General features: G+C 38.3%; 2 long non-coding RNA genes across 3 annotated transcripts; one reads left to right on the forward strand and one right to left on the reverse strand.

Moving 5' to 3' along the window:
* Positions 1-15,512: 15,512 nt before the first annotated feature.
* On the forward strand, positions 15,513-31,665 carry LOC139190700 (uncharacterized). Its single transcript, XR_011575045.1, has 2 exons — positions 15,513-15,682; positions 31,573-31,665. It is a non-coding gene; the product is annotated as an uncharacterized lncRNA (long non-coding RNA).
* A 127-nt stretch (positions 31,666-31,792) lies between these two features.
* LOC139190699 (uncharacterized) lies at positions 31,793-35,407 on the reverse strand. 2 transcript variants are annotated; one of them, XR_011575044.1, is made up of 4 exons: positions 34,784-35,366; positions 33,936-34,044; positions 32,476-32,601; positions 31,793-32,288 (listed from the first exon to the last, which is right to left on the reverse strand). It is a non-coding gene; the product is annotated as an uncharacterized lncRNA (long non-coding RNA). The 2 variants fall into 2 exon arrangements; XR_011575043.1 differs by lacking the exon at positions 31,793-32,288 and having other exon boundaries at positions 32,296-32,601; positions 34,784-35,407.
* Between the last annotated feature and the right edge of the window lie 36,682 nt (positions 35,408-72,089).

Raw genomic sequence — 72,089 nt, forward strand, 5'->3', positions numbered from 1 at the left:
CTTCACCTTGTTCTTGATTCTTTAAAATGTTTTGATGCATTATATATAAACCTATGAACCTTGAAGGGGATTTGCATGACTATAGCTTTGATAATATGTTATAAATGCTTCCGCTGCTTTCGTATATTAAATTTGATTTGATTATGCATGATAGTCATTATGAAATCCCATTCTAGAATCTCATAAATTTCCCTTCATTGGCCGGAGCAGCTTGAATTTTATCAAGAGATAAGACGGGACCATTATCTTCTTCAGCGAGGAACTCGACGAGGTTGACACCCGAATGTGGCTGCTTAGAGATAGTATACCAATGGGCCAGCAGTCGTTCCATAGTATAAGAAACCGCGGCCTATCGTTGTTCCCGATCGGTGTCAAACATCGGGGTCAGGGAGGAAATTAGCTAACCCGAGTCTCACCGAATCCTAGTGGACAGTCTCGGCACCAACCTCGATAGCTTTCTGAACAGAAATCCGAGTCAACCGTCCTTCATCATTGAAGCCTTGTAGGGTGATGTAGCCAACGTGGTCATCATAATACTGTGCTTGGATCATATTAGCTTCGAAGGGTTGGCTATCGGCCGGGTGAACAGTGACCGATTTGCCGTCCCAAAAGACGAGCACTTGATACAATGATGAAGGAATACAGCTGGTTTGATGAATCCAGTCTCAACCGAGCAGTGCATTATACTCGGTCTTGGAGTCGACAATGAAGAAAGCGGTCATGTGAGTACGGCCGGTAATATTTACAGCTAACGGAAGTACTCCTTTGGTTTGGGATTTATCGCCGACGAAATTACTCATCGTGATCCCGGACGAAATAAGTTCATCATTAGAGCGACGTAAGGCTTTCATGATGTTTACAGGCATGATATTGACGGTGGCTCCACAGTCGACAAAAACTTTGGAGACTGGATACCCTTTGATATGGGCCGTCACATACAATGGCTTCAAATGATGAAGTTTGGCCGATGATGAACGAGGAAACAATTCGGCCAAAGCTGCTTCCAGACTATCATCTTTTATTGTTGACTAGACTTCAGCAATAGGCACAAAATCGATATAATCGGCTTCCTCGGCGACTACATCACCATTGAGGAAATTCGGTTGAGCTGTGCTTGACTGAAAATCAGCAGGCAAAACATGGACCATACTGAATTCCATGTTATCCAGGACTGACCGGCCAATCGGGTTATGATCCTCTTCGCTAGCCTCGTCTTTTACCTGGTTGGCGACTGCGGCCTCTGCTGTCGTCAGAGTTGGACAAAGAGACTCTTCTGCTCCTTCGTCAATGGTTTGATCTTGCGGTGTTTAGGTAGCCTGTTGGTTCTGTGTAAGTGCCTCCAGTGAGGCTGAGATCGAAAGTGTGCTTGGGGCCAGGACTCGAACTTGCTCCTGGTAGTGTATCCAGGCATCCTTGGTGTTAAGATAGGCATCCAACCGTGCGACACGTGCTATTTCATCGGTCGTAAGGCCGAAGAGAGAAGCAGCCGAAAATACTTCGAAGTGATATCGTAAATACTGAAGGTCCTCAATTGAGAAAGAAAGGTCGGCTGCATCGATATCAGTGTATGGGTCGACTTCAAAACCAAGGACACGTGTTTCTCGTATGTGCTAGAACCTCGCTTTCAATCTTGGGTCTGAGGTCTTCTGAATGATTCTCTTGGCATCAGGGCAAGTTAGGACCAGATCGATTGTGTCTTGACATGCTTTCGGCAAACCATACAGATCGTTGGCCGAATGTTTCTTATGAAACTCTCGCATATATTCCAAGGCCTTCCCGAGGAATGGTGGATGCAAATTCCATCGAATTTTGATCAAAGGTTCTCGTGTGGCCGGCGGGGCTAATTTGCTTTCAGCTGCTTTCAGCCTATTCGAACGTGGTTTCGATATCTTGGTTGACCAGCCGTTTCCCTTGAACCAACTCTGTTATAATCGCTGGAGGTGGTCGTTCGTCGTCGGTGGCATTTGTGTCCTTCGGCCGCCATTTAGGGACCGAAGTTTCTTGGGCTGTCTGTCGGTGGGCCATGCAATCTATTCTTTGGTGCCGACATTTCTGGGATTTGGACAGTGCAGTGTAGACGCCTTTCGAAGAGTGATATGTATACCAACGTTGGTCTCTAGGTTCAGGAGGTTTGAAAGTTTTTTGGCTCCAAAATGATTCCGAGCTGCTAGAGTTACGTATATAGTAGTCCTCGTCATAGAACGGAACATCAAAATCGAGGCGCCGTCTGACTGAAGGTGTCTCTTCCATCCTCACTTTAGGACTGAGCCTATCAAAAACTCCTTGATGTTGGCCTACGTTGGTTGCCTTTTGTTGGGTTGCGGCTGTAGGTTGTTCCATTATAGGCGGAGATGACTTTTCTTCTGGCTCAATGTTGACCTTCGCTTTACATTTACTGCATAAAATCGCCGTCCCACCGTCTTCATCAGTGCTGTAATCCATCATAGGCTTGACAATAGCGAATCCCGTTAAAGCTGTAGGTGGTTCGTTTGAAAGAAAATCGGCCATGAAACGTGGCCGAGAGTTCTGATTCCGAAAGCGTTGCGTCATAACAGTTTCGGCCTTCCCTTTCCCTTTATCCTTAGGTAGGCACGCATTGACCATATTTACTGTTGCCGTGGGGAATGGGTCAGTATCAACGCTCATCTTCTTTTCTGGAAATCTCAATTTGCCATTATCAATCCAGCTTTGAACGTTGTCTCGAAACACGACACAATTATTTGTCGTATGTTTGCTTGAATTATGGTATTTGCAATATATTTTTCCTTTAAGCTCTTCGGCCTTGGGAATGTTATGTCTAGGTCGAAGTTTAATGATCTTTGCTGATAACAATTGATCAAAAATCGCATCGGCCTTTGTAATATCAAAAGTATAGACCTTTGACGTTTTCATTGTTTCTTCGTGGGCCGAGCGGGTTTTGGCCTCCTTATAGTCAATTTGAGTCAGTGCCTTGCAAACGTATGGCTTATCTATGATTATCTCGGCTGCATCCACGCTAACACATTCACTTTCGGCCGATGCATAACTGACAGTAGGATTTTTGTAAATCGTCCCTCTGGACGGAGCTTTCGAGATCTTCTCTTCATGGAGCAAATAATCATACTGCTCAACATGCTGGGCTAGTTCATACATATCCCGAAAATTTGCCCCCAAGAATTTCTTTTTATATTCCACGTCAAGACCATTTAGAGCAAGTCTTACGAACTTGACTTCAAGGAGAGGTACTCGGCACCAATTCCTGGCTGATTTAAATCTGGTAAGATAATCCATTGGTGATTCGTCAGATGCTTGAGCCATCCTTGCTAACGAGGATACTGAAGGATGATTTTGTGAAAACATGTTCATTTGAGCAACATCTATTAGCATGCAATTAACAATTAAAGGCGGAATCATGCTTGCATGCACTCAAAAACAAAACATTACCCATGAAATTCAAAGCCTAGTAGATTGGTGAACCAAGACTCAACTCAAAACAAAGTGAGTTGAGAAATTTATACCTTTGTAGATTCCTCTTTGCATAAGCAAAGGCTAATCACCCAAGGAGAGGGCCTTCATTCCTTGCTTCTTAGATCCATGGATTTGGATGGAAGAATAGATTCTCCAAGTTCCCAAAATTGAGAACCTCTAAGTCTCCACACCAAGGATGGATTGATGAAGAAATGAGTGACCTAGAGGAAGCAAGATTGCTAGTTAATTTCCTCTAGGGTGGCCGGCCTCTTTAGAGAGAAAGGAGAGGTTTGTGTTCCCTCCAATTTCCTAAAAAGAAACCCTTAATGAATTTAGGCTATAAAGTCCTTTATATAGTCCCTTCAAATAAGTGACCTAAAGAACCAAAAAGCCATTCTTCTAACATGGCCGGCCACAAGGGTTTTATTGGGCTTTTGGGCCTTTGTGAATTAATAGTCATTAAGTTGTCACACAACTTAAGTCAATGGGCTTGACGTTCGAAGCCCATTGGGCCTTGAGGCCCAAAACTAACCCGTGGTCTTTTAATGAACTTATTCGTTTGATTAATTAACATATTAATTAATCCTTGCCATAAATAATTAAACCATTTAATTATTCTTACTCATCTCCGTTGTTTCTTCAATCTTTACCTTACACGGTGTACGATCCATTAGGTTCCTTTTAGCAAGGTAGTGGGCGATTAGAACTCTTTCAAGTCGATTGTGAATTGAAACTTACTTTCAATTCTCCCTTTAGTGATTATACACGTTTAGGGCTTCCACAAACCATGAGTGACACCTAGCAGCATATCATGGTTACCCAAGCTAATCAGAAGAGGTGGAGAACCTATTCAGTTTAGGATTACAAATGCAATACGGTATTTCTCTAATACAATACTCTTGACCACATTGTTTGGTTTGATAGTTTATTCATGTCTACTATCCAATGTGATTCGTTTACTTATATGATTACCTTGAATGTGATTTGGAACGCCTTCCTAAATCTCATTCATACTCTGATCAGAGATTTTCAATCATATCATAGAGTATTCTCCCCCAAACGGTTTGAAGGTTAGAGATCTCTTGTTGCGCATTCAATTGCCTCCATGGCTAAGTGGCTTAACCCCAATGATGCCGTGGACACCCGCGGATGGGGTGACTTTGACATAATCAAAGATCAAGGACTTAACCACAAGACAACTGTGATGCCTCAGGTCAAATGACTACTTTGCATTATCCCAACCATGAGTTCTCATGTGACATGAATATGAGAACTCTTCGTTGATCGTGTTCAGTGAACTCATTCTCTATTGAGCACCTACGTACTTGTCTTGATGTCACACATACCAATGACTCGAGATTAGTCATTCTCCCTGAGAAAAGACACAGCACGTACTGATCTTAACGGACTGTCAATGCCCAATTGGCAATCCTATGATCAGGAACGTTTAGGATGTGTCTACGAAAGAATGGTCTCATGAATCTAACTTCTTTAGATTGCATTCTCCCAATCACATATTCCTTGGACTTATCGTTTAAGCATATAACATTTATATGAGACGGCTCAAACAATAATCTTTGCCCTTTATATTTAAACTACATTAGTTTAACTTTGTGAAATGTCCGTAAAGTATCATCATATGATTGGTTTTAGGGCACATTTCCAACAGATACTGACATTCCTGGTCGATAAAATTGCTCATGAAATTTCTCGACCAACTCCTCCCAGTTCTGGACAGAATTCGGTGGAAGGTTGATATACCAAGCAAATGCTGAACCCGTCAGCGAAAAATTGAACAGTCGCAACTTGTGAAAGTCGCTATTGACATCTCCGCATTGCGCGGTGAAACGAGCCACATGTTCCAATGAGGATAAGGATGATTCTCCGGTAAAAAGGTTAAAATCCAGGATTTTGAAACCTCTAGGGTATTCGAACGGTTCCACATAAGCCGGATACGGATGTATAAATTTAGGGAACTTCGACCTTTTCTTTATGGCCTAATCGATCATCCGTTGGACCTCAGTTATATCGACGGGTGTTGTTTCCACTCTTTGGTCAGATCCATCTAATCTACTGTTCAATCCTCCTCCTCTCTCCAAGTTAATTGGTTTGAGTCGAGCATGTATTGACTCGACCGGTGCACTTGGTAAGAGATTATTTCTCGATGGTAAATGTTGAGCAAGATCGAAAGTCCTACTGTTGCTGACCTTACTAACCAGTATCTCGAGTAATCTGGTTTGTGCCTCACTGGTATTGCGTATCACGTCATGAAGTTTATCGATTCCTCAACTAAACGTCTGCTCGACCGTCCGAGATTGCTCGTCGAGCCGTTTTCGAAGAAACGACCTTGTTGGTGGATCAAAGCCTTCACCATCATCTTCGTCACAATCCTCTAGTATCCCTTCATTGAGGACGCAGGTGTTCCTGTCGGGGATTTCGAGATTACAAAACTGACCGCTGAGATTAACTTCCCTTTCTCGGCGAGTTGCGCTCGTGGACTCAAGTGTTACGGCGCTGATGGGATTCTACGCCTGTGGCACACTGTGTCCTATGTTCTGAGTTGGTAAATCGACTGTTGATTTTCCCATAGCTGTTTTCTTTTTTACCGATCGTGTTTCAATTGGCATGAACTTCGTAGTTTAGCACTGGGTCCTACTGGGTATGCCAAAATGTTGACCCTAGAAACTACCAAGCCTACGTGGCGCGCAGGCCGAGTAATCTATAAGCTAACTACGTCCTTCGGTGAATGCGGGGCGTGCCAACTCATCGGCCGAGCTCGGCCGAGAAGTAAATTTGTTGATGTTGCGTTGGGTGCGCGGCTGACTTCTGCTTCTTACGATTGCGGTCGAGAAAGGAACACGTCTCGGCCTCTTGGGCTCTCAAACCTGAAGACAAGGTTACTATTCTTACGAAGTTCACAAATCGCCGTCGTCAGATTCGGTCATAGTGATGTTATTCGTCAGAGTAAACTCTCGCCGAATCGATACCAAAGTGTAAGGGCACAAATACTCAAAGCGAATATAAGTCTTAATAGTGAACGTGGTTCGACCGTCTGAATGCCGAACTCTAAATCCCACTTGGGAGTATCCAATCATAAAATAACTCGGCGTGCAATGCGCCGAGCTTAATAAACTGTAACACCTCACTTCGTCGAGAAGGCTAATGAGATGACCTCAATCAATAAAGATTCGGAAATCCTTCTCGACTGAGACTTGGATAAGTAACCAACCGTCCTCGCCGCAGTGCTGTTGATGCCAACGGAAGATACTGCGAGACCGGCTGATTCTACGATGACAGAGCTATCTATGCCGACTTAAGATATCACTAGTTGCTTTCACAGTGCTGTTGATGCCAACGGAAGATTTGTCAGCGAAAAGAGAAAATAAAAATCTCAAAGTTGTTGAGAGAGTTTGCGCAGGGCAGTTGTGTGTTGAATTGGAGGAGGTTTATTTGTTGCACAGCCTCCTCTATTTATAGCACTGGATACCATTAAAGTCGAGTCAAAACCCTACTCGGAGTAGGTCTTCTTCTCCTGTTCAAACGCCAACTCGACCAGTCCTATTTTCTTTATGATTGTGAACCTAGTCCTTAATCGAGCCGGATTCGCTTTCGTGTTATGAATCCTGCCGAGACTCCTTATTGCACCAAGACTCGACTTGTCCTGCGTTATGACCTAGCCGTCCTAGGTTTGGAGGACCACGATCCATGGTATCCTTGTTGTAAGGCCTCCCGGGCCGAGAATGATTCTATACTCGGCCCAAACTAATATTTTGGGCCCAAACAATATGTTATTTAATTTTTGTTTAGATATGTATCAAGCTATTAATATGCTTATATTATCATGATTTTAGTGTGTATTAAATATAACAGCAAGTTATGTGTAATCCTGAAACCTATCAATATGTTTCAAGCCAATATCGATGTATTTCAATTTGGAATGGGTGCATTTCAATTTGGTAAGCATACATTTTAATTTCAATTCGAGAATAAATTGTGTTGGTACATCTCAATGTTTAATTTCAAAGAACGATGGTAGATTTCAATTCAATCATACTTGAATTTCTGGAGACGAAATAAAAAAGAGAAATAACCATTAATGACAATAGTAGCAGTAATTAAGAAAAAGTTACATACATTTTTGTATAAAGTTACTAATAATTTATGTCACAGTCCGTCCCGAGATTTTTATATTGGGGACGTGAAATGACGGAATTACCCTTGACGGGCATTAAGGTATGTGTGTGTGTGACATATCTTTTGGGCTAAATACAATTATTTCATAAGATTTTATAAAAATTATTAAGTTGGATTAAATGAGTTTGTGAATTGTGTGGTTAGGGATGAAGTTGAATGGATGGTGAGGATTGTGTTGAATCACACACACACACACTTCCTTCATCTCTCTTCCTCCCCCGTGTCTCTCTCTCTTCCCTCACGATTCTCTCTCACTCTCTCACTCTCGAACTGTACGAAAGAGACCAAATTCCTTCAAACTTCCACGGATCGAAGCTAAAAAGGTATGGTTCTTCATCCTTTCGTCGTCCTGAGTTGAATGGTGCTAGTTTTAGGACGTGAAACCTTCGAAATCAAGTGAAACCCGAACCCCAGTTTTATTTCACTGTTCATGCAATCGTGTTATGTTGATTTTCAGGGAATTCTAAGCTCACAGTGAGCTTAGTGAGGTCCTAAGGAAGCTCGGGGACGTTCGTTTGGAAGTTTTGGACGTCAGGATTGTGTAGTTCGAAGTTGGCCGATTTCTTGGAATTTGTTCGATGACACCTATCCCGAGGACGAGCGTATCCAGGGACGTCACGGGGGTTACGACCCATCGACTTACCAATGAGTGGGCAGTTTTGCTTTCCGTATTACCCATATACTATTAATTCTCCCAGAACTTTAATTTACATGAAAGTAAGTTTCAATTGCCATGCATGCATAGTATGAATATTACGCGATGATGTTAATGCATATAGATATGTGTGTAAATTGGTGTTGTGGACGCCCAGGTGAGTTTTATGGAAATTATGTGAATCACCGATAATGTGAATTGTGTTGAGAACTCATAATCTACACCTTGATGTTAGTGCTCATATTATTCACCACACCGCACGCTCACCTTGGATCTAAGTAGGTGCATGTCGTACAGACCATGTGAGGGTTCCGACATGCTAGTCGTACAGACCACTGAGGTGGTTCCGACTAGTAAGTGACTTTCGATTATATGCGCAGATCATTGATGAGAGGAGCACTAGAGCGTATTATTTTACCATCTTAGTCGTACAGACTACTATATGTAGTTCCGACTTATGTGCAGTGTGGTGCCATACAGGTCCCAATTGGTGACTCCGGCAGGGCCGTACAGGTCACCATTGGTGACTCTGGCTGGATGGAATATTAAGCTATGGTATCAGCCGTACAGAACCATTGTAGGGTCTCCGGTTGATTTATTATGTTCACCTGACTTATATTGATGCATTTATATTGTATTTTGGCATGTGGCATGGCATGGTATATTTTTTCTGAAAAGCGTTGAAGGATTGTGATTTGAACTTTTGGTGTTATATATAGGATTATATGCTATTTTTCTGGGAAAGTATACAGGTTTTACGGTGAGGGGTTAGACGTGTTTTAAATAAATGTTTTGGAAAGATTTGGTTTTACTGACCCACTCAATTTTGTTTTTGCGCCCCTCAAGGTTCTAGCTGGCAGTTGGCGGCTCACGAGGTTCTTTTCGGCATTCTGACAGACACTTTACATGTAGGACTCACCTGCGGGTGTTGTACTTTAATTATAGTCCTACTTGACTGCACCTAGTACCTTCGCTCTGAATTGTGTGTTTACTTTATAACTCACTCTAGTATGCTAGTTGAATATTTCTGCTAGTAGTTGGTATTAATCCTTCGTATTTCTTATTTTCTTGCTTCCGTATCGCACTTATGGTTATGTTACGCTCACGTGGCGGCCAGCACGCCCTAATCTTAGGATCGGGGTGTGTCAATTTGGTATCAGAGCCTAGGTTGCAGTCCTGTATAATTGTTAATGCTCTAATGATCTTTTGATGTTTTTTGTCAGAATTATGTCGCCTCGTAGGGAGTCACGCTGTGCTTCTGAACCTAATTTCCCCGATATAACTCAGTTAGGGGAAGCGAAGGCTCATGCCTTTCAGAATGCAATCCTCCCTCCTCCTCCTCCTCAAAGGACACCCCTGGAGACTATATATAATCTGAAATTGGATCGTTTCATGGGTAATGAGGGTCATGAAGAGGCAGAAAAATGGCTAGACCATATTGAGATGACTTTTCAAGTGATGCAGAGTCAAGGGAACTTTCCTACTAATAGATGGGTTGAGACCACTACTTGGTTTTTGGGACGAGAGCCGGCAGGTTGGTGGAAAAATCAAACTCAGTTTATGTCCCCTGAGATGGCAGCTGATTGGGAAGTATTTAAGGAACATTTTAAGAAAAGATTTGTCCCTCATGAGTACATTGATCGCAAGAAGCAGGAATTCACTCGATTAAAGCAAAAGAATATGTCAACACATGAGTATTACAGGAAGTTTACAGACTTGTCTCGTTATGATCCTGAAACAGCTGGTAATTAGGTAGAGATGCTTCGTCGTTTTAAGCTGGGAACTAAGAGGAAATGGCGGACTTTTGCTAGTGCACTTCCTTGCAATGATTATCATGAATTTTTCGAGATTTTGGTTCGGATAGAGGATTCTGATAACCTTCCTAGTGACAGTAAGGATGATGAGGACAAGAATGATGGTCAGAAGAAAGATGATAAAGGCAAGGGTATCTCCACTTCGGGACCCCGTAAGACGTAAAATTTCATGAAAAGTGGGGCGAGTTCAAGTTCTTCCAGTGGGGGATTTAGTGTCACCGGCCCGATGAGAGGTGGAAGATTTGCTGGCGGACCCAGATTTCAAAGGTAGAGAGATTTTAGTGGTGCTGGTGGTTCTGGTGCCCCGCTGTGCCGTCGTTGTAACTTTAGACATCATGGTGAGTGTAGGAGGAATAATGGGGCATGCTACACTTGTGGACAAACGGGACATCGAGCGGCACAGTGTCCCCAGACTCAGCAGAGGCCTCAGCAGCCTGTTATGCCACCTTCAGCACCGACTCAGCAGAGCTTTAGTTCAGGCAGTTATGGTCAGACGGGTCGTGGTGGTGCTTACCATTATCAGGGTGATGCTACTCCCTATGCTACCGAACAGTATCAGTTTTATCAAGATCCTTATTTTCAGAGTGGGTATTCCCAAGACCCTAGGGGTTATCCTTCCTATTCTTCCATGCCAGCTAGTGGATTTCAGTGGCACCAGGGAGGTCAGCCCTGACAGGGAGAGGTAGCTGCCAGTGGTGCAGGATCATCTAGGCAGTCTAATCATTCAGGTCAGGGACGTAATTCTTAGGGATGAGGTAACCAAGGCAACAGAGGTCGTGGTGGACGACAACAGGCTCAGGGACGTGTTAATCATATATCACTACAAGATGCTCATAACCATCCAGATTTAAACATTGGTACGTTAAATGTTCTTGGTCATTTTGCTAGAGTTTTGATTCATTATGGTGCTACGCATTCCGTGATTTCTCATATGTTTTCTCAAATGACTCAACCTCACCCTTCACCTCTAGGATTTGATTTAGAGTTTGCCATGCCTAGAGGGGACAAGTGTTATGTTGATAATGTGTATCTTGGGTGTCCAGTAATGGTAGAGGGCGTAGTTATGCTAGCTAATCTTATTCCATTAGATATTGTGGATTTTGATGTAATTCTCGGGGCAGATTGGTTGCATTATCATCGTGCCCATATTGATTGTTACAGAAAATCAGTTACTTTTTATCGCCCTGGACTACCCAAGGTTACTTTTGTGGGGGAAAGAAGTGGGGTGAGACATGGCGTTATTTCTGCCATAAGAGCAACCAACAACAACAACAACAAAGCCTTTTTCCACTAAGTGGGGTCGGCTATATGAATCCTAGAACGCCATTGCGCTCGGTTTTGTGTCATGTCCTCTGTTAGATCCAAGTACTCTAAGTCATTTCTTAGGATCTCTTCCAAAGTTTTCCTAGGTCTTCCTCTACCCCTTCGGCCCTGAACCTCTATCCCGTGGTCACATCTTCGAACCGGAGCGTCGGTAGGCCTTCTTTGCATATGTCCAAACCACCGTAACCGATTTTCTCTCCTCTTTCCTTCAATTTCGGCTACTCCTACTTTACCTTGGATATCCTCATTCCTAATCTTATCCTTTCTCGTGTGCCCACACATCCAACGAAGCATCCTCATCTCCACTACACCTACGTGTTGATGCTTCACCGCCCAACATTCTATGCCATACAGCATTGCCGGCCTTATTGCCATCCTATAAAATTTTCCCTTGAGCTTCAGTGGCCTACGACGGTCACACAACACGCCGGATGCACTCTTCCACTTCATCCATCCAGCTTGTATTCTATGGGTGAGATCTTTATCAAATTCTCCGTTCTTTTGCAAGATAGATCCTAGGTAGCGAAAACGGTCGCTCTTTGGTATTTCCTGATCTCCGATCCTCACCCCTAACTCATTTTGGCCTCCGTTTGCAATGAACTTGCACTCCATATATTCTGTCTTTGATCGGCTTAGGCGAAGACCTTTAGATTCCAACACTTCTCTCCAAAGGTTAAGCTTCGCGTTTACCCCTTCATGCGTTTCATCTATCAACACTATATCGTTTGCGAAAAGCATACACCAAAGAATATCATCTTAAATATTAAGTTTGTGATCTTCGCTAGATTGCTCCAGTCATTAGTGTGGATAAGTATGTAAATGGATAGAGACAGGAAGCAAACACAAGATGTACGTGGTTCACCCAAATTGGCTACGTCCACGGAGTAAAGGAGTTCTCATTAATTGTGAAGGGTTTACACAATATATAGGTTCAAGCTCTCCTTTAGTGAGTACAAGTGAATGATTTAGTACAAATGACATTAGGAAATATTGTGGAAGAATGATCTCGTAATCACGAAATTTTTAAGTACCGAAGTGTGGTATCGTCTTCACTTGCCTTATCTGTCTCATATGTAGATGTGGCATCTTCTTTAGAAGTACTCTTCCTCCCTCCAGGGGTGGTATCTTTAACTGGTGGAGATGCACAAGGTAATGTATCAATTTCACTTGATGCTTACTTGTAGTTTCAGGCTTGGTCAAGCGCGATACAAACCATGTAGTAGGAGTCCCCCACGTCGCCGAGCTAGGGGATCTGCTGAAAGAGGTGACAGACAAGGTAAGCAATCAGAGCTCCAAGCAATCAGTCCCAGATCAGAAGTTTGATTTTGAGTTCCGGCTGATTGTTATCCTTCTCCTTATCTTGCAGGTAGCATGAAGGATAAAGAGAAGAAAAGGAGAAAAGGTGATATGAGATACTTTTGCTTTTGAAGAAGTAACTTTCCACAGGCTTATTCTTGAACTGGGCTGGTGGTTTTCTTGTTTCCGCAAGAGTATAAGGCCGACTGAAGAAGTTGAGGGTCAAAACAAGTCCATCAAATCTAGAGTACGTTCGACCCTGCTGATATGGGATACTTTTGTTGTTGACAAAGTAGTGGATGTATCGACACGTGTTCTGTTGCGCTTGTCTCCACATGCTTCCTTGTATCCTTCTCACTTACCCTATTTGTTCCTCAGGCAGATGTGGTATCTTCTCGAGAAGCATAAGATGTTGAAGATGAGTACTTGAGAGCAATGGGGTTCCAGGCAGTCAGTTCCGGATTGGAAGCTTGATTCCAAGTGCTGACTGATTGCTCTCTTTCTCCTTGTCTTGCAGGTAAGAACAAGGCCAAAGGAAAAGACAGGGAAAAAGCATGATATGGGATAGTCTTGCTTTTAACCCTGATGATATGAGATATTCTTGCTCTGGTGTAGCTTGTTTGCAGAGGTATTCTCGGGGGGAAAGAAAGCTGAGTATTTCGAGAGGCTTCGTTGGGAGTGCCCTCTCAGATATGAGGAAGGGTTGAGCATTTTTGCAGGTCTGCCTGTCCGTTGAGGATGGAGGTCGACATATATAGGAGTCTCCTTAACAAGAATGAGTAATACTATTCTTTTACCCTGCTTGGTCATAGCACGGTAGTGGGAGCTGCCAGCTTCACGTGTTTTAACTCTGTCAGAGCACTTTGAAAAAGTGGTCTGTGGTATCTGGAAAGTTGATGTTACGTGTGAAGATTACAAACAAGCTTTATCCAAGGAGATCTGGCTCTCGAAGTTGAGAAAGCGATGTAAGGATTACAGATAAGCTTTATCTAAGTGGCTTTCGAAGTTGAGAAAGCGGTGCCTCTTCGGTTTTCGAACAAGTAATCCTGTCGGGGATCTGTCTCTCGAGATTCGGAGAACAGTGCCTCTTCGATTTTTGAGAAAGCAATCCTGCTAGGAGTCTGGCTCTCGAGATTCGGAGAGCGGTGTCTCGTCGCTTTTTTAGAAAGTAATCATGTTGGGAGTCTGGCTCTCGAGATTCGAAGGACGGTGCCTCTTCGATCTTGAAGCAAGCAATCTTGTTGGGAGTGTTTTCTCGAATGTGAGTAAAGGTTAGGCCTGTTTGCTAGTCTACCTTGCCACGGAGCACAGAGGTTGACACACAGGGACTTTCCAATTATCCAGCAGTGGTCCTGTTCCTTTACCCTTGTGGGTCATAATATGGTAGCTAGACCTTCAAAATTTATGTGTCTAAACTTTGTTAGTGTTGTTTCTTTGCTATTCTTTTACCCTTCTTGGTCATAGCGATGTAATGGGAGCTGCAAGCTTCACGTGTCTAAACTTTGTCAGAGATTTTTGGCAAAGTTATCTGTGGTACCCGTGAGCTGATGTTGCGTGTGGAAAGTGGATGATTGAACAGTAACATTCACGTGCTTTCTACTTCACCAGAAATCTTCGACAGAATGCCCGTAATTTCCGCAAAGTTGAGTGTGCATGTGACAGGTGCTGACAAGGCTGAAAAAGCAGGTGCCTTTTCGATTTCTGAGATCAGCCCTCGTGGTCTCTGAGCAGCCCAGCTTTTGAGAAAGCAAGCGCCTCTTCGATTTTTGCGATCGACCTTCGTGGTCTTTGAGCAGCCCAGCTTAGAGGGCTCAAGCATGAGAATAAACAGTTGCACCGGCTCGCACATGACTATGCTACAAACATGAAGAGGAAGCTTGACCAGATGAAGGAATCTGATGGTCAGATTTTACATGATCATCAGAGGTTTGTGGGTTTGTTCCAAAGGTATTTATTGCCTTCGTCTTCTGGGGCTGTACCGCTTAATGAAGCTCCAAATGATCAACCTCCGATGCCGCCTCCTTCTAGGGTGTTGTCCAGTACTGAGGCTCCGAATGATCTCCCTCCGGTGCCTTCTCTTTCTGAGGCTCTGCCGACTGTTGAGACTTCTCCTAAGCAACCTTTGTGAAGGCTTCCTCTTGTTTGTTTATTTTGACTCGTGTATATGTACATATTTGTAACTTCTTAGAGATATCAATAAATAAGCTTTGTTTCATTTCAACGTATTGTGTTAAATACACCAAAGCCTTCTTCACTAAGTTCTTTGAATTTTTCTTTTGTTGAAGCTTTTATGTTGAAGCTTTGTGAGTGGAGCATGTAGGTTGAGGTAGTGTTCCCTTAATTTCCCGAGTGGGGAAAACTTCTCGATTGGAGACTTGACAAATCCAAGTCACTGAGTCAGGTCGGCTATATGAATCTTAGAACGCCATTGTGCTCGATCCTGTGTCATGTCGTCCGTTAGATCCAAGTACTCTAAGTCTTTTCTTAAAGTCTCTTCCAAAGTTTTCCTAGGTCTTCCTCTACCCTTTCGGCCCTGAACCTCTGTCCCATAGTCGCATCTTCTAACCGGAGCGTCAGTAGGCCTTCTTTGCACATGTCCAAACCACCGTAACCGATTTTCTCTCAGTTTTCCTTCAATTTCGGCTACTCCTACTTTACCTCGGATATCCTCATTCCTAATCTTATCCTTTCTCGTGTGCCCACACATCCAACGAAGCATCCTCATCTCCGTTACACCCATTTTGTGTACGTGTTGATGCTTCACCGCCCAACATTCTGTGCCATACAGCATCGCCGGCCTTATTGCCGTCCTATAAAATTTTCCCTTAAGCTTCAGTGGCATACGACGATCACACAACACGCCGGATGCACTCTTCCACTTCATCCATCCAGCTTGTATTCTATGGTTGAAATCTCCATCTAATTCTCCGTTCTTTTGCAAGATAGATCCTAGGTAGCGAAAACGGTGGCTCTTTGGTATTTCCTAATCTCCGATCCTCACCCCTAACTCATTTTGGCCTCCATTTGCACTGAACTTGCACTCCATATATTCTGTCTTTGATCGGCTTAGGCGAAGACCTTTAGATTCCAACACTTCTCTCCAAAGGTTAAGCTTCGCATTTACCCCTTCTTGAGTTTCATCTATCAACACTATATCGTCTGCGAAAAGCATACACCAAGGAATATCATCTTGAATATGTCCTGTTAACTCATCCATTACCAATGCAAAAAGGTAAGGACTTAAGGATGAGCCTTGATGTAATCTTACAGTTATGGGGAAGCTTTCGGTTTGTCCTTCATGAGTTCTTACGGCAGTCTTTGCTCCTTCATACATATCCTTTATAGCTTGGATATATGCTACTCGTACTCCTTTCTTCTCTAAAATCCTCCAAAGAATGTCTCTTGGGACCCTATCATACGCTTTTTCCAAATCTATAAAGACCATGTGTAAATCCTTTTTCCCATCTCTATATCTTTCCATCAATCTTCGTAAGAGATAGATTGCCTCCATGGTTGAGCGCCCTGGCATGAACCCGAATTGGTTGTCCGAAACCCGTGTCTCTTGCCTCAATCTATGCTCAATGACTCTCTCCCAGAGCTTCATTGTATGACTCATTAGCTTAATACCCCTATAGTTCATGCAATTTTGTACGTCGCTCTTATTCTTGTAAATAGGCACCAAGGTGCTCTTTCGCCACTTGTTTGGCATCTTCTTCGTTTTGAAAATCCTATTGAAAAGGTCAATGAGCCATGTTATATCTGTCTCTCCCAAGGCTTTCCATACTTCAATCGGTATATCATCTGGGCCCACTGCTTTTCTATGCTTCATCTTCTTCAAAGCTACAACCACTTCTTCCTTCCTGATTCGACGATAAAATGAGTAGTTTCTACACTCTTCTGAGTTACTCCACTCCCCTAAAGGAGTACTCCTTTCATGTCCTTCATTGAAAAGATTATGGAAATAACCTCTCCATCTGTCTTTGACCGCGTTCTCTGTAGCAAGAACCTTTCCATCCTCATCCTTGATGCACCTCACTTGGTTTAGGTCTCTTGTCTTTTTTTCCCTTACTCTAGCTAGTTTATAGATATCCAGCTCTCCTTCTTTGGTATCTAGTCGCTTATACATATCGTCATAAGCCGCTAACTTAGCTTCTTTCACAGCTTTCTTTGCCTCTTTGCTTCGCTCTTTTATACCTTTCACCATTTTCATCAGTCCTATCCTTGTATAAGGCTTTACAACATTCCTTCTTAGCCATCACCTTTGTTTGTACCTCCTCATTCCACCACCAAGATTCCTTTTGGTGTGGAGCAAAGCCCTTGGACTCTCCTAATACCTCTTTTGCTACTTTTCGGATACAGCTAGCCATGGAATCCCACCTTTGGCTAGCTTCCCCCTCTCTATCCCACACACACTGGGTGATTACTTGCTCTTTGAAAATGACTTGTTTTTCTCCTTTTAGATTCCACCATCTAATCCTTGGGCACTTCCAAGTCTTGTTCTTTTTTCTCACTCTTTTGATATGTACATCCATCACCAACAAGCGATGTTGATTAGCCAAGCTCTCCCCCGGTGTAACTTTGCAATCCTTACAAGTTATACTATCCTCTTTCCTCATTAGAAGAAAATCTATTTGTGTTTTTTACGACCCACTCTTGTAGGTGATCACATGTTCTTCTCTCTTCTTAAAGAAGGTGTTGGCTAAGAAGAGATCATATGCCATTGCAAAATCCAAGATAGCTTCCCCATCCTCATTTCTCTCCCCAAAACCATGGCCACCATGAAAACCTCCATAGTTGTCTGTCTCCCTGCCCACGTGTCCATTTAAATCTCCTCCTATAAATAACTTCTCCGTCTGAGCAATTCCTTGCACCAAGTCTCCAAGGTCTTCCCAAAATTTCTCCTTCGAACTCGTATCCAACCCTACTTGAGGTGCGTACGCACTAATCACATTGATGAGTTCTTGTCCTATTACAATCTTGATTGCCATGATTCTATCTCCTACCCTCTTGAAATCTACAACATCTTGTGTCAAGGTCTTGTCCACAATGATGCCAACACCATTTCTCGTTCTATTTGTGCCCGAATACCAAAGCTTAAACCCTGAGTTTTCTAGATCCTTTGCCTTAAGACCAACCCACTTAGTTTCTTGTAGGCACATAATATTTATCCTTCTCCTCACCATAACTTCCACTACTTCCATAGATTTTCTCGTTAAGGTTCCTATATTCCACGTTCCTAAACGCATTCTACTCTCTTGAACTCTACCCTTCTGTCCTAGCTTCTTCACCATCCCCAGTCTAATAGGATCAAAGTACTTCTTTTGTGTGTCCTGTGTAAAGTTGATAGGAGCATATGCTCTCAAACAACTTTGAGTGGAGTCGTTCGAAAAGAAGTTTCTATGGCCCCTTTGCTCATTTAACACTGCATCCGGGTGCCGACCGTCGATAATAACCTGCCAACCCAAGAAAACTTCGTACCTCAGTGACGGTTCGAGGTTGTTCCCAATTCTCCACTGCTACTATCTTTTGAGGATCTACTTGAATTCCTTGTGCTGATACAACATGCCCCAAAAATGCCACTTCAGTCAACCAAAACTGACATTTACTGAACTTGGCATACAACTGATGTTCTCTCAATTTCTTTAATACCAAGTTAAGATGTTGAATATGATCTGTTTTAGACTTGGAGTATACCAGAATATCATCAATAAAAACAATAACAAATTTATTGCCAAGGATATTTAGCACATGTGGTGTTAAATGATGTTGTTCCTAGCAGTGTAGAAGAAGTTGGTGTGGTCAGGCACTATCCTGATGTATTTCCCGATGATTTGCCGGGATTGCCGCCAGACAGCGATGTGGAATTCTCTATCGATTTGCTTCCATGTACAGATCCTATATCTTTAACTCCATATAGAATGGCTCTAGCTGAGTTGAGAGAATTGAAAATTCAGTTACAAGAATTCCTTGATAAAGGTTTCATCCAACCTAGTTCGTCACCTTGGGGAGCTCCAGTATTATTTGTGAGAAAGAAAGATGGAACTCTGAGATTATGCATTGATTATAGGCAATTGAACCGGGTAACGATTAAAAACCGTTATCCATTGCCTCGCATCGATGATTTGTTTGATCAGCTGAAAGGTGCGTGTGTATTCTCTAAGATTGATTTGAGATCTGGTTATTATCAGTTGAAGATTAAAGATGAAGATGTACCTAAGACGGCTTTCATGACCCGTTACGGACATTATGAATTTCTAGTTATGCCATTTGGATTGACTAATGCACCTGCAGCTTTCATGAGGTTAATGAACGAGGTATTCCAGCAATATCTTGATAAATTTGTTATTGTTTTTATTGATGATATTCTGGTATACTCTAAGTCTAAAGCAGATCATATTCAACATCTTAACTTGGTATTAAAGAAATTGAGAGAACATCAGTTGTATTTCAAGTTCAGTAAATGTCAGTTTTGGTTGACTGAAGTGGCATTTTTGGGGCATGTTGTATCAGCACAAGGAATTCAAGTAGATCCTCAAAAGATAGCAGCAGTGGAGAATTGGGAACAACCTCGAACCGTCACTGAGGTACGAAGTTTTCTTGGGTTGGCAGGTTATTATCGACGGTTTGTTCAGGATTTTTCTATGATTGCTTTGCCGTTAACGAAGTTAACCAGGAAGGATGTTAAGTTCGAGTGGGATGAGAATTGTGAGCGGAGTTTCCAACAATTGAAATATTGCCTCACTCATGCTCCAGTATTGGTACTTCCTGATGATAGCGGTAACTTTGAGATTTACAGCGACGCATCTTTGAATCGTTTGGGATGTGTTTTGATGCAACATAATAGGGTGATCGCCTATGCTTCTCGACAGTTGAAGAATCATGAAAGAAATTATCCTACTCACGATCTTGAATTGGCAGCCATTGTTTTTGCTTTGAAGATTTAGAGGCATTATCTCTATGGTGAGAAATGTTAGATCTTCACACATCATAAGAGTCTTCAATATTTATTTACTCAGCATGATCTTAATCTTCGTCAGCGAAGGTGGATGGAATTGCTAAGTGATTATGACTGCACTATTGAGTATCTGATAGGAGCATATTTATGCGCCTTAGTTTAGCTTGTTCTTGTACATTTATAGTGTTTTTGCTTAAGTAAAGTAGTCTTTTAAGCTAGTTTTATGTGTTTTCAGGTTCTAAGGGAAAAGTATGCAAAAGGATGCATTTTGGAGCCTTTTGGAGCAAAGTTGAGCTTGGAATGAATGTCATATGCTTGGAGCCAAGAGGATGGACGAAATTGAAGATTTGAAGATGATGTTTCCTACTTGAACAAGGTTTCCTAGTCGAAGTAGGAAAGCGCCTAAGTGAAGATGGAATCCTAGTTGAATTAGGATTCCTAGTTAAAATGGGTTTCCTAGTTGAATTAGGATTCCTTGAAGATGAAGATTCCTACTCAAACAAGGTTTCCTACTTGAAGTAGGAAAGTTAAATCCAAATGGCATCAAGTTTCAGCAACAAAGAAGTTTTCCAAGTCCAAGAAGGAAAAGGAATCCAAGATGAAGAAGGAGAAGAATTCCAAGTCAATGGAGGATTGAGACATGTTTTCCTAATGCTAAAAGGACTCCAAAGTGTTGTAGGACACAAATGAGAAGTTTCTAGAAAGTTTACATCCTTGCCGTGGGTTTCATGCAATTCCTATCAGTTTTAGGGCTTTCTAGAAGCCCTATCCTTAAATCCCTACATTGGTGCCGCACCCTAGCTTCTAGATGCCTAGTTCCTTGCCTTGCAAGGCATTCTAGAAACCTTATCACCTTATCCTATCCCTGCCGCACCTAGGACCCCTTTTCCCTTGCAAAATCTGATTGTTTATACCTATTTCCTTGTGGATTTGGGTTATCCAAGTCCATATCTGATTACCCTAGGGTTTTAAGTGCCTATATATACTCCTATTAACCCTTAAATCAGATCACCACTCACCACAATTCACAAATCACTCCAGAAATTCGTCCAAACTCTCTCCACACCTTTGCCGCACCATTCCCTTCCCCTAAACACTACTACATCCCTCCATAACCATGCATCCATACCCCTAAGGCTCTAAACCTGTCCCTAGACCCTTGCCGCACCAAGGAGGAGGAGAAGGAAGCTCGGAAGTTCATGCAATTCAAGTTCGCGTCGCTGGAATTTCTAGGTGTTTCTTTTCCTTTGATTTCAATGTTTAAATTCAATTCTCTTTGTTTTGTGCGTATGAGGAACTAAACCCCCCCTTGGCTAGGGGGGGATTCGAAATACATGTTTATGCTTGCGTTATGATTTGATTACTTCTAATTGCGTTTCATAAGTTGTGAATTCAATTTACTTATCTATGTGGATTACATTGATTTGTGTGTGTTGGTTGAGAGTGCACGCTTAATTATCATGCATAAATTGAATGCTAGGATATAAGGAAATTTCACCTAATCGTTATGGAATTATATTCACAAGTAGTAAAGGTTGATGATCTCAATCGCGTTAAGTAAATTCTTGGCATAAGTTTCAGGCAATCATAGTAACAAGTGCTTCGTCAATGCTTATGGTTTTCATAGAACTTAATGATTCTTGCTTGTATCTCTATTATGCAATCATGTAGGGGACTTGTGGGGAATGTTTTGGGTTGTCGTATGCAATCATCCAATTCAATAACGTTAGGAAAATCTGAAGGTTAATTTAAGCGGACCTAATTAACTTGGGGCATTGAGAATTCATGGTTTATTGAAAAGCAATTGGAAATCGTTTCGTATGCAAGTATAACATGTGTGGAGATGAACCCCTTAGCTAGCCTTCCATTCACCCATTTAAATCAAATTCGTTTTTACAATCTGTTCTAATTTACAAAGTTTGTTTTGTTTTTAAATTCGGCCAAAACCAATTCCCCTTTGTTTTAAAGTGTCAAATTAGTTAGTAAGTGTTTTACTTTGTGTTTTTAAGTGTTTTGATTCAAGTTAAAACCCAAATTCGTCCAATTTGGTGCTTAGTGTCCAAAACTGCCCAGATTGTGTTTTTAAGGCAGTTTTGAGTGTTTTGGTGCTGTTTTGAGTCTTTTGGTTTGTTTTGGTATTTTAAAGTTTAGTTTTGCATTCTTTGAGTCTATTTTAGTGTTTAAAACTTGTTTTTTTTTACGTTTTTGAGTCATGTCCAAGTGATTTTGCAATCCCTCCTAATCCCCGGTCTAGAACGATCCCTACTTACATACATTGCTACAATTGATAAAAAGAGGGTTTAATTTGAGTGCTAGTTAATATCACATCAGTATCATCCGAGTCGTGCTAATGTGGTAGTTGATGCACTGAGTAGGAAACCTCAATGTCGTCTCTATGCTTTGTATGCTTGTCGTGTTCCCCTTCTTGCAGAACTGAGGGCAACTGGAGTAAAGTTGGAGTTGGAAGATCGAAGCAAAGCTTTTCTTGCTAGTTTTCAAGTCAAGCTAGTTTTGGTTGATCGTATACTCGAAGCTCAGATGGTGGATGAAAAAATTCAAGAAATGGTTCAATTAAGAAATGAAGGGAAAAAGAAAGACCTCAGGATTCGAGAATCGAATGGCATGCTTATGCAGGAGAACAGAATGTATGTGCCAAATAATGAGGAATTAAAGAAGGAAATTTTGGATGAAGCGCATTGTTCAGCTTATGCGATGCATCCAGGAGGAACCAAGATGTACCATACCATTCGACCATTTTATTATTGGCCGGGTATGAAAGGGAAATTGCAGAGTATGTAAGTAGGTGTATTGTTTGCCAGCAAGTCAAAGTGGAAAGAAAGAAGCCTTTTGGGCGAATGCAGCCACTTCCCGTTCCTCAGTGGAAATGGGAAAATATAACTATGGATTTCGTGTATAAACTTCCTCGTACACGAAATGGATTTCATGGTGTTTGGGTGATTGTGGATCGCCTTACCAAGTCAGCGCATTTCATTCCAGTGAGGGAAAAGTATCCCCTGAATAAATTGGCTAAGTTGTTCATTACGAAGGTTGTGAAGTATCATGGAGTTCCAGTGAATATTATTTCTAATGGAGATCCAAGATTTACTTCTAAGTTTTGGGTAGCTTTTCAGGAAGCTCTTGGTACAAAATTGCTTTACAGCACTGCTTATCATCCTCAAACTGATGGTCAATCAGAGAGGAATATTCAGACGTTGGGGGATATGTTGATATCTTCAGTGTTACAGTTTGGGGATTCCTGGCATGACCGTCTAGACTTGATGGGATTTGCCTATAATAATAGTTTTCATTCAAGCATTGGTATGTTGCCGTTCGAGGCACTTTATGGTAGAGCTTGTCGTACACCATTGTGTTGGTCGGAGGTTGGTGAAAGAGTGTTAGAAGGCCCAGAGATTGTAGATGAGACTACTCAGAATATTCAGGTGATTAAGTCTAACCTGAAAGCGGCCCAGGATTGACAGAAAAGCTTAGCGGATAGACATGCCACCGATATAATGTATAATGTGGGTGATTTTGTATTTTTGAAATTATCACCTTGGAGAGGTGTGGTATGTTTTGGAAAGAGAGGAAAGTTAAGTCCCAGGTACATAGGACCTTATGAGATCACTGAGAGGGTCGGCGAAGTTGCTTCTAGATTGGAGTTGCCTCCGGAGTTATCTAAGGTACATAATGTGTTTCACGTCTCGATGCTTCGACATTATGTTTCCGATCCTTCATATGTGATTCCTCCTCAACCTTTAGAGATTAATCCGGATTTGACGTATGATGAGGAACCAGTGACTATACTGGATTGGAAGGATAAGGTTCTAAGGAATAAGACAGTGAGCTTGGTAAAAGTATTGTGGAGGAACCATTCTGTAGAAGAAGCTACTTAGGAAACGGAAGATCGAATGAGAGAGATGTACCCAAGGTTATTCAATGGGTATTAAGCGGATTATTTGGTCGTATGAATTTCGGGGACGAAATTCTATAAGGAGGGGAGATTGTCACAGCCCGTCCCGAGATTTTTATATCGGGGATGTGAAATGAAGGAATTACCCTTGACAAGTATTAAGGTATGTGTGTGTGTGACATATCTTTTGGCCTAAATACAATTATTTCATAAGATTTTATAAAAATTATTAAGTTGGATTAAATGAGTTTGTGAATTGTGTGGTTAGGGATGAAGTTGAATGGATGGTGAGGATTGTGTTGAATCACACACACACACTTCCTTCATCTCTCTTCCTCCCCCGTGTCTCTCTCTCTTCCCTCATGACTCTCTCTCACTCTCTCACTCTCGAACCGTACGGACAAGACCAAATGTCTTCGAACTTCCACGGATCGAAGCTAAAAAGGTATGGTTCTTCATCCTTTCGTCGTCCTGAGTTGAATGGTGCTAGTTTTAGGACGTGAAACCTTCGAAATCACGTGAAACCCGAACACCAGTTTTATGTCACTGTTCATGCAATCGTATTATGTTGATTTTCAGGGAATTCTAAGCTCACAGTGAGCTTAGTGAGGTCCTAAGGAAGCTCGGGGACGTTCGTTTGGAAGTTTTGGACGTCGGGATCGTGTAGTTCGAAGTTGGCCGATTTCTTGGAATTTCTTCGGTGACACCTATCCCGAGGACGAGCGCATCCAGGGATGTCACGGGGGTTACGACCTATCGACTTACCAGTGAGTGGGCAGTTTTGTTTTTCGTATTACCTATATACTATTAATTCTCCCAGAACTTTAATTTACATGAAAGTAAGTTTCAATTGCCATGCATGCATAGTATGAATATTACGGGATGATGTTAATGCATATAGATATGTGTGTAAATTGGTGTTGTGGACGCCCAGGTGAGTTTTATGGAAATTATGTGAATCACCGATAATGTGAATTGTGTTAAGAACTCATAATCTGCACCTTGATGTTAGTGCTCATATTATTCACCGCACCGCATGCTCACCTTGGATCCAAGTAGGTGTTGGAAATATGCCCTGAAAGTCAATCTTTGGAAGAAACCTTTCAGGACAAATGAATGGATGTATAGATGACTATTATACATCAAATGGCAAAGATACTAATTAGGACTATCTCAATGAACGATATATGTCCTAAATAGTGAATCCATGGACAATGGATCGATTGAAGAAGTAATCTAATGATGTTAGACTATAGAGACCTTCTTCACGTAACCGTCATGTCCAAAAGGTTCCTGGTCATAGGATTGTCGAAGGGAAACTGACAATGCATAGACCGGTACATACTATGTCCGCTTCAATTGGAAGGATGGAAAGTCTCATCCCATTCGTGTAGTGACACTAAGACAAGTATGTAGGTGCTCATTAAGGGAATGAGTTCACTGAACACAATCGAACGAGAGTACTTGCATGGAGGTCTACTCAATGTCAAGCAAGTAACTCTTATGGTTGGAATAATGTAAGTAGTCCTTTGACCTGAGGCATCGTCGTTGTCTTGTGGTTAAGTACTTGATCTTTGATTATGTTAAAGTCACCTCATTCGCGAGTGTCCACGGCATAGTTGGGGTTAAGCCACTTAGTCATGAAGGCAAGTGAATGCGCAACAAGGAATCTCTAATCTTTGTTAAGAGAGGAAGAATACTCTAAGATATGATTCGGGAATCTTCGACCGAAGTATCGAGCATAATAAAGGAAAGCGTTCCTGTATGATCCAATTGAATCATATAAGAAGGAATAATCACATTAAGGGTTTGACATAATATATCCATACCCTAGTGATGTGATTGAGAGTATTGTTTTAGAGAATGATCGAATTACATTGTAATTCCAACTGAATAGGTTCTCCGAACAAATTCTACATTAGCTTGGGTAGCCATGATATATGGTTAGATGTCACTCATGGCTTGTGAGTTCTTCTAGATGATTAAATGTAGTAGTCAAAGAAGAAGGTGAATTAAAAGTAAGTTTTAATTCACTAAGTGATTGGATTAAATATAATCAATTGGATTGATGCCAATCACCTCACTGCCTTGCTAATTAGAACCTAAAACGATTGTTTACCAATACACTCTTGTAGTGAGTAATTAATGGATGATGGAAATAATTAATTGGATTAATTAAGTGTTGTGATTAATTAGAAAGTCTAAAGAAATCATAAAAGCGATATAAGATCGTTTTGGGCTTAAAGAAACGTTCGGGTTTAAGTGGGCCCATTGGGCCTAAACCCATTGGGCTTTTATTCAAGCATTGGATGACTTGAAATAAATAAAAGCCCAAAGCCCAAACAACACTAAGGGGGCCGGCCATATAGAGTGAAAGAGGGAGAGAAAGGTCAAATGTTGACTTGTTTCTTTTTGGCTATATAAGGAACTTTATAGCATATATTTTCATTAGGGTTTTTTGAAGTGTTGAAAGAACAAAAGGAGAAAAGAAAAATAATCTCTCTAACACTTACAAAGGCCGGCCACCATAAGGGTGATTTTAACTAATCATCTTCTCACCCTTTTGGTTATTCCTTCATCCTTCTCACTACACTAGTGGGTGAGGATCTTTAAAGGTTTTCAACTTTGGAAACTTGAAGAGAACCTAGGAGCACTCATTCTAACAAAGTGGAGGAGGCAAGGAAGGAGGCTAGGCTCAAGGACTTCAAGGAGCAAAGGTCTTGGAGGTGGTCCATCCTTGGTCTAAGATCTAGATCAAGAGGTATAATACTACTCCTAAACTTTGTCCTTAAGTAAATTTGTTTTTGATGCATCTTACATAAACCTATGAACCTTGAAGGGGATTTACATGACTAGAGCTTTGATATTATTTGTTAAAATGCTTCCGTTGCTTTCGTATATAAATTTTGAATTGTATATGCATGCTAGTCACTAGAAATCCCAATATGAAATCTCATAAATTTCCCTTCAGTAGGTGCATGTCGTACAGACCATGTGAGGGTTCCGACATGCTAGTCGTACAGACCACTGAGGTGGTTCCGACTAGTAGGTGACTTTCGATTATATACGCAGATCATTGATGAAAAAAGCACTAGAGCGTATTATTTTACCATCTTAGTCGTACAGACTACTATATGTAGTTCCGACTTATGTGCAGCGTGGTGCCGTACAGGTCCCAATTGGTGACTCCGGCAGGGCCGTACAGGTCACCGTTGGTGACTCCGGCTGGATGGAAGATTAAGCTATGGTATCAGCCATACAGGACCATTGTAGGGTCTCCGGTTGATTTATTATTTTCACCTGACTTATATTGATGCATTTATATTGCATTTTGGCATGTGGCATGGTATGGCATGGTATATTCTTTCTGAAAAGCGTTGAAGGATTGTGATTTGAACTTTTGGTGTTATATATAGGATTATATGCTATTTTTCTGGGAAAGTATACAGGTTTTACGGTGAGGGGTTAGACGTGTTTTAAATAAATGTTTTGGAAAGATTTGGTTTTACTGATCCACTCAATTTTGTTTTTGCGCCCCTCCAGGTTCTAGCTAGCAGTTGGCGGCTCACGAGGTTCTTTTCGGCATTCTGACAGACACTCAACATGTAGGACTCACCTGCGGGTGTTGTACTTTAATTATAGTCCTACTTGACTGCACTTAGTACCTTCGCTCTGAATTGTGTGTTTACTTTATAACTCGCTCTAGTATGCTAGTTGAATATTTCTGCTAGTAGTTGGTATTAATCCTTCGTATTTCTTATTTTCTTGCTTCCGTATCGCACTTATGGTTACATCACGATCACGAGGCGGCCAGCACGCCCTGATCTCATGATCGGGGTGTGTCAATTTAGATATTTTAAAATTTCTTAAATATTAACATATTTATTATTATATTTCCATCAAATTTATCTCGGCCCTCCCTAGATATAATCGAATCCTTAAATTGAGAAAAGGGATATGAGATTCCAAGAAAATTAGCAAAAAAATTAATTAATATTATTGAGTGTATTTTTGACATAGGAATTAATTAAAATAAATAAAAAAATATACATTATGATCAAATTAATTAAAAATATATTTTATACTAAAGAGATTGAGGATTTTGGTTAAGCCACACAATGGGCAACCTAGTTTGGTATTGAATTCGCAATCCATGAGATTCGAACCTAAGACCTCTTATTTAAAAGTAAAGAGAAATACCACCAGACCGTGATACTGAATGACAATTAAAAATATACTTAGATTATAGAAGTCAATAAAAAGTGAAAACACTCTTTTTGATATTTGTCCAAATATCTAAAGTTTAAAATAAAACATCTTATTTTGATTTTCTCTTCTATATAATGGTTACTAATCATGATAAATAATCTGACAATGTAACATCGTTTTAAAATAGAGAACTTTAACGAAAAGCATCCGGTACTGTTCACTTTAACGAAAAACCACATTTTTACACTAAAAAGTCAATTCTGATACTATTCACTTTACCTTTTATTTTGTCCTTATCATTAAAACTCAAGGCTTTCAAGCCCTTTTCATTAGTTTTCCTTTTAAAATATTTACCATCGCTCATTTTTTTTATTATCTTCAGCTTAGAGTCGCACTCTTCTAAACAAAAATATTGACAATAGTCTCCCAGAATATACGAATAAATTAACTGACGACCTACTTCTCCATGTTCCATTCACATTTCTTTAATGACCATGCATACACACTTCCCGCTTTCAGCTTCCTCCGTAACATTGCGTGAGAATTGAGCATGCACCCGATACTTTAGAATTTTTTTATTCAACCACTTATATTATAATATTTAATGTACTAGATTGTATTTTTGGCACATTAAAAAGGATTTGGATCATCACCAGATCCCTTCTCTGGAGATCCTAAGGATCAACGCATGTGGATCGTTGATCGAAAATTGTGCGGCTCCAATTAAATATTTTTTATATTTTAAAAAGTAAAACAATCTCGTTTTGCGTAAAAAATATTAAAAAAAAAATTGTGGCCGCACGATTTTTTATCAATGGTCCACGTATGTTGATCCCTAGGATCCCCAAAGAGAAGATGAGGATCCAAATCCCATTAAAAAAATCTCTTCACACCTATATTTTACTAAATAGAACACAATCTATATATTTTAGGCATGAAGAGTCATTTGAATGACATCAACTAGGCTTATGACAAAAAATTATATTAATATCTGATGAAGTCACACCACAATCATGGAATTTAAATATTATAAATCCAGCTGCATCTATACGGAATTCAAAGGGTAATTAGTAATATTTTCACTCATGAGTGTGCTGCATGACGAGGGGTAACACACACGCACCCATTATACAAGGAGGTAAGGATGCAAATATCTTACCAACATTAATTATGTTGTAAGGGAGGCCAGAAAAATAAGCAATAATTTATACCCTAATGCGCCATTGGTGTAATGGTGTCACTAATAGAAGCACTTCTTGATAGGAATAAATTGGTTATGGACTTGCTATTCACAAGATTCAAATTTAAGATCTCTCACTTGAATATCAGTGAAGAAAAATATCATGAGACCGTAATACTAAATGGCTGTCGTCTTTTTAATTCTCTCTTCCAATAAACTCTCTCCCAAAGAGTTTCAAGAACAACTCTCCGATATCTAGTCTTAGGCCGTATTTCTAATTAGTCAATTAACATCTAAGATCTATCGTAACAGAGAGATTATACTCATAAAACGGATGTAGGAACGAATTTCTCATTTTTCCGACAATTGGCATATTCCACTTTTCCTAAATCTTGATTTTTCCACCTTTTGATATTTTATATAAGAGCACTCTTTTTTTTTTTTATAGAAGCGATTTACTTTTTGGTAGAGGATATCAAATCTAGGACCTTAATGGGGCGTTTGTTTGCTCTCGTTAACTCTCACTGGACTAGATTGGACTAAAGGTTAGTTCAGTCCCTTGCTTGTTACTTGTTGGGACTTACTTTAATGGCACTAACATTCACTCGCCTTGACTAACCATGGGATTAGCCAGTCTTAGCGAATCCCCTAAAAAACCATGGGTTTGCTAGTCCTGTTTCCAAAACTACGCACGATGTCTGCATTGCAAGTCTAAAAGCATGCTTCTGGGCAACTCCGTTTGCCCAACCATGCCTGGATCTGAAACCCAACCCCACCCACAACCTAAGTCTCAAAAACCAACCACCAAAATTTGGAAAAAAAAAAAAAGCAAGTAATAACAATAACAATCTCAATAGAAAAATTCTTCCTTATTCCCGAAACTTCCCAGAAAATTCCCAAACAATTTTTCTTTTTCCTAGAAAATTCCGGAGCAAAATGGATAGAGAAGGGGAGAGAGTAGCTTTGGGAAAAAAAACAGTTGGAGAGACGGTGAGGGAGGAGAATGGTTTTTAAGTGTTTTGTAGAAAAAACTAGATTTGAACTTTGAAGTGTTTTGCAGGAAAAAAGATGGGAGGAAGGGAAATAATGGCGATAGAACCAGGGTCGGCCTTGAGGGTAGCCCAAGTAGGCGCCCACCTAGGGCCCCCACTTCGAAAGGGTCCCCAAAAAAATTTTATATCCTGTAAATAACATATAAATACAAAAAAAAGTAAGAGATATCATAATTCATTTGTTGGTGCAGTGGAAAAGTTCGACTTTCTTTTTCTTTGCAGTGTTGAGTTCAAAACACAGAGATGTCTTTGTTAGTCACTAATTTTTTCTTGTTTTTCAAATTTACTGTCAATTCATCCATCCAAATGCATATAAAGTTATAAAACTCAAGTCCCTATGCAATCTTTTTTTTCTTTCAACTTCCCAATCTCCCCATTTCTATCAAATTTTTAAACCATCACATGGTTTTGAAGATTGTACTTTAAGGTATTCAAAACTTTGAATTTATATTTTTCTTTTCAATAATTTTTTATTCAATGGATTGTTTTAGTATTCGATTTGTTAGTGTGATGTTGATTTTAGGAAAAAAGCACAAGAGAAACAATTGGTGTTGTTGAATTTATTATACTTATCAATCAAGTTTTATTGTTTTTTACTCCCTTGATCATTAAGTTTTATTGTTCTTTACTCCCTTGATCATCAAGTTTTATTGTTTTTCACTCTCAATCTTAGACTCTTGACTACAAACATTTAGTACCACTAGTAGAAAAAAGCTCATTTATCATGGTTGATGCCCATGGTAGATCAATCCACCGTGGACATTGTGCCCGTTAGTAATATGGATGTGATAGAAAGTCACATATTCTACCACGGGCTATACCCGTTGTCAATTGTAATACAACCACGGATTGTGCCCGTTGTAGATTAAGATCTAACACCATGTGCACTATAATTGTTGTGGATTACAAATTGGTCATGGCTAATGCCCGTTATAAAAAAAATTTTGAACAACAATAACAACAAAGTCTTTTCCCACTAAGTGGGGTCGGCTATATGAATCCTAGAACGCCATTGCGCTCGGTTCTGTGTCATGTCCTCCATTAGATTCAAGTACTCTAAGTTTTTTCTTAGGGTCTCTTCCAAAGTTTTCCTAGGTCTTCCTCTACCCCTGCGGCCCTGAACCTCTGTCCCATAGTCACATCTTCGAACCGGAGCGTCAGTAGGCCTTCATTGCACATATCCAAACCACCGTAACCGATTTTCTCTCATCTTTCCTTCAATTTCGGCTACTCCTACTTTACCTCAGATATCCTCATTCCTAATCTTATCCTTTCTCGTGTGCCCACACATCCAACAAAGCATCCTCATCTTCGTTACACCCATTTTATGTACGTGTTGATACTTCACCACCCAACATTTTATGCCATACAGCATCGCCGGCCTTATTGCCATCCTATAAAAAATTTCCTTGAGCTTCAGTGGCATACGGTGGTCACACAACACGCTGGATACACTCTTCCACTTCATCCATCCAGCTTGTATTCTATGGTTGAGGTCTCCATCTAATTCTCTGTTCTTTTGCAAGATAGATCCTAGGTAGCGAAAGCGGTCGCTCTTTGGTATTTCCTGATCTCCGATCCTCACCCCTAACTCATTTTGGCCTCCATTTGCACTGAACTTGCACTCCATATATTTTGTCTGTCATCAGCTTAGGCGAAGATCTTTACATTCCAACACTTCTCTCTAAAGGTTAAGCTTCACATTTACCCATTCCCGAGTTTCATCTATCAACACTATATCCTCTGCGAAAAGCATACACCAAGGAATATCATCTTGAATATGTCTCGTTAACTCATCCATTACCAATGCAAAAAGGTAAGGACTTAAGGATGAGCCTTGATGTAACCCTACAGTTATGGGGAAGCTTTCAGTTTGTCCTTTATGAGTTCTTACAGCAATCCTTACTCCATCATACATATCCTTTATAGCAATGTCTCTTAGGACCCTATCATACACTTTTTCCAAATCTATAAAGATCATGTGTAAATCCTTTCTCTCATCTCTATGTATTTCCATCAATCTTCGTAAGAGATAGATTGCCTCCATGGTTGAGCGCCCTGGCATGAACCCGAATTGGTTGTCTGAAACCCGTGTCTCTTGCCTCATTCGTTCTGGATTCATTTTCATAAGGATTCAACGTAACCTAGGAATGCCGGCTGTCGACTACCTGACTCCCTCCCCCTCCTCCTTTATCCGAGCTTGGACCGGCAATGTAAGATAAACTTACACAGGTGGAGTTTATAAAAAAAATTCTGAAAATAATAAAAAAAACATTGTTTGATAAATGTATTATAAAATATTTATAAACAAAATTACACATTTACTACAATATAAAAATTAAATAAAAAATCATAGATTCAAACATTATAGTTGTACACTAAACTAAAGCTAACAACAAAACGATGAGATATATAAATAAATATCAAACTCTCTAGAGACCTCCAACAAACAAGAACATTGTCACTTGAAGACTTCACATTTCTTTGAACACCTCCAAACAAAGGACCTTGAGAGCGAACTACTGCCCCTAATGCTTGAGCCTTAGCAATTGTTGCCTCTCTCTATCTGTATGAACATAAGCTTATGCATCAAGGAAAAAAAATTGTACTTGTATAGGTAGAACTCTTGAAGAATTATATAAAGGGGGTCCTTTGAGAAAAGATAAACACATGATAGATTATGAACCTACTAAACAGCCATGGATTCAATTCTACCAATCCTGAATACCAAAGAACATATATTACTACAAGTTCCCCGGTATGTGTGGATTGCACGAAAACAAATGCAAGGCTTGAAATTTCATATTGAGACATTAAACAGTAGTAATGTAAGCTATAAGAAAGAAAAACAAGCACATCCAAGCAATTTTCATGTTTAATATTTGTTTAGTAGAACATCTCTCATTGTAGAATCTTTAAAGCAAGTAAATCATATAATTACCGCACTACAGGGGTGGAGTTATGTTGGTGATAGGCTACTATCAACAATTATACCTTACAAAGAGAGCGGCTGGTATGACGGACAAATATGGGTAAAGCGACCTGAGGTTAGCACCCTTCACCTTATCCTTTCTCAGTTAATAAGGATCAAGGATGAAATCCCTCTGGAAATGTCAACCTTCCAAGTTTAATCAACATATCTTATTCAAGTATTCAACTGAAGAAGGCTACTTAGAATAATCAAGATATGATGAAATTCAAAGAAATTAACTAGTCACATAAGCCTCAACGTTCAAAGATATTAACTGATCACATAAGCCTTAACGTTCAATGATATTAACTGATCACATAAGCCTTAACGTTTATGCATATATTGCCTCTAAATCAAAACCCTGAAATTTTGATTATGCTATGGAAACTGTATCATGTGGCTTATCACTAGAGCTTAATACTCGAACAAAGTTTCTGAGAGTCGGACTAAGTCATTATGTGTGGTGTATATGCGCATATGTATGTCAAATATTAACTGAGAAGGTTCATTGGAGACAGTGCAAATTTGAAGATATCTAAAATTGGTCATTAAGCAACTTAAATAATTCATATAAAGGGTCTATGTACTACATAATATGAATGAAAAAAGAAGAATCAATCAAAGGTTAAAACATATCCATTTGCCCATGGTAACCCATAAATTAGGCAGAAAGTATCAACGGCGTATCAGTAAATTTCATCATTTGATTACTAAGAAAAATAAACATCATCAACAAGAGAGCACCTTGTAAAGATATGCTAAACTGAGAAAACAGGGTAAGTACTTCCATAATATTCTGTCATAATTCACCCACTATTGCCAACAACACTGAATAAATGATATTAGCGGACCTAAGTGAAGCATCTGTTAATTTGAGATACAAAAAAATAAAGTAAAGAGTCACCCATAGTTAAAGAATTTTTAGATACCATCAATCAACATTGTTGGACCTTTTTCCCTTCTCTTTTTTGCTTCATTCACATCATCACTTGATTGCATCTCGTCACCGTCTCACAAACCATCAAAATCCATAGACACCTAAAAATTGAAACCAAATTTGTAGGGAGATTAACAAAGGAATGTTTTGTGTCCTAGAAGAAAAAATGAATTTAGAGAGAAAGATTTCGCAGAGTAACCAAATGCAACTACAAGACCACTCAATTCATACCAAATTTATAGAGAAGCAAATAACCCAGTTTACAAACGCGTTCCAAAATGTCATAACTGTTTGAGACATTTCCTCAAACACTTGGTGGTCATACCATACTTACCCCAAATTACTTACAACAAATTTGATAACCACTTCATGACATGCTAATGTTAAATCTGCATTTTATGTAACCATCGAAGTCATAGCATTCGGGAAGTCGGCTATAAATGTTTTGACTACTATAATGAATTTTTAGTATAAAGAAGTATAACAAAGTGTGTATTGCGACTTTTGAGCTGAAAAATGCCATTGATGCATAACAGATGGCGCACAAGAAGAAGCGTAGGAGAAGAACCTGCAACAAAGAAGCAACAGATTGATAAAAATCCTGAAACAAAAAGAATGAATGTCACTTGATAATTCAAACTAGAATGCCCAATACAAATCCATCCAAACCTACTCAAAACAAGAGAATACCCCATTTAAACTAGAGAAAATAAATTCAACCTGGAAACCATAATTAGCACCAAACCCAGATAAATTCACACAAATCATACAAAACCCATCTCACATAGATCTCAAATCATCAATTAATTTAAATTATGCAAATGAAAATAAGAGATTTACCTAAAACTTGGGTGGCGGTGGCATGAGAGAGACTCTTGCAGCCCTTGTTATTGATTTTTTCCCTCTACAATGGCAAAACAAAGGTTCTACAGCCTGCAGGTGACTTGGATGCGTAGTCAACGGAAGGGAGGACGAGTTCACAAGGAACTCGCCGGATTTGCAATTAGAGATGGTTTTGTTTCTGATTTCGAAAAGGTGGAAAATGGGCTCGGGTATGCAAAGGTGGAGGTGTTTGGAAATTTTTGAAGAGGAAAGATAGTGCGAGAGAGAAATGAAAAGGAGGAAGGAGAGCTAAAGCGCTCTCTTTGAAAATAGGGAGTTTTTTTTTTTTTTTTTAACAAAATGGAAATCGGGAGTTGAGATTTTGGGTGCCATGTCAAAAACTTTGTAGCCCTCCAAATTTTTAATCTCCCGCCTTCTTCAAATGTTTTTAATTATGTATGATAAAAACATCCATCACAGGCCAAGGGCAGGGGCGGATCTACAGAGGGACCTGGGAGGTCCCAGGACCCTTCGACGATCCTAAATTGCTGCTTGAAATTTTCCGGGGACCCCTCGTACTCGAACACGAGGTCTGCGCTGCAGGTTGCAGGTTGCAGGTGCAATGGAGAAGAAGACAGCGGGGAAGAAGAAAGAAAACAAGGCTTTTTTAAAATTGGTCCAAAACGCTGCCGTTTGTTTTAACAATTGGCCAATTGTTTTAATTTTTCAAAAAAAAAAAATCAAAAGGGGCAAACGCTGCCGTTTACCTATGATGTTCCAATTTCCATATTCTTTTAAAGCCTAGCCCCACATGGGCCACATCTTTCCCGAGAGTTCCCTTTCCTTTCCCCGCTCCTCTGCTTTTCCCCTAATCCCCAACTTTTTTATATTCCCATAAAACCCTAAATTTCTAATCCCACCCAATCCCATATTATAATTATATTACTCCAATATCATACCTTCACTTGTTTCATTTCTCCAAGCCATCACTATTTGGTTCAAAATTCAAATAAATTTTTTGGTATTCTAATCTAATCTCAATTAAATTATATTAGATATTGGTGAAGATTTTTAGTCTATTATTGATATGATTGTTCATATGTTTTATGTTTGTATACTCATTTTATCATTGAAATTTGGATGGAATTCTTGCTCAGATGTATCCTAAAGATTTGACGGATCGAGATAGATTGGGAATTCAAGATTAACTTGATATTTATATTCATTTTGTGCGTTCTGATAATGATTTTTCTCAATTGCAGGGGATTAATGATCTTACTAAGAAAATGGTGGAGAAAGGGTTGCATCGAACATTTGCATATGTATATTTGCTTGTTCAGTTGGTTTTGGTTTTACCAAGTGTAACCGCTTCAGTGGAAATGGCATTTTCCGCTATGAATATCATTAAGGATCCACTTTGCAACAAAATGGGAGATCAATGTTTGTGTGACATCTTAGTTGTTTACATTGAGAAAGATGTTTTTTCATGTATTGGTAATGAAGTTATCATGAAACATTTTCAGACTATGAAACCTCGTCTTGGACGCTTGAATTTAGGATTTTATAACTTGTAATGTTGTTTTGCATATAATTTTTTAATGAAGTGTATTATATTTAACTTTTCAATGTTATTTTTGTCTATAAATTTTTTGACCTTTATTATTAGGACCCCCTGAATTTAAAATCCTGGATCCGCCACTGGCCAAGGGCATGGTGAATTCACAAAAGACGATGTGGTAGTTTGAAGTAACCACTACGAGTATATCTTGTGGTAATTATGATATTCCATCACAGATTTAAATGTCCGTGGTAGATTATTTGCTTTTAACAACGGGTCAAAATCTAACCGTGGTGAATTAATATTATATACCACGAGTTAAACTTGACCGTGATAATTAAATAGTTTTTACCACGAGCTACATATGCCCGTGATAGAATTGATGTGGTAGATTAACTGTTTTGTTCTAGTGTACATTTGAGTCTAAAAACTTGAGCCGTTTAATGTTTAAGTAATGTTTATATATTTATCTTCTTTTTATATTAATTTTCAATGATATTGGATGAGAAAATAGAATATTTATGTATTTAGCGAATTCTTTTTTATACATATCAATGTACAAAGAACCGAAAATCAGAGAATATTAGGGCCCCATTTCGAAAACTCACCTAGGGCCCCCAAATTCTCAAGACTGGCCCTGGATAGAACCAAAAAGGAAGAAAGTACTCTCTAGAAAGAGGTAGAAGAGTGTTCAGAATTTTAAGAAGAAAAAAAAAGGATGAATTCATAATAAAATATTATTAGATATATATATTAAATATTATAATATAATAGTAATTTATTAATTATTCTGTTTTTTAATCCAACACTGCACCAAACGCTTCACTAAGTTAGTCTGCTTTTGTCTAATCTAAGCCAGTCCAACTTAATTCCTGCAGCTAATCCAGTTTGAGATAATCTGGTGCAAGAAACGTACCCTAAGTGTAGAGGTAATTAATTAAACATTTTAACTATAAATTTCTTGCATAAAAAGACTTTTTTGTGTTAGTAGTACACTTAAGGTCATGTATATCTTTTTGCTGACATTAAATGACTAGTGTCGATCGATTTTATTTTATTTTTGAAAAAGGGGGACAACTGGTGACAAGCCACAGTTATCCACCTCTTTCGGGGGCCGGGAAGACTCACAGAGGCATTTCAACCTCCTCCTGGCCAAGTATCGAACGATTTTAGAATCAACATTAACAAGGTAACATAAATATATGTGGATGGAATTAATGAAGGGTATAAGATAATATTAATGAGGCCTGTAACCCTTTCCTTTTTTTCATCACTGCTAGAGTAAATCCATGGTGAAAATGATATAGGAAAAACTAGGGGTGTTTTAACAGAAGGATCAGATCGGAAATAACTTTTCTAATTTTTGTTCTAAAATTTTGGAACCGGATTAGGTCGGATCACAAATTTCAAATTTGAATGGGATGTTCGCAATCAGAGTAATTCAGAAACATCGGAACATAATTTGGAAATTTATATATTTTATGAGTTTTTGAATATTCTCTAGCTTTTTCATACATGCAGTTTATTGTTCTTTCTTAATGTTGGGTATGCATATGTTTAAATTCAATTAATTTTGTGATATACTAGTATGTTTATCATTTTTAGTATTTAAATACATATTTAATATAAGACAATGAACAAAATGTAGACACCAACTAAATCTCGATGATAAAAGAAAACTACAAGCAACTACATCAATCAACTATAACTTGAGAACGGATATAATGCACCATTGATTATTTAATATAGAGTTCTTTCTCAAACCTATTTTACTTGGTACTTGATGGTACACTCGCTCTGTAGGACTCGAATTCAATCATTGAAACTGATTAAATGCATGTTAAGAGCATACTCGCGGATGAGCAGGTCAACATGCCAATCAGTTCTTCCTCTTTTATCATGCATTTTAGCTCCCGATTCATAAGAATTTTCATACGTCTTACCAGTAAATAAGAAAAATTGATTACAAAATATATCATAATAATTTTAGAATAATTTGAGTAAACAACTATCAAAAAATCAGAAATTCCTGAAGTTTTTATATCAGAATAAGTTCAGAATGCTTCAAAAAAATTTAGATATGAAATTCGAAATTCTCGAAATCTGTAACATTATGTTTGGATAAAGACATTTGTAAATTGTTAGAAATTGCCAAAAATGATGAAATTAAAATTTCCATAAATTAGAATCTTGTTAATTACAAAATTCATTGTTTGGAAATTATGTAAGTGAAATTTGAAAAAGAAAAAGCAGTCATTGGTGTTTACTCTAAAAAATAATATTGGCCCTTGGTCTGGCCTGGTAAGATTTTTAAAGTAAAAGAATGGAGATTTGGGTCTTTACATGACTCTAACTGAACTGTCAGGCCCCATATTACTTTTCGACTTGTCCAAGATGCCAAGTTCAAGTTTTCTCTCTCGATGGCTGGGAACACTTGCGTAGTACTTTGATGTTTTTAGAGGGAAGGTAATCTTGGATTTAGGAAAAACCACCATCTTGGTTATACTAATCAACAGTCACTGTGCAGATATTCTAGATTACATTTTTTTATTGGTGCATTACTTTCTGGAGAGTAATCTTAGGTTGGCTTCAAATGAAGATATAAGTAGTACTAAAGAAGAAATGCAAAGTCTATAAATACAAGTAAATGACTCAAAGCAAAACACACTCAAATCATTCAACAAGACAGACTACAAGCGTTTTAGCCAAAACCTCACTGCCTTACTTGTTTCATTCCTTTTGCCTTACCAAAAGATCAATTGAAACCAAGACCGTAGAACTTTAGGAAACTCTCTTTTAGACTCAAGGACCAATTAGAATTTGCTTTGCTACCACTTTTGCGTAGTATCGATTTACCAGCCTTAAGACAATTAGTCTCTTTGGTGGTAACCGTTTACAAGGAAGCATTTTAATATTAACCAGCTTATATTTACCTCATCTTAGTAGTTTTTGGTCCAATATTGACAAACAATTAAAGTTCTTAACATGTGGGGTATTTAAAAGAACCAAACTTGAGCTAAACATGTTGGAAATGTGCCCTAAAACCAATCATATGATGATACTTTACGGACATTTCACAAGTTAAACTAATGTAGTTTAAATATAAAGGGCAAAGATTATTGTTTTAAGCCGTCTCATATAAATGTTATATGCTTAAACGATAAGTCCAAGGAATATGTGATTGGGAGAATGCAATCTAAAGAAGTTAGATTCATGAGACCATTCTTTCGTATACATATCCTAAACGTTCCAGATCATAGGATTGCCAATTGGGCATTGACAGTCCGTTAAGATCAGTACGTGTTGTGTCTTCTCTCAAGGAGAGTGACTAGTCTCGAGTCATTGGTGTGTGTGACATCAAGACAAGTACGTAGGTGCTCAATAGAGAATGAGTTCACTGAACACGATCAACGAAGAGTTCTCATATTCATGTCACATGAGAACTCCTGGTTGGGATAATGCAAAGTAGTCCTTTGACCTGAGGCATCATAGTTGTCTTGTGGGTAGGTCCTTGATCTTTGATTATGTCAAAGTCACTCCATTCGAGGGTGTCCACGGCATAGTTGGGGTTAAGCCACTTAGCCATAGAGGCAAGTGAATGCACAACAAGGGATCTCTAACCTTCAAACTGTTTGAGGGAGAATACTCTATGATATGATTTAGAATCTCTGGCCAGAGTATGAATGAGATTTAGGAAGTCGTTCCAAATCACATTCAAGGTAATCATATAAGCACACGAATCACATTGGATAGTAGACATGAATAAACTATCAAACCAAACAATGTGGTCAAGAGTATTGTATTAGAGAAAGACCGTATTGCATTTGTAATCCTAAACTGAATAGGTTCTCCACCTCTTCTGATTAGCTTGGGTAACCATGATATGTTGCTAGGTGTCACTCATAGTTTGTGGAAGCCCTAAACGTGTATAATCACTAAAGGGAGAATTGAAAGTAAGTTTCAATTCACAATCAATTTGAAATGGTTTTAATCGCCCACTGCCTTGCTAAAAGGAACCTAATGGATCGTACACCGAGTAAGGTAGAGATTGAAGAAAAATCGGAGATGAGTAAGAATAATTAAATGGTTTAATTATTTATGGCAAGGATTAATTAATATGTTAATTAATCAAACGAATAAGTTCATTAAAGACCTCGGGATAGTTTTGGACCTTAAGGCCCAATGGGCTTCGAACGTCAAGTCCATTGACTTAAGTTGTATGACAACTTAATGAATAATGATTCACAAAGGCCCAAATAGCCCAATGAATCCCTATGGCCGGCCATTTAGAGATGGAGTGGGTTTTGGACTTATTTACAAGTTTGCCACTCCAATGAATTAAGGTATAAATATGACTTTATAGCCAAAATTCATTTAGGGTTTCTTTTTGGGAAAGGATGAGAAAACAAAGCTCTCATTTCTCTCTAAAGAGGCCGGCCACCCTAGAGGGATTTAGCTAGCAACCTTGCTTCCTCTAGGTCACTCATTTCTACTTAAATCTAACCTTGGTGTGGAGACTTAGAGGTTCTCAATTTTGGGAACTTGGAGAACCATTTTCATCCATCCAAATCCATAGATCTAAGATGCAAGGAATGAAGGCCCTCTCTTTGGGTGATTAGCCTTTGCTTATGCAAAGAGGAATCTACAAAGGTATAATTTCTCAACTCACTTTGATTTGAGTTGAGTCTTGGTTCACCAATCTACTAGGCTTTGAATTTCATGGTTAATGTTTTATTTTTAAGTGCATGCAAGCATGATTCCGCCTTTAATTGTTAATTGCATGCTTATAGATGTTGCTTAAATGAACATGGTTTTCACAAATCATCCTTCAAAACATTGGCACAATCCTTTATAAAGAAGTTTTATTACTTATGGTGCAAGTATTCAACATATATATAATCTATTCTAAATAAATACATATTTTGTTGGCAGATTTCAACAGTGGCACGCTTGATAATCAACAAATAAAGGAATTTACTAAGCCTATTAGTAGGCCAAAGTGTAGACTATATCAACAGGTCCAAACTCATTGAGACACTAGTGAGTTCTCGAGATACTAATACTAAATCATCTACACAATCCGGCAAGGGTGATATGACTGAAGAAGTGCAATCAACAATGGATAATATGTTAAAATCATAGGAGAAGATTGCTCTTGATAATATAACTAATATCAGAAATATGTGCTTGTCCACCAACAACCATCGAACCAAGGTAGACCAAGGGCTCTCATTCATATCAAACCATTTAAGTAGTTTCATAGGCTCATCTGAGAGACCTATCCTTTATCTGGGAAAAGGAGAAACCATTATGCCTTTCATCTTACCTACATAGTCAACTATTAAAGGAAAGATGGATGAGGGGCAACAAAGAGCTTTTGTTACTCCTAATCCGACGCGACGAATATCTCTTTAGAGGAGAAGGTGATGAAGACCAACAATTCTTTGGTGTTGGAAAAAGAATATTTCCTAACAATGTTGATGGCCAAGTTACTTCTAGCAGCCAGCTAGAAAAGAAAGAAATGCATTCGAATGAAGCAAGAGCTTGAAATGTTTTCTGAAGGCTTTGGCATCCAAAGTGAGACCTACCTTCAATATAAGAGTTAGTTGGGTAAAGCTAGTCCCCAAAAGTCATTCATGACTTGGAGATAAAGCTTTGATCTTAACTTATGAAGGCATGATGATCATGAACAGAGTTATGAGGAAAAAAAATTCCACCTCACAATTCTTTATAGACCCCATTCTGATACTACCACTAGATGATGGTAAGAAAAAGGGATTGAGGAATGAGGTAGTAGGGCCAGTAAGGCTACTGAAATGGACTCTAAGGCCTGATGAACCACTAAATACAAGACATGTATATCAGAAACCTTATCCAGCCTACATTGATGAATAGAATCATGAAATTTAAATGGCCAATTTTCCCTACTTTAAGTGGAAAGGATTCATTTGTGTCATCTTTGGAGAACATCCAGAAGTATTCTAACCAGAGTGTGGCTTTTGAAGATAAAAGAGTTTTGGCATGATTAGTTCTACATAATAGAACCTAAAGTCAGTACCAACGTTCTCGTTAAAGTAAAGAACTTTGAGTATGAGTCAATTGAAGATTTCATGATGGGGTTTAACAACACCAAAATAAAGTGCAAATTCCCTATGGATAATAGGCAAGTAGAGGTCTTTGCACAAAGAGAATTGAAGATTGTTTTGAGAAAGAAGTTTACGATGTAAGATTTTGTGATCTAAAAGAAATTGTGGTTGTATCCACTAAATATGAGAAGTTGCTAAGTGAAGAGCAACAACATCGAGACTCTTCCAAGGTTTCTTACTTCAAAATCAACAAACCAGTCCATCATTTGAAGTTTGAATACATGGAGCAAGCTGAATGAATAAAGGACATATTTGAAGACCTTAAGATCTTTGCAGTAGAGATGGTTCCACCAATTAATCTTGTGATAGTTAAAGGATTAGTGAAACCAATAAGGGATCAAAATGCAGCCATGGAAGCATGCATGTATGTTTCAAATAGACTACCATAGTTCCAAAGATATACCTTTGATTTGACAAGGGCATCTGAGATCTATAATGAGATGTTAAAAGCTAGGATTATTGAGTAGGATCTTACTAAGAAGGCACCAAAGATTGAGGAAATGAAAGGCAAAAAGTGGTGCAAACCTCTTATTCTTGGAAAACTATCCTCCCTCAAGTGAAACAATTGTTTCAGATACATTGTTAGGGCCAATTATGAGACTGATTTTCCAGGGCCGCAGTAAGATAAATTGAAATACAAATACCTCAAAAGTCTGGGCATAAACTCAACAATCCTTATCAGAATGAGATGCACAAATAGACTAGTGATGCCATCAACATCCCGTGTTTCGAAAAGGTAGGCAAAGTCCAAACAACGAAATTGACCATTCTTGTTCCACAAGACACATAAACCTGATCTGATTGGGGATTAAATAAGTTTTCTATATTCTTGAATATTCTTATAATTTAATGATTGTCATGTGTTGCAAGTAATCACACTCATAAGAGGATGCAATATCTACTCCTAGATATTCTTTGAGATTCTCTGGTTTAATACAAACTTTATATCTTAAAAGGACTCTCTCTCTCTCAACTAGTATAAATACACCCTTCTAGGGTTCATTTGGTAATGCAATCATAGCATACTATATTCTTCGCTTATTGCTTTAGTCTCATATATTGCTTACTAACTTGATTGTCAAAGAGCTATGGCTAGTATTCCACTAATGCCTAGGTGTTGGAACTTTTATGATTATGTGGGACTCCCAATCCCACATCGCCCATTTCCCATCTTTAAGTCATCTTTATAAGTGTGTTCTCACACTTATGGTTTGAAAAGAATTGGGCCAAGGCCATGGACCTTAGGCCTTAGACTTGGAGGGTTTGGGTGTATATATTAAATGTCAAAGATGGGCCTTGGGCCTTAGGGCTCTTGGGCTCGGATGGACGAAAACACAAGTTACGTTTTTTATTTTTTAGATTCAGTTTTTTCTGAAAGGATACAACTGATTGAATAGTTATGTCTGTTTTATAACTGATAAGAATGAACAGTTATGTCTGTTCAAGTTATGCCATTATATATATGGCACTAAGATCAGAAACTTAACATCGAATTTCCAATGCTTCCTTTTTCATCTTACACAGAGAAACACACAACCAATTCGCCAAGAATCCAAGTTCGAGTGCAAGAAGTTGGATTAGATAGTTGTATCCTGCAAGATAGACGTCCATTGAACTACTACACGGGTGTAGGGGTGAATTTCTATCTTAGGTGATTGCGTTTGCAAGCCTCTATCTTCAAGAACAAGTCAGTGATTTGTGATTTTATATGCAATTTACTTAAATGTTTGTATTTTGATATTTATTGTATATGTTGTTGAATTTCTCATTCGAAATAAACTGTGTAAATTATATATATATATATTGTATCAGTGACATTTGATTGGTTTCTAACACTAGGTAATTTTATGATCGTTTTCTCTTTTGCAAGTAGTCGAGTTTGTGCATCTCCTCCACACATGATGGTGCGCGAATTTGGTTCCAAAAAAAAAAAAAAAAACAAGAATTAGAATATAGACTTATTAAAGAAAAAAATTTAAAAATTTTGGCTAAGTTACTAGTCTTGGGTACTATTCACCCTTTTCACTTAAAGAAATCTGCAAAACTAAAAATTTTCGGATTTGTACCAAAACAAAATTTGGTTTCTGATATAAATACAACTTCAGATGTGAAATAATTTTTCAAAGGAATTAATTTTTGGTAAAATTAAAAAAAACAATTAGTTTGTCGGAGATAAAAACCCTAATTTCATTTCCCCAACTAAAAACAAATGACAGTTATTTCAAGTCTGAAGATTATTCAAGTCTGAAGTTGAAAATGAATTTGTTTCTCTTTTTTGTTTTTGTTTGAATAAAGGACTACTCATTTGAACTACTGAGTAGTTTCGAAGTTGTATTATGATGTAAAAAATGCTAGAATAGAGTTTCTGTGTTTGCTTATTTTCCCATGTGAATTATTAGCTTTCTTGTTTATACTTCACATTTTAACGATTATAGATTAGCTATTATAGTTAGAGTATGAATCACGTCCAAATACAGGGTATAAACTTAATCTCGAAATGGGGCATGACAAGTTATATGGTATTTAGTAGTAAGTCTCATATTGAGCATGTGGTGACAAAGAATAGACATAAAGGTGCTACAACATTTATATGATCAAGTTCACTGAACATTGACCAACCCTTAAAGTGTAGGAATAGAAGATTACCTACTTATGAATGAACTAGTTCTTTGATTTGAGCCATCACTACCTATCTCATATTATTGGATATAATCTTTAGCTTCATCACGAAGCTCTCAAACTCAGGAGAGCCATATAGTGTGAGCTATGGAATAATGTACATTACTATGATGAATGCATGATAAAGGATCGGTCACTCTTTAGGTAATCTTGAAGGCAGATATTCCAAGAACCCCATGATGATTTGTCTTAAAAAGTCTTTTGGCCAAAACAATATAGAAAAGATACACCAGGATGATCATGTTTATGTATAGATTTTGACAGGAAGTTTCACATGATTGAAATATGGAAGACAAAGGAACTGAACTGCAGTGTAACTATAACTAAGGTTTAAATTATGTGTTAATGAATTCAAACATATTCTGACTAATCTAGGCAACTGATATTCAGTGCCAGATGTCACTATTCAATTTGTGGATACCATGATAATGAATTAAAATGTAGTTGTAATTATGTAAAAAAAAATATTAATTTGATTAATCATTCATCTACTGGCAGTTTTAGGTGAAACCTACAGAGTTACACATAACAAAATGATTTTAAGAGATAAAATTGGTGAAGAGTTAATGTAATATAATTTCTATTTTATTATCCACGAAAACAATTTTCTATTAACCATGCACTTTAATATGATTATATATTCTTACGTCATCCATTACACTTCCGCACACGTGAGTTAAAGTAATCTGCAATCTAACAAATGGGTGTTTTTACCAAGTTACCGTAGTGCATTATTTGTAGGCCCTATGTCAATTCTCAATTGGTTATCATAATTGATGTAATAAGTATCGAATCCTCCTTTATCACATGATGTGGTTTAGTTCAACAATGTGATGTAACAATTTTTTCCATCAAGCATTGCTCATTAAAGGCATAATGCTTACTTGGAATGTGGAAAGTTGTCAACTGGAGAAGTCGTAGGGGACCAACTCATAATAGTAAGAAGAAAATAGAAGACACAAGATCTTGAATCGTAGAGAAGAAGAATGTTTAAGTGGAGTCATGAGACATACTCTTCTAACAATGTGTAGCTATTAAGTAGTTCACCAACTTACTAACAAACTTTTAACAAACACATGTCTAAAATAATGCTGACATGTATATGGCAAATACCAAGTACCCATAATTAATTTAATTCTTGAGTTTTCAGGTATGACACTACAAATTATAATTCAGGATTCACATACTTTTTTATTCTGTATGTTTTAGTTAACACAGGAGAAATCATAATCATATTAATTTCAATGACTATTGGTATACAAGATTCAGTGCATCATTTTTAGGTTTATCCATCTCCATCGTACATAGAAACAAAATATAAACTAAAAACTACAAACTATTGTGAATAGCTAGTCAATCTCATCGTGGATGATACATTATGTTATGTAGTTTTGTTTTCTTTTGTTTAAAATATTATGAATTGAATGCATAGTTTAAGTAACGTTATTTTTGGCTTGTAACCGATAGAAACTAAGCCGAGAGAGAGGTGTTTTCTTTTGTTTAAAATATTATGAATTGAATGCATAGTTTTAGTAACGTTATTTTTTGCTTGTAACTGATAGAAACTAAGAAGAGAGAGAGGACAAAAAATAAAAACCCAAACAAAATAACAATACTCACTTATGATTTGTAGAAGTCAATGCATGCGATGTCTTGAATAAATGAGAGAAATCTCTCATTGTTAATTTGGTCATGTTCACTAAGAAGTGAGAGGTCTTAGATTCGAATCTCGTGGATGGTGAATTCAATATCTTATTAGGCTGCTCATTATGTGGCTTAACCGAACTCTCCCAACCCTTAGTGTAAAAATATTGATGTACAAAAAAAAATTGGCCATGTTTGACAGACATAATAACGATGTGTAATAGGATATTTTGACCGCGTGGCTCTCTATCTCTCTTATATAATGCTACTATATGATCAACGGCAAACTATGCTATGATTGAAGGAAAGAAATTATTTCCACACACGCTACCACGAGAAGAAAAAAAGGTTAGATACTCTGTAAAAAGACTCCCCAAAAAATGAATTATTTGGTAAGGTAGACGTGGTACTTGAATAATTGAATTACTTGGGTACTAATTAAATTTGAATTTCAGTAGTTTTTTTTATGATTCAAACGGTTTAGTATTCTTTGGATCTTCATTTACAAATCATACTTACAAAAATTTGTCTGAATTGAAAATAATTTAGTCATGTGATTGTTCTCACGAACATTTTATTGTATTTTCAACAACGTTTTGTCTGTCATTTTTTTTTCTTTATCACAATTAGATTTTGAAACACATTCCAATTTGGATGAATTTTCGTAAGAATGATTTATTAATGAAGATCTAAAAAATGAACAATTTGGCTATGAGAAAAATATTGTAAAAAGTTGGCCCAAACACGTGATTAACTTCGTATTAAGTAACTAATTGAGAAAAAGTACAGATTTCAAAGAGAACACTCTGTATTAATTCATTCCATTTTGGCTGGTATGAATTCTTATGAGGAGAGAAAAAAAACTTGCTTTAGTATCTGAACATCAGGTTATGTATCTGTGCGCGTGCATACTGGGGAAAGAGACCTCTAAGGACCAAGAAGTTTTTATTATTTTTTCCCTTCCAAGGGTCAACTATACATGCATACAAGAAATATCTACTTTTGTAAGTTTTGATATTATATTAGGAGTTGAAATGCATAAGAGTCTGGGTTTATGGTCTGCCCCTCTAGCTAATCCATATTCTAATATAGTGATACTAGCTCGACTCCTTCATAAGTAATCTTAGAAGAATTGAAGGACAACAACGATGTTTCATTTAAAGGTCTACAGCACGCCTGATGTGTGTGTGTGTGTGTGTGTATGCATTATTTGGGAGTCAAATTACGAATCAAATTTGACAACCAAGCTGCGTGACGATACTCTCATTGGCATGATAGGATAGCATGTATTGACAACGTTTATGTTCTGTCCAACTACTCTTTCTATATATTGACCTTGTTTGGCCTTATCTCTTGTGAAATTAATTATTGAGAGCTATATATATTATATAAAAAGAAACTTCTGATCGATCATGACCAACTCATCCAGTTTTTTTTTTTTTACATAAAAACGCAGGTATGTCAGAAAGAAAAAAAATGCATGCTGCATGCAAATGCCATCTATTTTGTATTTAGCAAGATCTCCGATCCTTACTTTTTATTTTGAGTACTTTGTTTCACAAAATTATGATGGAAATTTGACACAAGAACATCGTGACTGATTCACTGGACTTCATATTTTATGATCTTGTTACGATTATTTTTAAAAAAATCCAATTGAAACTATGGTCGTTTTGTAAATTAACAGTAGCAAATAGATAGACAGTTTGCAATAATTTTATCAACTTTGATCATTTGGTTTTATACAATTTGATGACTCCAACAGACTCTAAAACGTTACTTTTTGCTAAATTTGGAGTGTTACGTAGGATTTTTTTTCCTTTCGCTCCGACCGAGTTTATCAACTCACTCCACAAATTTAAAACTTTTGCCAACTCTTGAGATTTTGAGACTTTCCCACTCCACGAACATTTTATCCAATTATTAAAAAATGTCTTTGTTAACTTGTTCTTAAAAAAATTATCTGTGTCAACTTGTTTCTTATTATTGAATGTTAGAAAATAATAAAATATTATACTTTTGTAGAGTCTTGTATTTGTAAATTAACAAAATTCAGCCTTTAAATTGCCACATAGGTTTACAAATTTGTATTTGAAGAGTCACATTTGCGACTCCATTGGAGATGCTATCACGTTTATCTATATTTTGCAAATATAATCTTTACATAGTTAATTACATTTGAATTGTTCTAATTATAATTAGAAAGACGAACTATTTTTGTGTACAAACTCTTCCACAATTTTGTTGAGCCAAATATCTCCATTTTTTTAATCGAAAGATAAACATTATTCACTGATGGAGATATTTGAGAACCGTAGGGCCTAGTGTTTGCACACGCGACGTTGGCTATGTTAAACACAGTTCGCCAGCCGCTAGTAATAATATGCATAGTCGGTTAACGTGGGGAGGTCGGTGCTAATAAAAAATCAAACAGCACACTAGGTGTGTTTCTATAAACCAGGCACATCGCTAAATAATTAGGGCACTTAATTTGTGATTAGCCATAGACAATGACAGACATATTTCATGTGACCCTTTGATTAGCAAGGGGGTATATACCATAAATTTAGTGACAAATTAGTCATAGCCAATGATAGACATTTTCATGTGACCCTTCCGTTAGCAAAGGTCTCTCTCTCAACTTCTTGTATTAAAATACCAGAACAGGTTTGACAAACTAATATAATATGCCAACATGTGAGATATACCGAAACAATTACTAGACTAGATCTTATTCGATGAGAGGAGGATTTGATATGACACTTCTTGGAAATATACATCACGGATTACAACCATGCAATACGGTAATTATATAGTGGCATTCCCTTGTGTTAGAGCACGGTCCTTTTCGGTCATCAAAATAGTACAGGTCAGGAAAGATCATGAAAGGCCCAATAAAAGTTAAATCCCAAAGAAGAACAAGAAGGTCAAGGCCCGGATGAATTAAAAGGGGGCAATGTCTGAGCGCTATTGCCAACCGCTCATCAACCTGGTCTGACTAAGTAATATAACGTACTTTCTAACTGCCAAGGACACGTGGGAAGACTGACAACTTTATGGCACAAGGCTTTGGGAGCAGACCTACTCAGCATCAATCAAGCCACGGGTCGATCACTAATAAAAAACAAAAGTCTAGGATGGGATGTAAAGGTGGTCAAGCTGCTGCTCGGAGTCACATTGTTGACTAGTCAAGGCCGAGCAAGTTGCTCGGCACATAGCGACCTAAAAAGACGTGCAATTCCAACTGAGCAAACGTCAATTCACTGCAGAATATCGATTGATAGTTAAAAAGTTATATGCACACTAGTTGATGTAAGTGGCATATTAAATGCTAGAAAAGTAAGACTAAGTGAGCCCAAGACTTTCTGGTTTCATAGAAAGCCTGTATAAAAGGGTAGGAACCTCTTGTAACAGAGAGGTTTATATGGCCGTGAGCGCTTAATCTCAGCTGTTGGTGATTGGATGCCTGGTTGACTAGATCGTGACATGTGGCAGCTCATTTGCTTCAATTATGAGGTTGAAGAGACATGAAGAGGCATCACAGTGCAGGAGGCTACGCTTGTTTGCTAAGGAACCTCTTGTAACAGAGAGGTTTATATGGCCGCGAGCGCTTAATCTCAGCCGTTGGTGATTGGATGCCTGGGTGACCAGATCGTGACATGTGGTAGCTCATTTGCTTCGATTCTGAGGTTGAAGAGACGTGAAGAGACATCACAATGCACGAGGCTACACTTGTCTGCTACGCCTTCAATACATCGACGCCTCAGTTACTTCGGGTACCCATTACAATCCAATGGATTGATTTGCCACCTCAAGTTACGCGTTGAGAATAATAAGAATAACGTGGTGCCTCGAAAGTTAATAGGTCATTTGATAACTATTTTGGTATTTTGAAAAGGAAATTGTTATTAGCACTTCAAAATTCTCATTTTGCACTCCAAACTTTCTATAATTAGAAAGAAAAATACACTTATGAGACGTGTAAAATAAGATTTTGGGAGTACTAATAACAGTTTCATTTAAAAATTGAAAACTGATATTTTGTTTAGTAATAATTTTTAATTTTCAGTTTAAAAAAAAATCTAAAAATTTAAAAACGAAATGGTACTCAAACCGAACTAATTAGTCACATAATGGGTCTTTGGGATCGATGGGTAAAAGATAAACAGTGTGGATATTACTAGTCTTTTGTTTTGTCCCTTGGACGCATGATACTTTTATTTTGCTGATCTGCAGGTACATGAGTGGGTACAAGTTGTAGTAGCCAAGTGGTTAACTAGTTGTTTTTACAATAAAACAAAAAAAAAAAAAAAAAGGTACCAAAACTAACAAGTTGCCCTAAAGATAACAGAACAAAAATTATCAACCAGCCGACATTTCCTAATTATGTAATTAGTCTTCTTTTTTTTTTTTTTTTTGGAAAACATGTAATTAGTCTTCTTTGTACTAAACTGGAACCTTATACGTACTGCCTGCCTCAAAGCAATGACATGATCACGGAAAATCAAAGCTAACTTACATTATACAATATGTAATTAGTCTTTTTTTTTTTTTTTGTTAAAACATGTAATTAGTCTTCTTTGTACTAAACTGGAACCTTATACGTACCGCCTGCCACAAAGCAATGACATGATCACGGAAAATCAAAGCTAACTGACATTATACAATTTCATTTCCTTTACATTATCAGAGATTAAATAACAAAATAAAGTTATGACTAATGCTACCGTCATGTGATAGATATTTGTTGATGCACAAAATCAGTAGGGACTTTGGTACAACAGAAAGTGTTAAGTTTGTGACATTCGCTAGATTGCTTCGGTCACTAGTGTGGATAAGTATGTAAATGGATAGAGACAGGGAAGCAAACACAAGATGTACGTGGTTCACCCAGAATGGCTACGTCCACGGAGTAGATGAGTTCTCATTAATTGTGAAGGGTTTACACAAGTACATTGGTTCAAGCTCTCCTTTAGTGAGTACTAGTGAATGATTTAGTACAAATGACATTAGGAAATATTGTGGGAAAATGATCTCCTTTCATAGAAGAGAGTTTCTAGCCTTGTTTTGACATTGACATGTGTCGTGTTGTGATTGGCTTCCGATGTTGACACGTGTCACGCTATGATTAGCTTCTAATGTCGACACGTGTTGCTCTGTGATTGGCCTCCTGGTTGGAGGGAAACTCTTCTGGGTCCTTGACGGTATAACGTTGACTGATGCTCAGTAGTTTCGGGATTGGTCAAGTATGGTACAAACAATACTCCCCTAAGTTCCCGAGTAAGGGAAGCTCCTCGGTTAGGGACTTGCAAGATCCAAGCTACTGAGTAATCATGAAACTTCTAAGTATTGAATTGTGATATCGTCTTCACTTGCCTTATCTGTCTCATATGTAGATGTGGCATCTTCTCTGGAAGTAATTTTCCTCCATCCAGGGGTGGTATCTTTAACCGATGAATATGCACAATGTAATGTATCAATTTCACTTGAAGCTTACTTGTAGTTTCGGGCTTGGTCAAGTGCGATACAAACCCTATAGTAGGAGTCCCCCAAGTCATCGAGCTAGGAGATCTGCCGAAAGAGGTAACATACAAGGTAAGCAATCAGACTTCCAAGCAAGCAACCTGGATCGAAGGTTCGACTTCGGCTTCTGGTTGATTGTTCTCCTTCTCCTTGTGTCGTAAACAGCAACAAGGATAAGGAGAAGCAAATGGAGAAGAGATGATATGAGATATTTTTGCTTTTGAAGAAGTAACTTTCCACAGGCTTATTCTTGAACTAGGCTGGAGGGTTTTCTGGTTTCCTCCAGAGTATAAGGCCGACTCAAGAATTTAAGGGTCAAAACAAGTCCATCACATCTAGAGTACGTTCAACCCTGATGATATGGGATACTTTTGCTGTTGACAAAGTAGTGGATGTATCAGCACGTGTTCTATTACGCTTGTCTCCACATGCTACCTTGTATCCTTCTCACTTGCTCTATCTGTTCCTCAGGCAGATGTGGTATCTTCTCTGGAAGCATAAGATGTTGAAGATGAGTACTCGAGAGCAATGTCAAGTAAGTAATCAGGAAAAGGGTTCTAGGCAGTCAATTCCTGACTGAAAGTTTGATTCCAAGTGCTGACTGATTGCTCTCTTTCTCCTTGTTTTGCAGATAAGAACAAGGCCAAAGGAAAAGACAGGGAAAAAACATGATATGGGATACTCTTTCTTTTAACCATGATGATATGAGATACTCTTGCTCTGGTGTGGCTTGTTTGCAGAGGTATTATTGGGAAGAAAAGAAGCTGAGTATTTCGAGAGACTCTGCTGAGAGTGCCCTCTCGGATGTGAAGAAAAGTTGAGCATTTTTTTTTATTTACAGGTCTGCCTGGCTATGGAGGATGGAGGTCGACATATATAGGAGTCTCCCTAACAACAAGTAGTAGTACTATTCTTTTACCCTTCTTGGTCATAGCAATGTAATGGGAGCTGCAAACTTCACGTGTTTTAACTTTGTCAGAGCACTTTGAAAAAGTGGTCTGTGGTATCTGGAAAGCTGATGTTGCGTGTGAAGATTGCAGACAAGCTTTATCCAAGGAAATCTGGCTCTCGAAGTTCGGAGAATGGTGCCTCTTCGGTTTTCGAACAAGTAATCTTGTCGGGGATCTGGCTCTCGAGATTCAAAGAACGGTGCATTTTCGATTTTTGAGAAAGCAATCCTGTTGGGAGTTTGACTCTTGAGATTCGGAGAACAGTGTCTCTTCGATTTTTGAGAACATAATCCTATTGGGAGTCTGGCTCTTGAGATTCAGAGAGCGGTGCCTCTTCGATTTTTTAGCACGTAATCCTGTTGGGAGTATGGCTTTCGAGATTCGGAGAGCGGTGCCTCTTCGATTTTTGAGAAAGCAATCATGTTGGGAGTCTGACTCTTGAGATTCGGAGAGCAGTGTCTCTTCGATTTTTGAGAAAGTAATCCTGTTGGGAGTCTGGCTCTCGAGATTCGGAGGGCGATGCCTCTTTGATTTTTGAGCACGTAATCATGTTGGGAGTTTGGCTCTCGAGATTCGAAGAGCGGTGCCTCTTCAATTTTTGAGCAAGCAATCTTGTTGGGAGTGTTTTCTCGAATGTGAGTAAAGGTTGGGCATTTTTGCCAGTCTGCCTTGCCACGGAGCACGGAGGTTGACACACATTGGGACTTTCTAGTTATCAAGCAGTGGTGCTGTTCCTTTACCCTTGTGGGTAATAGTAGGGTAGCTGGACCTTTAAAATTTATGTGTCTAACCTTTTTTAGAGATTTTTGGCAAAGTTATCTATGGTACCCGAGGAGTTGATGTTGCGTGTGGAAAGTGATGCCTCTTCGGAATCCGGAGAGTGGTGCCTCTTCGATTTTTTAACCAACGGCCCTGTTGCCTTTTCTTTTATAAGGGCACCAATTGTGTGCAAGAAGTACATTCAGAGAGTTAATGCTTGTAGCAATTTTTCCCTTACTTCAGAGATTTATTACACCTCATTTCTCCTTCATCATTTCTGAGAATGTCTGGCCTATCCGACAGTCGTTTTGACTTGAACTTTGGTGAAGAGGCAGCTATGCCTTCTCAAGACAATATATGGTGCCCATCCTTCTTATCCTATACTGGTCTTCTTACCGTTGGGGACTCTGTGATGAAGAATGATATGACCGCTGCGGTGGTGGCCAGGAACCTTCTCACTCCCAAAGATAACATACTACTTTCCAAACGGTCTGATGAGTTGGCTGTTAAGGATTCTCTGGCTCTCAATGTTCAGTGTGCAGGTTCTGTGTCTAATATGGCCCAACGCCTATTTGCTCGAACCCGCCAAGTTGAATCATTGGCGGCTAAAGTGATAAGTCTCAAACAGGAGATTAGAGGGATCAAGCATGAGAATAAACAATTGCACAGGCTCGCACATGACTATGCTATAAACATGAAGAGGAAGCTCGACCAGCTGCAGGAATCTGATGGTTAGATTTTACTTGATCATCAGAGGTTTGTGGGTTTGTTCCAAAGGCATTTATTGCCTTTGTCTTCTGGGGCTGTACCGCGTAATGAAGCTCCAAATGATCAACCTTCAGTGCCTCCTCCTTCTGAGGTTCTTTCTAGTACTGAGGCTCTGAATAATTACCTTCTGGTGCCTCTTCGTTCTGGGGCTCTGCCGACTGCTGAGACTTCTCCTGAGCAACCTTTGTGAAGGCTCCCTCTTGTTTGTTTATTTTGATTCATGTATATGTACATATTTGTAACTTATCAGAGATATCAATAAACAAGCTTTGCTTCATTTCAACGTATTGTGTTAAATACACCAAGACCTTCTTCACTAAGTTCTTTGAATTTTTCCTTTTGTTGAAGCTTGTATGTTGAAGCTTTGTGAGTGAAGCATGTAGGTTGAGGTAGTGCTCCCTTAATTTCCCGAGTGAGGAAAACTTCTCATTTGGAGACTTGAAAAATCCAAGTCACTGAGTGGTCATGAGACTTCCGAGTATCAAGGTGCAGTAACATATGGTAGGAATCCCCCAAGTCTCCGGTCGAGGGAGTTGACGAATAAGGCATTTCCTTTCTAAGTGGTAGACCAAAAATCCTTCTTCATATATATTTGTTATGAAAGTTGTTAGACCCAAAGAAGATGAGGCCTAGGCAATTCTTTTTTCGATTTTTTTTTTCAATTTTTTTTTCGAATTTTTTAATTTTTCAAATTTTTGAAAATATATATATATATATATATATATATATATATATATATATTAAAGTTTTGTAGGTGAAGCTTTGGTGTTGAAGCTATGTAGGTGAAGCTTTGTTGGGTACCATGAATTGATTTTGCTTCACACTATCTTGATCAAGATAGTGTGAAGCTTTTGAGAATTTGTAGTTGTCCTCCATTGATGAAGCTTTGTTGAATTTCCCTTTTTTTTTTTTTTTTTTTTTGGGAAACTAGAAATTTGAAAATGTGGGACATACAACATATACAAATTTTGCTTTCACACTGTTGAGCAAGAGATTGTGATGCAAGTCACACATTGTAGTAGTCGAAGGTTTGGATGCAAGTCACACACTATTGAGCCATTTGTATGAAGCTATGAGGTTGAAGGTTTGTTGGGTACTATCCTGATCAAGATAGTGTGAAGCTTTTGTAGGTGAAGCTTTTGTAGGTGAAGCTTTTGTGGGTGAAACTTTTGTGGGTGAAGCTTTTGTGGTGGGTGAAGCTTTTGTGGGTGAAGCTTTTGTGGTGGGGAAGCTTTTGTGGGGGAAGCTTTTGTGGGTGAAGCTTTTGTGGGTGAAGCTTTTATGGGTGAAGCTTTTGTTGGTGAAGCTTTTGTGGGTGAAGCTTTTATTGGTGAAGCTTTTATGGGTGAAACTTTTGTAGGTGAAGCTATTGTGGGTGAAGCTTTTGTAGGTGAAGCTTTGGAGTTGAAGCTTTGTAGGTGAAGCTTTTGTGGGTGAAGCTTTTGTGGTGGGTGAAGCTTTTGTTGGTGAAACTTTTGTGTTGAAGCTTTTGTAGGTGAAACTTTGGAGTTGAAGCTTTGTAGGTGAAGTTTTTGTGGGTGAAGCAGCTTTTGTTGGTGAAGCTTTTGTATTGAAGCTTTTGTAGGTGAAACTTTGGAGTTGAAGCTTTGTAGATGAAGCTTTGGAGTTGAAGCTTTTGTTGGGTACCATAAATTGATTTTGCTTCACACTATCTTGATCGAGATAGTGTGAAGCTTTTGTAGGTGAAGCTTTTATGGGTGAAGCTTTGTTGGGTACCATGAATTGATTTTGCTTCACACTATCTTGATCAAGATAGTGTGAAGCTTTTGAGAATTTGTAGTTGTCCTCCATAGATGAAGCTTTGTTGAATTTCCCCCTTTTTTTTTTGGGAAACTAGAAATTTGAAAATGTGGGATAGACAACATATACAAATTTTGCTTCCACACTGTTGAGCAAGAGATTGTGATGTAAGTCACACATTGTAGTAGTTGAAGGTTTGGATGAACCATATAAATTGAATTTGCTTCGAATAGTCTTGAATTTGCTTTGAAGGTTTGAGAATTGTAGTTGCCCTCCATTGATAAAGCTTTTGTTGGCACCATAAATTGGTTTTGCTTCACACTGTCATGATCAAAAGTGTGTGAAGCTTTTGAGAATTGTGGTTGAACTCCTTTGATGAAGCTCTTGTTGGCACCATAAATTGATTTTGCTTCACACTGTCTTGATCAAGAGTGTGTGAAGCTTTTGAGAATTGTGATTACCCTTCATTGATGAAGCTCTTGTTGGCACCATAAATTGATCTTTCTTCACACTGTCTTGATCAAGACTGTGTGAAGCTTTTCAGAATTGTGGTTGAACTCCTTTGATGAAGCTCTTGTTGGCACCATAAATTGGTTTTGCTTCACACTGTCTTGATCAAGAGTGTGTGAAGCTTTCTACGAGTTGTAGTGTTTGCATTGTTACAGAGGGGAAATGTCTGAAGCAGATGCAAGAGGGCTGAATAGCTTGATCTTCGTATGCCAGGCACTGAAGTTGTTGTTGGCTTGCAATAAGACTTTGTTGGTGACTATAACTCTTGTTGGGCATAAGTGCTCCCCTAGTTGAGTTGTCAAGCTTCAGAGTTTTTTATTATTTGTGAATGCTAGGAGTTTACATGTACAAGTTGTACCACTCGTCTTCTAGTAGGTGGAATGAATGATGAGTTGCTTTCATCACTTGGTTGGTGGTATGAAGGTGAGTTCCTTCATCACCTTTCATCACATTTCATCACCTAGTTGGTGGCACGAGGATGAGTTCCTTCTTCACCTGGTTGGTGGCATGAATGGCAAGTTGCCAAATGATATAAGAATACGGGTTGTACATTTCATCACCTAGTTGGTGGCATGAAAGAGAGTACGGGTTGTACATTTCATCACCTGGTTGGTGGCATGAAGATGAGTTCCTTCTTCACCTGGTTGGTGGCATGAGTGGCAAGTTGCGAATGATATTAAAGTACTGGTTGTACATTTCATCACCTAGTTAGTGGCATGAAGGAGAGTATAGGTTGTACATTTCATCACCTGGTTGGTGGCATGAAGATGAGTTCTTTCTTCACATTTCATCACCTAGTTGGTGAGAATAAGGGCAAGGTGTCGAGGCACATTGTAGCAAGTGTCGAAGACACAAAGTATGTTGAACCCTTTCGAAGCACAATTGGCTTATGTATGGATGTGTTAGAATGTATGCTGTTTATGTATGAATGTGTTGGAATGTATGATGTTTATGTATGAATGTGTTGGAATGTATGATGTTTATGTATGAATGTGTTGGAATGTATAATGTTTATATTGATTGATATGAGTGATGCTTATGAATGTTTTGCTATGCATGAAGGGATCCATGCTTTTGATATGTGAACCATGTTGGTTGTAACACTTAGTATCACATACTTTGTGTCAAAGTACGGATTTTGAAGCTCTGAGTTGGAGTATAAAGGTAGGTCAGCGTAGACCAAGTGTTCCAGTGCTAGGAACGCAAAAGACTCAGAAGAAGTTGTCTGAATTCCCTCTTCTTTAAATATTTGCCGAATGGCTTGTGTGACAAAAGATATCAAGCGGTTGAGAGTCAAAACATTTGTAATGTGTATGCCTTCTTATAATAGTCGACGGTATGTTCATCCCTGGTTGTCTTGATACGAACTTTTATCCCTCTTGTTGTAATGGGCTTGTTGAGAGTAAAAATTCTTCCTCTTACCAAGAGACAGATACGTTTGGTGACTTAGCGAGTAGCTAAATGAGGCAGGAGATAATGCAATGGGTGTCTGAATGGCCAATATCTCCTCACTTGGTAGAACTTGACTTCCACTTCCCATTTGTTGATAGGGGTTAACCATATGGGGGTTCCCTTAGTATGTCCTTGCATCGGCGGAGGCGTGGTTGTAAGCCTGTGCCATCACTTCAGAGTAAGTCTTCCAAGTGTTGGCATTGATCATGCACTTGAAGAAACAATCACGTAGGCCTTGAGGGTGGTCTTGTCATCTGCCTCAACACAGCGAGAATACTCATGGCTGAAGTGATCGATATACTCTCGTAGTGACTCGTCCAACTTCTGATGGATAGTGTACAAGTCATCTACAGAATGCAAGTGATCGGTCTGGAAGATGTGTTGAGAAGACATCGCTTTTCGTCGGTGTGCATCCGATATGCCATGGTGGACTCAAAGAGGTTAAGGTGTTCAATTGGGTCCTCCCTTCCAGTATAGAGTTGTAAACCAAACTTTTGTTTTGTCTTTGCTTGAATGAGGGTGTCGAGGATCCTTCTTGTGAGAGGGCCAGGCCTAGGTTGGTTCCAGTCAGGTATCTCGGCCTGACGTTCGGCCTTCAACTTGTTTACTTCCTCGAGGAGCTGTAGGAGAAGGGGGTCATGAGTGGAGTTATGTACCACTGGAATTTTCTTTCGTAAGTTTCCATCGCCTTTTGGAAGTAGGAAAGTTTGAGCATGGGCGTGTGGTTTTTTCTTGGACTCACCGTACTTACTTCTAGGGCGAGTCTGTCGGAATACCTCAAAGTCCCCCTTACCTTCATGTTCCTCTAGGACCTGTCGTTCCTTCCCTAGATTGGCAGCTGGCTTGGGTCGTGAGGGGGCACTGAGTCTTTCAGAAACCCTTGGGTCATTGATCTTTGAGCATATGTGGAGGGGATTCGATCCTTCCAACCCTTCTGCAAGGAGGTGTCTCCCTCCACTTCTTCTACTTCGGGTCGAAGCATCAGGGTTGAAAGAAGTCTCATGTTGATCAATGTTTTGATGATTAGCTCGCTCCTCATCAGGGATACCCATGTCAAAGGGAGGTGACCCTCCAAACCCTCCATGTTGGAGGGCACCCAGATGATGGTTGATGTCCACAAGGGCAACGAGCTCGCGTGTTTGAGTACTCCTAGTTTTATGGAGCGTCTCAAAGAGCTTCTCATACTGCTCATGGAGGACCTCATTCTTCATTGCTATCTTGTTGTTCTGAGCTTCTAGCTCATCGACTTTAGCTTGAAGAGCAACCCTTTTTCCTTCCTTCTTTCGTTGCTTCGCACTAGGTACAAGAAGCGTGTCATTCTGTGTGTTGTGGCTTCCTTCACTCCCCATGTTGGAAATGGATGCCTAGTCAAAAGAGAGTGTACGAATGTTGGAAACCAGCTTGGGAAAGCTGAAGAGAGTGGGAATAAGTGTCGTTCCCACAGACGGCGCCAAATGTTGATGCACAAAATCAGTGGGGACTTTGGTACAACAGAAAGTGTTAAATTTGTGACCTTCGCTAGATTGCTTCGGTCACTAGTGTGGATAAGTATGTAAATGGATAGAGATAGGGAAGCAAACACAAGATGTACATGGTTCACCCAGATTGGCTACGTCCACGGAGTAGAGGAGTTCTCATTAATTGTGAAGGGTTTACACAAGTACATAGGTTCAACTCTCCTTTAGTGAGTACTAGTGAATGACTTAGTACAAATGACATTAGGAAATATTGTGGGAAAATGATCTCCTTTTATAGAAGAGAGTTTCTAGCCTTGTTCTGATATTGATACGTGTCGTGTTGTGATTGGCTTCCGATGTTGATACGTGTCGTGCTATGATTGGCTTCTGATGTCGACACGTGTTGCTCTGTGATTGGCCTCCTGGTTGGAGGGAAACTCTTCTGGGTCCTTGACGGTATAACGTTGACCGGTGCTCGGTAGTTTCGGAATTTATCAAGTATGGTACAAACAGTATTCATTTTTCACTTATAAGAAAATGTATTAGATTTGACTCACATAAATGACCGACTACTAAACTGTTATTACTGATTTTATGTGACTTAGTCTAAACCCAATCTTGATATCGTTGGTAAAAGAAGGCACAACAAAGTTTGATATATATCTTGTGGTAGAACATTGTCAAAGAGGCAGAGAATCATCAATAAAAAAGGGAGGATAATTTGTCAATGAAAAATGAGGTCTACAAATTAATGTGGGTCATTAGGATTTGACCAAGAAACAAACCCTAGTATCATCACCTTTCCTAGTACTTGAAGGAAGTATAATGATGAACTTGCTGAATGATCAGGGTCTAAAGGTGATGACAATGACGACAGATTTACTCGGGAAGTTCACTGTTTTGGTTGCCAAGATGGAAAACATGACAAACGATTGTACCCATTCTGTTCTTTTTTATTCATTTATTTTTTCTGAATATGGAAAGTAAATGCACCTGAAATGGAATTTGTGCTTTTCCCAGCAGCACATAAAATCAAGATCAATCTTCGAGTTTTCGAACTTTGGTTCTTTTGAATGCTTCTTGCACTCTATAACACACATTTATTTAGCAGTTTCATACATACATAGCATGTATCTCTCGCTCCTTGATAAGATAGTGCTCTCGTATTAAACGTTTGTGACCACAAATTGATTACTCATGTTTAGACTTTAGTTTTTTTTTTTTAGTCTTTTTTTTTATCCACAATGTAAAGATGCTACATGGTCAATATATAGTCACGAAACCAATCAATACGATGATATTATTTACCCCGGCCTGTGATCAGTGGAGCGGAATGCACTTGATGAGGAGGTGGTATATATATATATATATATATATATATATATATATATATATATATATATATATATATATATATATATATAAGAGTTCGTATAGATACATTATATAAAGATAAGAGGACAAGCAAATGAGAATTAAACAGGCATGCGAAGACTCAGCGAATGGTAAGTTGTCTAATTCCAACCTTATGCCAACTTGGATCATCATCACATATACTTACACCCACCCACGTCTCATGACTAACTTTTGAGGAGAAAGTGCTTTTGGCCTACAAATGCTTTTTTGGCAGTCAAGTTCTTTTTATCGATCATTCCTCATTATTCAGGTTCTTGAATAAATCGCTTGTTTGAAAATAATGAGGTGTGACAAGCGGAAAAAAGAAAGGGCAATATTCTCAGTTGATGTTTTTCAGTGCGCAGTATAAAGGCGTCTTTTAGGGCAATTGTCTGGGTAGGATACTTGGAATTAGGTCATGATATTTTTAAATACAACGTGTGGAAAGTATATTCCACTCACCAAATTGGCTTTGGCGTTTAGGCTTTTGCTGCCTGTCCATTTTCTTAGACGCAATTAGCTACGTATATTTTGGCAGCTAGGGATTTTGTTCTATGTTGTTCTAGAGTATAGAATATTTCGGACTTTTTAACTATTAGATCTTGGTTTTTGAATTTTTAACCAAAGATGGTTAACAAACTATTTCGAAGCATCATATAAAATGGCTCTACAAGATTTTGCACTTTCTTCTCACTTTAATTTTTTTATTCTTTTTATTTTCCAAATGAGCATATTGGAGAGAGCAAATTGAACTTTAGACCTCGGATACAAGAGTTAGTAGTATTAACTTTAATTAAAAGGTCAAATAATTAGTTTTTGTTCTTCCAAACTACGGTTTCAAGTTTGTTTCTTACTTTCTGTGGCAGTTGAACAACAACTAGCCAACTAGGATGATTGGATTCACTAGGTGTCTCCATCATCTAAGTTAAGGGGTGCTTTAATTTGTGACGATATTGTTGGAAATGTGCCCTAAAACCAATCATATGATGATACTTTACGGACATTTCACAAAGTTAAACTAATGTAGTTTAAATATAAAGGGCAAAGATTATTGTTTGAGCCGTCTCATATAAATGTTATATGCTTAAACGATAAGTCCAAGGAATATGTGATTGGGAGAATGCAATCTAAAGAAGTTAGATTCATGAGACCATTCTTTCGTAGACACATCCTAAACGTTCCTGATCACAGGATTGCCAATTGGGCATTGACAGTCTGTTAAGATTAGTACGTGCTGTGTCTTTTCTCAGGGAGAGTGACTAGTCTCGAGTCATTGGTGTGTGTGACATCAAGACAAGTACGTAGGTGCTTAATAGAGAATGAGTTCACTGAACACGACCAACGAAGAGTTCTCATATTCATGTCACATGAGAACTCATGGTTGGGATAATGCAAAGTAGTCCCTTGAACTGAGGCATCACAGTTGTCTTGTGGTTAAGTCCTTGATCTTTGATTATGTCAAAGTCACCCCATCCGCGGGTGTCCACGGCATCGTTGGGGTTAAGCCACTTAGCCATGGAGGCAATTGAATGCGCAACAAGGGATCTCTAACCTTCAAACCGTTTGGGGGAGAATACTCTATGATATGATTGAAAATCTCTGATCAGAGTATGAATGAGATTTAGGAAGGCGTTCCAAATCACATTCAAGGTAATCATATAAGTAAACGAATCACATTGGATAGTAGACATGAATAAACTATCAAACCAAACAATGTGGTCAAGAGTATTGTATTAGAGAAAGACCGTATTGCATTTGTAATCCTAAACTGAATAGGTTCTCCACCTCTTCTGATTAGCTTGGGTAACCATGATATGCTGCTAGGTGTCACTCATGGTTTGTGGAAGCCCTAAACGTGTATAATCACTAAAGGGAGAATTGAAAGTAAGTTTCAATTCACAATCGGTTTGAAAGAGTTCTAATCGCCCACTACCTCGCTAAAAGGAACCTAATGGATCGTACACCATGTAAGGTAAAGATTGAAGAAACAACGGAGATGAGTAAGAATAATTAAATGGTTTAATTATTTATGGCAAGGATTAATTAATATGTTAATTAATCAAACAAATAAGTTCGTTAAAAGACCACGGGTTAGTTTTGGGCCTCAAGGCCCAAACGAATAAGTTCGTTAAAAGACCACGGGTTAGAAGAATGGCTTTTTGGTTCTTTAGGTCACTTATTTGAAGGGACTATATAAAGGACTTTATAGCCTAAATTCATTAAGGGTTTCTTTTTAGGAAATTGGAGAGAACACAAAGCTCTCCTTTCTTTCTAAAGAGGCCGGCCACCCTAGAGGAAATTAACTAGCAATCTTGCTTCCTCTAGGTCACTCATTTCTTCATCAATCCATCCTTGGTGTGGAGACTTAGAGGTTCTCAATTTTGGGAACTTGGAGAATCTAGTCTTCCATCCAAATCCATGGATCTAAGAAGCAAGGAATGAAGGCCCTCTCCTTGGGTGATTAGCCTTTGCTTATGCAAAGAGGAATCTACAAAGGTATAAATTTCTCAACTCACTTTGTTTTGAGTTGAGTCTTGGTTCACCAATCTACTACGCTTTGAATTTCATGGGTAATGTTTTGTTTTTGAGTGCATGCTAGCATGATTCCGCCTTTAATTGTTAATTGCATGCTTATAGATGTTGCTCAAATGAACATGTTTTCTCAAAATCATCCTTCAGATATAATTTGTAATTTAGAAAAAACGATATTATTTATATTAGATGAGAGAAGTAGACTAAACTTCACAATTAATTAATAATAATGTGGTTTAAATACGTATTTGATGAAAGACGAACCTAAAACCTCGAAATAGTTTGCAATTTGATACCCATCAAAATGAGAAAAAAAATTCATGATTAAATGGGCTCATGTCCTTTATAACATAACTCTTCAATTTGAAGACATCCAATTTGGATCGGAGGCAGAGATGGACTCAAAGGCGGTGGTGGGCAAGGGGCATGATGGTAGTGACAGGGAAAATTATCAAGAAGTCGGTGAAAGAAATCATCTATGACATTGGTGGGTGTGGGTGTGTGTGTGTGTGTTTTTTATTAAAACGATGTATTTTACAATAAGACCATCTTCAATCTATGAGTTAAAATCTAAAGTTTTTAATCCAGAAAATTTAGGTTTTAACCAAGAAACAGTTTTTCTCCTTCAACCTTTCTGTATTAAATTTTTAGCCCGATATTATTAAAAAATAAATTTGGAATAATTTTTTTCTTAAAGTAACTTAAAAAAAAATTTATGTAGACTATTTTAATTTAATTTTATGAACATTTTAACCTAAAAATATTTAGATTCCGATAAATATTGAAAAAACACTAAACTGACACCATCAAACTTGTTGAACACTACGAAAGAATATGAAACACTTAAAATATTTTTTTAAATTACTATAGTAGTTGGATTTGAATTTGGACGATTAGATATTTTTTTTACTGTTGGATTTGATCAAATTAGATCTTAACCATTGGATTCAATCAATTTATAAATAAAAAAACCTAAAAATATATATACATATACGGTAAGCCTGTGACAACCAGTCCCTAATTTTACGATTTTATTAATTTTAAATGAGTGAATTGATGAAAATGCCCCTAGAGGTGAGGGTGTTGACTTTCATTGACCAACGTATTGTGAGACGTATGAAACATTCTTTTAGCATATCTTCATAGTGCTCGTCACTACGAATGTGTGGGCGCAATCAAAGCTACGGGTAAATTTTTTACTGAACTACGAATGTGGAGGGCATTTTGGTAATTTCACATCGCAGGGATATTTTTTTGTTTTGTTCTTTGGTGACATTGTTTTGTGAGCCAGTGGGCCCACAACCCATTCTCTCCCCATTCCCCTGTGTTCCCTATATCTCAGACCTCACTCTCTCTTATTTTTATTCAAATATCCCTCACCTCACTTCACCACTATTTGGCTGCCACCTCATCTCTTTCCCTCTAACCCTCTCAGCTCTCTCTATCTCATCTCTCATCTCTCATCTCTCTCTTCTCTCTGTAAAAATGGTGGAGCCGAGCAGCACAACCACCACTTCACCACCTCTCCAACGAGCTACACCTGAACCACCACCGACATCTCACTGCTTGGACGAACTCTACGAAATTCATAAGCGAGGGAAAGACCCCCCAAGCTTTCTTGTCCTTCTTCATTTGCAAACCGTGACCACCTTCGCCATTCTTGTGACTGGAAAACCACACGATCGCCACCATTCTACTGCAATGGACCACCATCTCCCTCTTGCCCTTTTACTCAGGACACCCTGGCTTGAGGGGTTTTGTTCCCTACATTTCTAACTTCAAAATGGCTTTTGAATCATTGATTTTGGTGGAGAATTGAGCTCAATAGAAGCACTGGAAGTCGGACCAAAAACTCGCAAAATGCAGGCCTTCGCGATGAAGGCGAGTACGATGGTACTCACAAGTGCATGGGCACACGTGGGCTCACATTGGTCGTCGGTGCGTGGTTGCCAGTGCAGCCACTTATGGCGGCGCGTGGAGGAACCCAAGGTCCCTCCTTAGGTTTCTCGATGTGCTAAATCCGAATCCGCCCTCCGTTTTACGAAATTCGACCGTTTTAAAATAGTTACTTTATTAGCCGTACTTTGAACGAAAACTCGTAATTATGTTAGTACGCTATATTTACATAAATAGTCTTGTTTCTAGGTGAAATGCATCGCAAGAATCTTTGATGCCCATGAGGCGGGTTCGACTTGACGATATGATTTGTGAGTGGGTCTTTTCTTTGATATATATATATATATATATATATATATGTTTAGTTTTCATATATGCATCTAATAATGAATTTTCTATATGAAAGCCGTAGTTAAATTAATATTTATAGGAAATGATGTAACATAGAGAATTAGTAAATCATTATGAATCTTATGAGATGTCTTTGCCAAATTTACAACTATGAATAATATTATGTTGACTAGAATTATGGAATCATTATGGCATGACTACATTTATGTTATTTGCTCATCGTTTGCTATATCGGTGTTAGTACTCACCCGGGCCATGGCCAGTCTTTCACGTATATGTGCACATCACACCGTACACTCACTTTGGATCCATTGTAGGTGTCAGTCATGTCCTAGATTGCTATAGGCAATTATGACTTGTATGTGCTGCATATAGCGCCACTCTTCACGTGATTGTAGTACTAGAGCGTATATCATTGTTACACTCAGTCCTGTTCATATCAGAATACCTCTACATGAACTCGTGTGTAAGCATGTGTCAATGAGAACTCGATATGAGATGTTTGCTTATGCGAGATTATGTTGATTACGGACGTCATGTGTTTACTTACGAAATATTGTGCCGTATTGAATTCTTGAGATATTGCAGACTACGATAAGTACTTTCTTACTATACGTAGTATGTTTATTTTGGAAACTATACTTGTTTTACGGCAATGGGTTATTATGGTTTTGAAAAGGTTTTTACAAAGCTTTATTTTTAGGCCCACTCACCCTTATTTTTTTCCCCTCTAGGTTGTAGAGACAATGCCCGTGTCGACAAGTATTTCTGGGAAACGCTGATATCAGAGATTACTTCCGATGGTATAATTCTCAACCTACCCTACTGTACTTTACTTATGCTCTGACATCACGTGTGAAATGAGTTCATTCCCGCTCACCAGTGCACTCTTGTATTTAGGCACTTTTAGGTTTAAATTTACTCACATTTTCCACTTCACTACACTTTATGGATTCGTCACCCTCATGGTGTCAGCCAACACAACTCAATTCGGAGTCCAGGTGGACATTCCAGCTCAGGGTGTGTCAAAGCCAGCCCCACTAACACAGGGGGAATTTTGGGCTAAAAATGCCCCATAAATGAGTTTTGAGTTTTAACTCATATTTGCCCCAAGGGTTGGAGCAAGTTGGGGTAAGTTTAGAAAATAAAATTTGAGTTTTACTCCAAAGGTTGGAGTAAGACTAAGAGAAGGGGGAGTTCGGCTAAGTCATATAATGGGCAACTTAATTTGTTATCGAATTTATCATCCACAAGATTCGAACCTAAGACCTCTCATTTACAAGTGAAGAGGAATTTTCGTACTAAATACTTGATGAAGTAACCAGTCATTCAGACATATACAAATGCATGGCCGACAAATTTAGAGAGGACCATGACTTATACTATCTTTGAACAATCTAGCAAGCCGATCTACAATTATATTTTAACAAGTATTTAAGAGTGAAGGATCATGCACTTTTGATACATCACGATTCACGTCCTTTCTGTATAATAACCATATCCTATTCTTAAACCCTACATTGGTGTAAGAATTTGGAGGTAAAATGCAATGCATGCTCCATCCAATAAACTTATTGTGCACTCAACAGTTTTTATATTCAAAAATAAAAATACGGAGTCTGATCACAATGGTACATACGACTCAGTGATGAGGGTTTTTTGCAAAGTACTTCCAAGTGCTTTTCTAACACTTGAAGATTTACCCATTATAAAACACTTAAAGTGCTTTATAAAAGAAGCTCCTAGAAATTTCAGGTGCTTTTCTAACTTAGAATATTTTTTTTATATATCAAACGTCGTAAGAAACATTTTTGCCTATCTAAAACTGTTTCTAGTTATTGTAAAAGCATTTATAAATAGGTGTGTGATATTCACACACATTTTTTTACTTCTCTCACACCCTTTGAATTTTCGGCCGTTAGATCAAGTGAATTGAAGAAGATCAAGGGGCAGAAATTAACAAGGGGTGTGTGAGAAGTAAGAAGGGATGTGTGGATAGCACACTCATATAAATATTACACATCAACTGTATATATCAATTGTTCCTAGTCACTAATCCTAAATAAAACACCAACACCTCAATGTAATTACTTTTCAATTTTATTTTTTTGAAAATCAAAGCATTTATGTGAACTTAATGAAGAGAAGGAATCAACCAAATCGACTGAACATCAATCCAACTAATGAAAACCCGAATTAACAAAAGCAAAACAAGCTAAAAAATGGAGCACTCCATTAGGTAAAGAGAAATGATAAGAACACATATTTTTTAGACGTTCACACACTCTTGTTTAATCTTGTTTGTTGTTTATGTTTAATTTTATTCAATCTAACAGTTGATAATAAAGATGGGGTGTGAAAAGCTAAAAAATGGTGTGTGAAAGTTACCTTCCTTTAGAACGTTTCCACCTATTTTGGTGGATTTTGATCTAGGACTAGACTTATGAAAGTTACTATTCACTTAAATAGTAAAATGCCATGGCAGTTATTAACAATGATTTATTTTATTTTTATTGTATACTTTAATAATTATTAAACGGATAAGATTATTGAGAGTCAACATGATTTAGTATTTACAAAAAAAAAATATTCAAAATAGCCGTTGGAAATTTTTAAAATTTTTTATCTTAATTTTTACTTTTTAAAAACTTATTATTATGAATAATAATAAGAACCGTATGATTAAAGTAAAAATTTGAAATGAAAGGCTAATTATGCCACGTGGCAAGTTACCGTTGAAATATTTGTTGGAAGCCCAGCAGACTGTTGTGGTGGACCCCTTGCGTTAGATTCAGTCGTTTCACTCTCCAGATTAAACGTGTATGGCACATGCCCCTACCGTTAAAAAAACAAAAATAAAAAATAAAAAAAATAAAATAAAAAACCTTTAAAGCCTCGTTGACCCTAGCGCGGATGATTTGAGCTTGGATTCATAATCGACATGGCTACTGCCATGGCTGATGGAGCCTTGGTAGGCCAAAATTGGTGCAATTGTGTTTTAGGATGGATTCAATTTAGCATGAGAGGAAATAAACATGTCCACCGTGTCCACCAAATCACCAACAAAATAAACATCACAGCACGCATGGAATTTATAAACATTAATCTGAGCCCAAGCCTAACATGGAAGCTCAGGCCCGGCCCAATTTACCCATTTTTATTTGTCCATATAAGGGCATTTCTCCCTCTCTTATTTCTTTAGGTTCTCAGCTTCTCATGCATATTGTAACACTTGTGGGAGTGAAAATTCATGCCAAAATATTTATTTTGAAAGAGAATTGTTATTGGATCTCCACAAAAAGTGACCGTCCACTTCTTGTCGCAAAAACATTATGGAGAGAAATGATAATCACCAGTAAAATGGACTAATATTTATAAGCCAGAACAACCAATGAATTCTAGTCCTAAAGCTAAGGCAAGATTATCACCACGGCTAAGCATGAATTCTCCACTTAAAGCAAAGTGTGAGACATCTAAGGCTAAATTAAATATTAAACTCCCATTCAAGCATTGTTCTTAAAATCCCTACTTAACTTTGTCTAAGCCCCTCCTAGGCGCTAGTTGATTGGCTACAACACCGATTGATTCCTAAGCGTTTGAAAATTAAGAAATGACACATAAACCTACCCAGATGCCTGCCTAGCCTGCTTAAGTTACAACTCTCACTTAAGTAGAAAATATAGAACTTCAATTTTACATTTTATTTTTTCAATAGATTGGATGAACACTTACTAAATTGCTTGTTCTTCCATGTTTCCAATATGTTGTAATACTTTATATCGTATATGTCGTTCTATTTTGCAATTTATGTATCACAATACAATTATATATATATATATATATATATTTTTTTTTTTTAAAATATAAATAGACATTTGTTTATACATTATATCGCATTCTTGCCAAACAGAAAAGGAAAAAAATAGTTCTAATTCTAGTTCAAAAATTTTCACTACAATTTCATTATCCTTAACAGATTTTGGCTATGCAATTAGGACAGCAAATGAACCAACAAACAGAAGGTAAGAGACAAAACATACGGGGAAAATGTGATTGTTGAGATGACACAGACTATTGTACATGACTAGACAAGAGAGCAACTTTTTCTTTTCAGATGTAAGAGGTCCATTAAAAAAAAACGCAGTTAGAGACAACAGAGTGTGGCAATTTGGATAAATACTAGTCGCGTTCACTAATACAAGTGTATTAATAGTTAGATGTTGTAGAACAGTGGATGTCCACTCATGAGAATTAAATAATGGGCAAGTGGCCCTTCCATTGTCTACCAAAACTTGCTTCATACGATTCCTATTTTCTATATATATACAAAGCCCACACAACACCAAGAGAGTTAGAAGTTCATGGGAAAGAGGAAAGAAAAGAAAGAAAGAGAAAAGGAAGAAAGGAAGAGAGAGAGGAAAGAAGAGGAAGAGAGGAAGATGAGGAAGATGAGAGGAGATAATAAAGAGAGTTATCTTTGTACTCCTATTTTTCAAATTATAATGAAAGCACCACTGCTGCCCCGAGGACGTACTCCAGTCACACTGACTGTAGAGGAACCTCGTAAATTTTGTGTCTTGTTTCATTTATTCCACTGCACCCACAGTCGATTTTACAACACGTTATCAGCACGAGAAGCTCTCATGTCAGTGGAAAGCACAACGCCACAAATCCTGTTCACCTCCTTCAGCTGGAATCTCATAGATAAGAAAAAAATTTCATTTCATCTTCAAATCTCAGTACAATTAATTTTCTTGAAGCAACTATATATATTGTTATATGACTGTATATCATCATTTGCAGAAGCAAAAGAGTAAAAGACTCAAAATTTGTAAGAGAATTTGACAGCCATGTAAATAGCCTCGGAACTCCAACTTGCGGACCTCGGATTGAAATACTTTCTTCTTGAAAGTTGTTCGTCTGCTCAGTATCTACAACATATCAAAATTTCAGAAAATGTTAACGGTGTGATCGTCGCAGATGTCTGAAATACCAAACCAGTTTCCAATTTCCGCAGAAAACTGGGCAGCCACCTTATGAGTACCAAAACTCCATTTCGGTAGCTCAAATCGAAATTTTTTCTTCATGAAAGTTGTTTGGTATCCTCTTATCCATATCATACTAAATTTTGAACTAAATCTAACGGTTTGATCTTCTCATAAGTTGCAGACACTCTTGACTCCAAAACTTATGGGAACCGTTTCGACTTTTTCGAAAGTCACCGGAGGAGGAACACCAATTGGAACTTATTGTTACTATTATTTACTGAGTAACCAAAATGACTTCGAACTGTGAAATAATAATAAAAATAAAAGGGATGAAACAAAAGAAGTGGCAGACCAAGAAAATGAAAAAGCAAAACATGAGGACTTAATCATTGCATTTTCTGTTTTGGCATATTTATGTGCATGGTGTTGGTTTAAAGTCCATGTCACAAGTTCTACTTATTTAAAGCAATTTATTTACAGTGGGTAGAATTATTACCCTTTGTTTTAAAGCTTTGATATTTATGTGAATGGTGCTGAATCAAAGCCCTTGTCACAAGCTTTATTTACTTTAAAGCAATTTATTTACCATGGATGGTTTTACCGCCTATTGCTTTAAGTTTTAATGGTGCTGAATTAAAGCCCTTGTCACAAACTTTATTTATTTAAATGCAATTTATTCATTATGGCTGGAATTACCGCCTATTGCTTTAATTTATTTATTGTACTTATCTTTTGTTACAATGAGTATATATAAGACCCAAAGTTCCTTGATCAGATCAGAACCTGCAGTTTCTTGATCCTCATCATATAAAATGATTGGACCCGAAGTTCCATCATACAAAAAGATCAGGCATGAAGTCCTTTGATCCTGAAGATCAGGACATGAAATTCCTTGATGAGTACCGTAAGTTTAAAGTGCCGCAGTGCCTCAACTTAACTATAATAAAGGACATAA

This window comes from Malus domestica, chromosome 13, assembly GCF_042453785.1.
Source record: "Malus domestica chromosome 13, GDT2T_hap1".
Lineage (NCBI taxonomy): Eukaryota > Viridiplantae > Streptophyta > Magnoliopsida > Rosales > Rosaceae > Malus > Malus domestica.